The 72,089-nt window shown below is 39.0% G+C and overlaps 1 protein-coding gene and 2 long non-coding RNA genes across 3 annotated transcripts in view; 1 reads left to right on the top strand and 2 right to left on the bottom strand.

The window, feature by feature from the left end:
• Positions 1 to 5,277, bottom strand: part of LOC125384648 — a 5,592-nt gene extending 315 nt beyond the window's left edge. The window contains exons 1-4 of the long non-coding RNA XR_007224686.1: positions 5,179 to 5,277; positions 4,947 to 5,112; positions 4,291 to 4,429; positions 1 to 1,576 (exon numbers count right to left, since the gene is read on the bottom strand). The exon at positions 1 to 1,576 is cut by the window's left edge and continues 315 nt beyond it. This is a non-coding gene — a long non-coding RNA (uncharacterized LOC125384648). The remainder of the gene's footprint in view (positions 1,577 to 4,290; positions 4,430 to 4,946; positions 5,113 to 5,178) is intronic.
• Positions 5,278 to 31,358: 26,081 nt separating this feature from the next.
• LOC100649797 (homeobox protein engrailed-1a) lies at positions 31,359 to 36,972 on the bottom strand. The gene is made up of 2 exons (XM_003393429.4): positions 35,629 to 36,972; positions 31,359 to 32,663 (listed from the first exon to the last, which is right to left on the bottom strand). The coding sequence occupies exons 1-2, from the start codon at positions 36,326 to 36,328 to the stop codon at positions 32,308 to 32,310; spliced, it is 1,056 nt and encodes a 351-aa protein (XP_003393477.2). The 5' UTR covers positions 36,329 to 36,972; the 3' UTR covers positions 31,359 to 32,307.
• Positions 36,973 to 69,590: 32,618 nt separating this feature from the next.
• Positions 69,591 to 72,082, top strand: LOC125385395. Its single transcript, XR_007224597.1, has 3 exons — positions 69,591 to 70,006; positions 70,833 to 70,931; positions 71,177 to 72,082. It is a non-coding gene; the product is annotated as an uncharacterized LOC125385395 (long non-coding RNA).
• Positions 72,083 to 72,089: the final 7 nt, after the last annotated feature.

The raw sequence follows: 72,089 nt of genomic DNA, 5'->3' as shown, positions 1-72,089 counted from the left end.
TTGCCACCCGATAGAATTGTGCGGCGGGTCAGCTACGCGGGATTAAGAGAAGGATAATAATTCGTGGCGACCGTGAGAGATCGGTAGACCGAGATCTTCAAGGATGATCGTCGTTAGTGAACGGGGCATTAGTCGTACGGTAGCCGATGCCGATGGATACGCTCCACCGTCAGTGGGGAGCCAACGTGGAAAGCAGCGTCGGGAGATCTGATGGTGACGGGTATTAAAATTAATGGTCAACCGTGCACGCTGACGTGTCACCTTATACCTCCATGCGTCATTTTGATTGACCAATAAATTATCTCGTGGAAGGTCTCGCGCGTGCTTGACCATCGCTGTTCTCGCGGTTCTTTGCTCATTCAAGTAAAAGTCTGACCGTTGTGTAATTTGTTGGTCGTTTCACGCGGTGAAACGAAGGCATACTTTTACGAGCTTGAGGAGTCGATAAGAATCTTCGTAGAAATTTCAAATAAACACCAAGGTATCTCTTAGTATATGAGAGATGTACATGATCATTTTACTGAAAATTTATTGAAAATCACGAAATTAAACCGAAGGATAGATTACACAAACACATCAGTAACTGATTATTACATGCACATCAGAACATAACTTAAAAGTAGAATTTTGAATATTAAATCTAGGTATGGTAGTAAGTTAGGGTTACTTGTGCCAATATCTTCAACATCTTAAAATTTAATTTTTAACTTTGCATGGAATAATCAAATGAATCAAATGATGAGAAAATATCATACATGCTTATGCATGAGAAAATGATTCAAATAGACCTATGGTGGCCCTATTTGAATTAACAAGGATATATCACGTCAGTTAAAAAGAGCTAAATAATGTGTTTTCAAATGTAAATCTTAAAAATTGTTGGTAAACAAAATAATTTGACGAATTACTTAGCTTGACTCAAATATCTCTCCCTTATCCTATAGCAAGAGAATCAAGGTGCAGGTTCAATAATAATCTCATGGCGACACGACGGTTCATTCGTCGCATGTATCGAAATAAACGGACAGCAGTTTTGCTTGTGATAGAGTAACAATAACGAACTCTCTGTCTCGTGAATTTCCCCGAAACAGCTTGAAGCAGGCTTTAATGGCTTAATCCGCATGTTCCGGCAACTCGATGTGTGGGCCAGCGGGTCGATGGTCCCCTTTGAAATTTTCTTTTGCTGCTGGTCCCCATGGAAGGCGCGTTACCGGCCACCGATGGGACAAAACTCGAGAGCGCTGCCTTGTTTTTAGTCGCACCACAGGCCAAATGACCGGGACGCGGCACTCTCATGCATGAATGCAACGTCAGCTGCCATCCCGGGATATAGCGAACTCTTCATTAACCGTGCAAGGGGTTACGGAGAACGAAACGTCGTCTTCGCTCGTGAAATGGTTCCCTGATCCTTAATATTGTTACTACGTCTGCCGCCAGTAAATCTGAATTTTAATTGGACCGCGATAACATATGGATGATGAAAGCCATGATGTATCTGAGAGTAATAAGAAAGGTTGTCATCTTCTGTATAAATCTGTAGTTGTACGTTTCTATCATTTGAATTTCAATGTTCAACCTGAAAAAAAGAAATTCAAATGAAAATATGAACAATTTAACGATTTCTTAAGACACTGTCCGTGAACTGTGTGCAAACAGATGACTACAGTAAATGATATCACATAACATATTTCACAAACATATTTACGAACAGTATGCAAAAAATATAACAAATAGATAACGAACTATTCATATATTGCTTGCGAGTATTAAAATTCAAGTGGAAAAGTATTAAAATTACAGCACTAACAGACACACTTTCGTATTACGTCTACAGATTTCCTCTTATGAAATCTGGTCTAATTTATTCCAAACCATCGTTACTATCGATCGACACGATGCTCAGTGTGAATAGAGAAAGATACTGGTAAGACGATTCCGGACTGTCGACGATTCACTCCCCGATTCCATGACTTTAACGAAAATTAAGTGAGATAGGTCCAGACGGGCCAATGCTTTTTGACAGCGGTCAAACTCTCTGCAGGGATCATAGGATCGGTCGACCCGTATTTAGTTTCCTAGTGTCATGTCCACCTTTACGCATCCGCGCCTCTCGACAAGTCCGAACTCCAAACATGTCTGGCCGTGGATACTCTCGCGCGTCACAGCTCTATTCGACAATCGGAACCAGTTTTAAAACCTAAGCCACGCCAACTTTTATGGATTATAGAGAGATCGACCAGGGGAATTATAAGGAGCTGTCTTGTTTCCCAGATAGTTTCAATTCTGAAATAGTTTCGTTTTCATTAGCTTGTTTAATTTCATTAGTTTGCAAATAAATTGGAGTAGAGTTACTTCGCAGCTGCACTAATCAAAAAGTCACAATTTAAATTCGTCGAAATCAAATTGTAACTGGAATTTATATAAAAAAGATTCATTAATTCCCTACCCCCTCCCATTACCTATTTCATTAATTCATTTAAATAAATATCGATAAGATAAATGAAGTTCTACTGTATTTCAACTTTTAATAATAGACAATTTAAAATATCTGAGAGAAGATCGTCAAGATCCTCTTAAAGCGTATGCAAAAGTTTCCTTCGGGATCATCGTGAAAAAGGTTGCATGGAGCAAGTTCGCCGTTCTAATGAACCGCAGTTTCGGTCTGTTATTCGTGATCTCGATACAAATCTGAACGGTTGTGCAAAAATTCGCGTTAGATCGAGGAACGACGAGAAACGAGAAGGAATTCCCGAATCCGTGGTAGCCTATAGGTGGATGAGTCACCACCTTCAGGATCGAGCGTAGAAGGTAAAGAGCCGCGGCGAGCAAGAGAGGAGAAACGAGAGAAAAACGAACATGAGAGGAGCTGAAGAGAACCTTCAAGTGGTGGGGACATCGTGGTAGAGTGGTGGTACCGGTTGGAAAGAGTGGAAAGGGAGAGGTGGGATTCGAACCCCGGGACCACACACGACGCTCCACGCGTCTGCGACTCGGTTACATTGCTTAATTGTAAACGGCCCAGTGGTTCTCAAGTTCTTTTCTCAGGTTATACATTTTAACTCTTCTCAAGTTATTTTAAGATAGAAATTCTAAATTCTTTGCAATTAGTATGTTCGTTGCTACATGCACTGCTCTTCAAACATTGACTAATTGGACAACAATACGAAATAAATTCAAGGAATAGAATAGAAATTCTAATTCCTCTACTGCGTACTAAATGTTCCGTTCTTTTCAACATTAATTAGTTTTGGAGCAATGTTTATACCATTACCAATAAAATTTTAACGTCGAAGAATTATAATAAAGTACCAAAAAAGTTATATGTTTTTGTTCATTTTGAAACCAAAGAACCAACGAATAAGTCTGTAATAAAGTATCAGAAATTACAAGATAGAAGGTAAATCCCCTTAATGAATACAAATTAACGAAGAAATTTCAATTCATTCAAGAAAAGAAGAAGCCATCAGTAAATGGCGATTCGTAGCATTTGTTAGTCAGAGTTGAAGCAGGTGTTTATGAAGATTTTAATCATATTCGATCGACGAGAATTCGAGGAGGGCTCGCGTCAGAAGTATTCGGGCAATGATAACGAACAAGAGTTCAGAAGCCTGATTTCTTATCTGCAACATCGTTAATGCCATCGATTGTTCCCTTACGGCGCGGCGGTTCCAACTAATTAAAACCAGAGTCTCATCGAGTCTTCTTCGTTCTCCTCTTTTACCTCGTGGCTTCCGCCGGTCGAGTTGTGACCTCTCCCTTTTCTCTACTTTTCGGCATTCCTCAAACATTATTCCGTCCTTCTTTCTTGGATGTCTAGTGTCCGCTTAATAGGCTTACATAACGTTATTGAAAAAGGCCTCGGCAAAATTCATTTCACTTTAATGCGTGCACGGAATAACGTATCTATTTACCTAAATCCCACTTGGGTAATACATGATTCGTTTAAACGATTTTATTGCTGAATAGTCCTTAACCCATAGAGGCTATCGTCGAAAATAATTATGGTAATTTTATCGTAAGCAAAATTTCAATTCGTACATATCTTTTTATTTTACAAATCGACAAAGTCAAACTAATGCAATTGTATTAGATGAAAGGTAGAAAAATTATTGCATGCAACAATTACAAATAGCATTCCAATTATACGCTTATAGGATGATAATATTAAACTAAAATTTACATGGCGTAAAATTTAAGGATTTGTTTTGTAGATTATTCGTGATAGTTAACTATTCGTTATGATCCTTTAAAAATAATGCAAAAATATAATATACAATCTTTGATACATACGTAGAACGTTTTTGTAAATGTGGAAGAAAGGACAGGCAACAGAAGACTTCTTCAAATCCCCATGCTTTTGTAGTACCATTATCTTGAGGAACCTCTGAAATCCCGTCAGCGATTCCCAAGTGATTTTCTTAAATCTTGCCTGAAACATTTCGAATAATACCATTAGATACGATACTTTATTCCATTCTTAAAATCGAAGTCAGATCATATTCCTATGGTGTAACATAAACATCGATATAGAATCGACAACTACATCAACGTTTCATTTATAACGATATTTTACAAAATTACATGTGTTATAAATGTAATCAACTATATAGCATTCATATTTGAGACGAAATTTAAATATACTTTGCAATTTATTGTTATTTATATTGTCTTCTCATAATAAATTAATTTATAGAAATAAGTCATTTATCTCCTGAGGATTGAATATTTATATTGAATAATGAAATTGAGAAATTAATAAAACAATGAGGTTGATGAGTACGGCTTCTAAAAGACACATTTATGGCGATATTCTTATTAATGGTTATATGTATTAGTCGATGTAAGAAGAAATAGCAAGCTATTATTATTATTAAGTTGCTAGTCGTTATTGGTTATGTGTCTTATTTGATATAGAAATAAATCATGAAGTAAAATAAGTCACATACTTGTTTATATGTTTAGATCTCCAATCAATTGGTTATGTCGATTTCGCTAGCGTCGTGAATTCTGTGTTGTTGACCAACCGACATGATTCTCCACAGCGTAGTAAATTTTCATCGACTGCCGCCGCCTCGAGCATCAAAAATAACTCCAACAAATTTCTGAAATCACCTGTGACAAATAATAATTAAACTGTCAGACTCTTAAATAATTTTGAGCAATTAAGAAATTACGCACTTTCTCGATGTTTACCACCTGACTGACGTTCTGCGCATCCTTCTGCGCATCCTTCTGCGCAATTAACGTTCCAAAACGCGTTCTCAATCAAATTACCTAGACTTTTGCCTGAAATACGGTCTACTCGCGTGTCAGTGTGTTTGTTACGTGAAGTCAACAATAGTAAACTCGCGAGATGACGATACGAATCAAACGAAAAGGTATAACACGATACACCATACTAAAGTTTACTCCCATCTTGCAGTAATATCATTACAATCCGCATTGTTTATTATCCGTTGTAAAATATGGTCTACTAGTAAGTACATAATATTGTAGTAGATACTTCTTAACGATTCATATATCAATATGTTTATTTTCGTGAAGTGATATCAAACACGTGAACACTAACGAAAGATATAACGCCATAGATCACGTAAGCATCTCCGATATTCATTTTTACAACTGTCATTGTCTCGGTTTAGACAATGCTATCGATCTCGTGAAACAACCCGGTCAATAGTGAAAAATATAATACAATAGATCGCGTTAACATCTTCGATATTTATTGTTGTAACTGTCAGTGTGTTCTTTTACGTAAAGTGACAATACCGGAAAAGTAAAAAATATAATACGATGAAGTGCATTAACATCTTCGATATTCACTTTGCAACTCTCGCGATAATATCGTTGCGATTCAACCAATAGTGATTCGCATCGTCCGTCATATGTACGTCACAAGATACGGTCTGCTTGTATATTAGTGTGTTCGTTCCTTCAGTAATATCGAACTGAATAATATCAATAATAACCTGTGAAGTGATAATACGTTAAACGAAAAGTATAACACATTAGATCGGATTAGCATCTTCAATATTCTCAATACCCTTTCTTCAATATTTTTCAATATATCTACAATGTATTTACTGTATCATTCTTTTCGATCTCATGACAATATCGATGCGATTCGACTAATCGTGACTGACATCATATGTCGATAACAACGTCACATAGTGCATACAATGCGGCGTTGCGATCAATTAAAGTAGCACCAAAAAGAAAACGCGAGTAATGAGCCAATTCGATGAAAGTGCAAAGTTGTGTCATTAAATCGAGGAAAACTATGCCTTGGAGATTAACGCTAGCCATGGATTATGGATTCGTCACGCAGTCAACGGTGAGTGCTCTTTTACAACCTCCTGTTTATTGTTTACAATTTTCTTGACAGTCCGCGAGATAAATGCCCGCCAAAGGGGCTAGGAAACCAACGCAGTAAATATGGCGTGCGTGCATTTTTACGTGCTTTCGGTACAGTTATAGCAACGTTTCGCTTTCGTTCTTAATTTACGGTTTACGATCGTTTACGATATAGTGCATCGAAAAAATGTTCGCTGTTTGAACTTTTGAGTAGATGATATTTCTTTTAGACGTTTCGAAGACAGGAAAAGGGAACCACGTAATTGTATTGGGTGTAATTTTATCGAATGACGCCATCGTTTTTTCAAAGTAAGGAATGTATATAATATAACATATATAATACATGTTGAGCCGTGTAGATCCTTCTCCTTTCACTGCAACATATTCAAAGAAATTTCTGTCATCTTGTCCTTCAATTCGTTTTTCTTATGAAAAAAGTCCTTAGTCACGACTCGGGCCACTTTCTAGGTTTGTCTCTGACCCTACAAATTATAGCTGTCCATTTATCGACACCTCCACGTTCGTGTATTCAGTTTGTCCAGACGCGAACAAAATTTCGGAGTGGTCCGCCATTTTTTATAAAATGGATCATTGTAGAGCTTGTATCAAAGAATACAAAAGACTCACTAGTACTTTTTAACAACCAATTCCACTAGAAACAACTACACACATATTGTCTTTAAATTAGAAGGTATTACTAAAATAAAATAGTTAATGCTTTCACAGCTTTAACCCATAGACAAGATAATATATTCACCAGTACCTTTTAACAATGGACTTGCACTAAAAAAACAGTTAGACAATATACTTGTCTCCAATTGAGTCATATTATCAGAATAAAATTCTTAATGTTCCCAGAATTTCAGCTTTTCAAAAATATAAGAAATTTACCAGTATTGTTAACAATAAATTTCTACTATGAATGAATGAATAATATTATTTGACTCGAAATGAATTATATTACTGAATCAAGATTCTTAATGTATTCACAGTTTCTATCCTTTGAAAAAATAACCGATTTACCAGTATTTCTAAAGAATCGAATTTCGGTAAAAAAAAAACCAGTTATAAAATATACTTGACTTCAATTGAACCATTCTACTAAAATAGAATTCTCAACGTATTCACAATTTCAATCTTCACACTTAAAACAATTTATACTACCTTGACACGATTAGTCATTAACCTAATTAGTATCATTCAAAGCTCCAAGTCGTCAGAATCAAAATACTGTATGTATCTATATTTCAAAGAATCTAAACTAACCGTAACAAGAGCAGGCCAACTACGAAAGCGAGTAGTGAAACGAGAGACGTAAGCGCCGGCGCCCTGGCCGTCAGGTTTCGTCGACGCAGATTCGTCGTTAGGATCGACGGGCGTATCGAAGCCGGCGCGGCGCGGTCTGATATCAGCTACGGCGAATGTCTTCGGGGTGGCTAGTAAGTCGCGTGTGACGGGAGGGCCACCCATGTAGCTGTTGTTCGCTCGCATCTATCATGGAGCCACCTTCTTTTCTCGGCAGCTTAAGCCCCAATAAAAGCCCCCGGTTCGGCCTGTGTCTCCGGATCGAGCAAAAAATCGACCATTATCTCGCGAGTTTCTCGACCGGAGCCACCGATGGATCCGAGTTACTCGGCGACCTATCCGTTTCGATTCACCCATCGTGATTCACTTCTCCTAATATCATTCGGCCCGACGATTTTTCTTCCTAGCGTTTATCGTGCTTTCCGTTCTTCCGCGTCCCACATTCTTGTTAAATTCCAACATCGTACAGCCAGAAACGGACCTCATTTAATCCTAACCAGTGATACGTACATTTTATGGCTTGTGATTTAATGTCTGATGAAGTATCAGACGCTTATTTAGTAAGACAGTATGGGACGTAATCATTCCCGGTTTTAGCATGATGGAACAAGACGCTCGTTTAATGGACGTACTAATAGAGCAAAAGATAATTGTTTACCGAGTAGCCAAAGACGAAGAAAAAAAAACACAGGCATATTATACTGGTCCTTGGAGAGTTAATCGTCCAAGCACAGAAGATTCGTAATTATCTGCGATACGTTTGGACTCAAGGCTGAGTTACATACGGTTTCGTACGATTCTCAATTACCTTTGAAACTCACGATCCCTCTTCAGATGGCGGATTAACGATGCACGCTAATCGCAAGCAGGTGTTTCCATCGTGGATACTTAGAAGTCTTGTGCATACCGTGGATCTCTTCGAAAAAGGAATCGTCGTACTTTTTGCTCTCGGTGGTGATCGTTACACTAGCGATATCGTTTCCGTTGGTGTCGAGATCGAACAGTAGCATCGGGGTTAATTAGCGCGGTTCGCGATACACATGCACGCGATCGTGTATATACAGACACATTCGAGCGAAGGAGAACGCTCGTTAACCCAGATTTTCGCGATATACTATATATAGAGTGTCCCTGTGAAATGATTATTTCGATCGGGAATTGCGACTTCACGCTTCGATTTCGCACCGACCGCGACGCCGACTTTCATCCAGCCGCCTTCTTTTCATGGCGACCACTGGCTCGTTGTGTTTCTTGCTTTTGGAGTTGGAATAGCTCGAAGTTCATCACTTTTATGGTTACTTTAGAATGTTTTGTCGATGTTCGAGGCAATCCTGCGATAAAATTCTTCGCTCCAGTTGCTACTGTATACGCGCCGTGTTACCGCTTCACATCAACAGAGATTGAGTTATAAAACACAAGAAAAGAACAGATAATGGATACTGCATGATTCACGATTCATCTTAATTTTGTATCAATAACCGTCGACAAAATTTCTGTACAGACAAAATTATCTATTCAAAAGAGAAGCTATTCACAATATACCTACAACCTCGAATTAACTAAATGAAGAATGCTTCCCATAATCGTACAGATCTAAACCCAACAAACTGCCCACATTCATTTTCTCCGCAACCATTCTCTAATCAACAATCGCAACAACGTGTTCCGCAAGTTACATTCAAGGTTACCGAACGCATCCTTTGAACACCCAAGTCGGTTTCTCGAGGATCGTCGATCGCAATCTATCGATACCCGTAATCGATTCCATAGTATCGGGAGCCTAGTGTGCGCCGGATCGTCCTATCGTCCGTTCCTCCGTTCATCGCTTAATTATTACGGGCGTGCACATAGTATACGGCTGCGATAGCGCATAACCGGCGATTTGCGCCGCCGGAATTTATCACCTCCGTAATTGGCAATCGTTTATCCGCACAGAACCAGTACCACCGGCGTCGGTATCCGCGGATTATCATCGAACACCGCGCACGTCCGACCCGGGCCGCCCGCCCTCTCCGAGTACCTCCAATTCGGATCGTTAATTCGCCAGGCATTTACATTTTCAATTACCCTTCTTCTCCTATGTGCCGAGCCGCGGCACGAAACACACGGGTCGGCTGCTCGCTTGCGAGATCCACTCCGTTGAAAATGATTACCGCCCTCTTCGACGATCTTTTTAACCCTTAACACCTTGACTGCCAGTTGGTCATATATGACCGGCCACAGTTTCTCCTGTGGTGGTCATTGATGACCGGAGCGCTTGAACTTCTTACAATTATAAAAATTGAGTGAAAATTGACAGTTAGGGTATTTTGAATATAATCGATAAATAGAAGATACTTTGAAATAAAAAGTGCCCCATTGAACAATTAAACATTTTTATTAGAATATCAATAAAAAAGAAATGAGAATCTTGCATCTAACGGTGCACTGTGTTAAAACACTTTAACATAAATGTGGTTCATCGATACAATCTGGGCAATAGGTGGTCACATTTTTGTCCGATTCTTAGCAATTTTTGATCCTCACTGTTTAACATTTTTTTATAACACTCTCTGCAAAATTTTCGTGCCAGATACGTTTGCCCTTCTTTCTTCTGCACTTCCTGCCGCAATCTTTGTCGAATAAGTATATTTGACGGCTCTAGTGAATGGCACTGTGTAAGGTCCATTGCGAGTACCATTCTAAAATCTGATACCTTAATTTTTGTTTTTGTTGCTTGTTTATAGAGTATCATCGCGTTTGAAATTGATGTATTTAACAATAACTCTAAAGCTAATTTTATATACCACTTGAGGGTTCTTCTATGTGGCGTAGAATATGCTATCAGTTGATCTGATAAATCTACAGCACAGTTTTCTCTGTTGTGATCTACCAGTACCATTGGTTTATCACAAACATAATTTTTGTTGCGGACCTCCACCATTTCAGCCGAATGTTCCGTCGAAATCATATCTCTCCGTCTTACTATTATAGAATGAACAAATACTGTTTTCTAATATCTTCCATACGTTTCAAGAATATATTCTGGACGTTTTGCTTACGACGAAATAACGTATGTGAATGATTTGTTGAAATAAACCAAGCCTTGTTATGATATGTCGCTATTAACTGTTACCAAGGCACCACGGTAGTCACCCGTGACCACCAATAAGATAACCGGTCCATTGGGGAAGAACGTCGTCTTAAATCATCAATTTATTATTATTTTGCCTTTTGCTTTGAATAATAAAAATACTCCCGTGGCGTCCTAAGCGAAACATGTGATTTCGGCGTGGCAGTCAAAGCGTTAGTGTGCGACAAGTGTGTCTCTCAAGCACCATCGATATACGGCGCTCTACTCCAAGTGTGTGTGTCTATCTCAATGAATGTTTTAAAAAATTCCACATATTGCTCAGTTATAATTAATATAAATATTCTGAGACGAATAAAGATTGTTTGGAATAACTTTAATATTATTATTTATACGTCATTGTAGCATTTACAGTCTGACACTTAAAAATTTGCAAGTCGAAGTATGATGAGAATAAGTTGGAGTTGCCAGTCGATATTCACAATTAAATGTCGCAGCATTAAGGGTTAGCTTACCTGCCACGAAAAAGTGAAAATCTGGCGCGATATGTTTTAAATAGGATAAATATATCTTAAATGGTTGAATACGATTTTATTGGCAATAAGACATTTTACTTTTTAGAAGATCAACAGTTTTGCATTTATGAACGAGATATTTGAGTCATACAGTTAATCTAAAAAAAGGGATGAAAGCTTAACGTCATATACCTTAAACACGAATGCATGGGATTTTTTATTAGGCAAAAGGAATTTAGCTTTTTATGGCGTTAACATTTTGGTATTTGTGGATGAGATATTTGAGTCATGTAGCAATCAAATTCATCAGCTCTGTTACGATAAATTATAATAATATTGAGCAACTTTATAGATAATTAGGTTGATCGCTATAAACAGAATATGCCGCGTGTTTTTAAATTAATCTTTTCAATATGGTGTCCGAGAGTTTGAGATTAAAAGCAGAGCTATTTAAAGGAGAATATTGAAGTGATTTGATTCAATTGACTAGGATTGAACGGTAGAGTGATCAAGTGGAAATGAATCCCATCGCAAAGATGAAACTTCATCTCGATAAAGCATACAGACCTAAAACTTGCACGATATTGGATTCCTAGAAAACTGAATTAGGTTCCTCGATAGTCAGATGCAGATCCTGCGAAATTATCTCGGAATTGAATTCTCGTAGGAATATCATATTTCGCAAAATCCTCGACTGTTATTAATTCGTTTGGCAAAGGAGGTACGAAATCGATTTCTCGACTACCGAAATCCTCGTTTCAAGATCTTTGCCAATGAGAAAGAGCATCGTTCTTCCCGTGGAGCATTTCACGATGCTGGATCTGATCGGTCGATGTATATGAGAATTTATTAACGTCCATTTTCTGTTTAATTACCCGCATGTGGCATGCACTGCCAAGACGTTCTTATGAACCCGGCATGTTCTCCTTTGACTCTTCGGCATCGTTAAAGTTATTGGGCGGACAGAACTCGTGTTTGACACGGCAACGTCTTATTCGCCGCGTCTTCGTCGATTATCGATTCGCAATGGCGAAGGGAACCGCGAGAATTTGATTAGATCCATCGTCTGTGATTTGCTTCTGCCTCCAGCTTTCGATAAATTCAGTTAGGCTTTCAAGTTCTACTTCAAAAACTGGAATATTATATATCTATCATTACACTAACCGGTCGGCGATCAAACTGAGTGACTTCATTTTTGAAAAATTTGTCAATTTTAGTATCAGTTCGTAGAATCACAACGTACGATTAGCACTTGACTTCTCAGAAATCAAACGATTTATCTTGATGGAGTTGATCAATTCGACTTCTACTTGACTCGTATACTGCTTTAAGACCGGTTATTTTATCTTATAAAGCGTATATAATGCACCGACTCAACGAAAATTATCAGAGTCTCAAGGTGCTACCATTCCATTACGAACAATTACTTCCGAGCTGTTTATGTATTTAGCGAATTGTAACAGGCTGATTACATTCCTCGCGCCTAATCGTCGCGTATCGAGACCCGAATAGTCACATTTGCAAGTCAAATAAACGGAGCTGAGCACGTTTTCTATCGTATTTACGACGATCGCCGTTTATGACCGCCATTAATGTTCCACATCCAGTTCGCATCCTCGATTCTCAAACATTGACGACCCTCGATCTTAAGATACGTTCGAGATACGTCGGATAGAAAACTGGCGATTGAGTCGTTGGCGAGGAAAAGTATCATGTACCTGATCGGCGAGTTTCAATAAAAACGCAGAATCCTTCCACGCAGCTACGTAGAATCGGCTCGTTTGGGTGAATCGTTTGGTCGGATAATGCGCAGGTCGCGGAATTTTCTCGTCGCTACGGAGTCGACCACGGGCAACGACGAAAGAAGACGCAAAAGAACGACGAAGATGAACATTCCGATAAGTTTCTTTCGTGGCTCGCCGCCCGACATTCCAAAGACCCGCGGTCGGACACTTTCTTAATCGTAGCCCGTTCGTTTGCATGGAAACAATTCGGCTACCGACTTAGGTGACTCGAGTGACATTCCCTCCAGCTAGGAAGGAAGAAAGAGAAGCGGCAGTGATCCATGGGACCCCATGAGTTCCACGGGTTACAGGCGGCCCTGTGTGCACGTATACAGAGCCGCATATATGCGGGCCTTGGCACGGGGCCCAGTTGGGTGGTCCCATTCCGCTGACGCGTTCACAACACCCATCTCTCGCTATTATACCCCTTGGTGGCTCCCTTACTAAGGACCTTATTAAATATTGCTACACGCGAAATCTCATTCCATTACTGCCTCCCCTCCCCCTCCAACTGCCAAGCGGTGAGATTTGAATACCGGAATGTGCCGCTCTTTCCTACCACTCGTTAGATCCGCGTGAGAATTTTTGGCCTCCCTCGATCTCCTTCTCTTTACTTCCATTTAATCTCCGCATCTGTCTCTTTTATTCTCTTGTATTTTTTCCTTTTGTCGTCGTCGATCATTTCGTGCGATCGTATCGCGTGTCCTCCGATGTTTGCGATTTAAAGAGACTAACTAACGCGGTACTTTACACCAAGTTTTGTGTAGCGTAGCAAAAAGAATTTAACCGCTTCGAATCTCTTAAGATTCTCCGTATTTCTTGTTCCAGTAATGAGAATTTTAATCAAGATCGAAACGATCGATTATTTTTTAGTATATCAATGATTTTGCCAGTTGTTCTTCCACTTGATGCAAAATTAATTTCTTCCTTTTGAAAGTGTCGTTGTGTGATGATCGTGTACGAAAAAAGCGAACATCGCTGGTCAAGGAGGGATTGGTTGGGGATCCAACGCCATGTTCCCCGGCGGTCGGCAGGAATTAGACGGTTGGCATTTCTTTCAAGGCGCCGCACGTTATCGCGCACGTGTACGAGCCTTAAGTACTGCCGATTACGGGTAATAAAAGCGTTCGAGTGTCATCCGGGGAACGTACGGCAGTTCCCGCGCGAAACGACCACAAGAAACCAGCCGCGAAAACTCGGTGCGCCTCTCGTTTGATCGTCGTCCTCATTGTTTTCATCGTCGTCGTCGTCCGGCGTTGTGTACACGCATTACGCGATTCGAGTTCTTTTAGTTGGCCGCAGGTCAACGTGAGCTGACCGTTGGCTTCACGGTGGCCCCGATTCGCCTTCCGCGAAACCATTTTCATGATCGGACGACACGCGCGTATTTTCGTGCTCGGCGAACCAATCACGCTTGCAATTCGTATCTGCGTCGCTTTTTCGAATTTTCACTGTCCTTCTTCACGAGTCGTCGAGTTAGTCCAAGTCTCGTCTGAATTTTGATTCTAAAGTAGTTAAAGCGTTACGGCTTAGGTGGTGTTACGAATTTCCAGTTTAAAACGTCTTATAATTCCGAAGCTCATGGTATTTGGATTTACGTTTATTCACACTTTGTTTATTATTCCCACGAATGATATGCTACTGATGTTTCACACCAACTTTCTGAAACATCCGCTAGAAAATCTATAGAGTATCTCAGAAATTGTAACCTGTCAAAACCTCCAGCCAGTCTCGTGGACTGAAAATACAATATTCCAGCTGATTAATGACAAGGTTCACAGTGTATACGACTGTTCTTCCCTTGATAAGAAGAGCACCCCGGGTCTATGTATTTGAGATCGTGTCCCGGCATCGGTGACTCTGTAATGGGGTTAGATACGGTGGCCGCGTTGGCTAGGTTTCGCGCTGGGCGCTATCGTGACTCAGCAACCATCGCGATAGATCATCCCGTCGGTCCCATAAACAATAACTTACACTTCACCGATCTGTAAAGCGCGGTCAACACCCCCTCCTTCTCCCTATCCCTCCCCCTTTGTGTTTTACCTCCCCTATCGTGGCCAAGCCGCCCCCGCGATTTCTCAAGGTACACGCAACGTCTCGGCCAATTTTATTCCTCTTCTCTCTTCCAGAGAGAAGAAGAAAACTCTCTTGCTGCAGTACGGGCCCAGTGATAAGTGACTGACTTTCTGTATCTCGAAGGATCGCTATGTATTACGGGCTTCCACGAACATTTGTTCAGGAAGCACTCCGTAGGCATTCTGCCGCGACCGCGTATGATTTATCTATCAAAGAAATTGATTTTCTCTGCTCGGCGTGCTTTTTTCCTGCGATTTATCGCGCCGCCGCGAGAAGAATACACCAGCCGCGCTCTCTTGATTTCTCGATGAAAATTCGAAGTACACTCCGCCAGGTATCTATCATCGAGGGGGTTACGTCGGCCGGAGGGGTGTGATAAATGATTGTGACCCCGCGAGCCGCGATTACGATGACCGACCGTCCTTCCACAAAACGATGATTCGTATACTCTTCTAGTCTTATTATTCCATCGAAGAGATTTAGCCCGTAAACCCTGGTCTGTCTGTACGCGATACAATTATACGTCTCGTTATTTTATTCTTTGTGAAAAACGAAGAATAAAAGGAAAAATGAAAGTGAATCGTCGAATAGCTAGTTCGTCGTTTATGTACATCGAACAGGAATTTACACCGGGGGGGACAGCGCGTTTGCATACGACACCAAAGCGATTCGACATCGTACACGTGGATACTATTCACAATGAATTCCCGCGATCCGTTGCTAATTATAAGCACGACAGTGCAATCAGGAACAAAGAGCTCCTTGCCCTTGCCTCTCGCGGATCTTCTCGTTACTTTCTGCTCGCTAAGAGACGCGCGTATAACCAAGTGCTCGAGCGTGTACACACGTACATGCAGAATGACTTACGAGCCTTAGACTCGGTTCCTATACCGCCTTATAACTCAGAAACCGGCGATAAATCTGATTCACCGGGCTCCTTTTTACCTCCCCTCCATTTCCCCTTTTCTTCTCTCTGTCTCTCTTTATCTTTCAATTCGACCCTCTTCGTCGAGCCAAGTCTCCTCTGTCTCTCGGTTCTTTCTCTCTAGACCGCGCGAAAATAATAATCGCCATAAATTATCGGCGGAAATCGCGCTGGTTTTGCACGACCTCCTCGATGCACGCTCGCTTCGCTCGCAAACGCACCAGGCGATGCGCTTTCCGACGTATTAAACCCCTCTTGTGAAACGTCACCGAACGAGCTTTAATGGTTTCGCTACAACGTTCTCTTTGAGGACGCGTTGATTGTTGCACGCTCAGCGATCGCCGCCCCGACGACGAGCAAGCGCGCGCCATCGCGACGACACGCTTCGCCGAGAGCGATTTATTGTCTTGAACCGGCCGGTAAATATAAACGTTTTGCTCCGCCGATAGTACCAGGCCATTGGAAATACACTGGTCGAATTCCGAATAGAAAATTGTTTAGACGTTCGACATAGCTGTAACAGAGGGTTTTCGACTGTTGTTTAAATGAAACGATGAACGTTGTTAAAGATTGGAGTTCATTTGCCAGACAAACTATCGCGAGTTTCTTTAGAAAGCATTTATGCAATTAAGTACGGGCGAATACTTGTCTTTTGTTTGATATTTATTCCTGATATGTCATTCCTTTTATGTGGATGCGATGAATGTGTGATTCGACAGAACATAGGAAAATGATCGGATTATTCTTAAAATAGTGAATAAAACTAGCAGTTGTTACATATTTGTTATGTCACATTAATCGTTTTAATTTACATATATCGTTAAAAATAAGATACGTAGCTCATTCCTTTCCTGAAATGTACCTACTTACCTAATTCTAAATTGTTACTACTCGACAAATGCCTACACTAAAGCTGCAAATATAATATTTTTCTTTATATTTTTTGATTCAAAGTATTATATGCTAGACCATATTACATTCACTTACAATTACTCTGAATAAAAGATTCTAATTATTTGACTATTTTTATAAATTAAAAATTATCGACAATTTAATTGTCGACCCATCGTGTCTTGTTCGTTTACCGTATCATTAAAGATTATTATGTCGACTTCATGGTTGAGTAATATTTACGAGTTCCGTTTATAACAGCTAACAAACTATAAATAGTCGTTGCAACTTCCTGTGTCTTCAAGGCTCGATTGCTGCATAATAGCAAAAGAAAACTACGAACCTGAATTGTCATTGTTAAAAATTAAAACTTAAGAGCTAAGTTTTTACCTTGAACCTCGGTTAGAAAAATGTGGACACAGATGGGAATCCAGCTGTGAGTAAAAATAAAAAGAACATGAATTTCAAACAAACGTGTTACTCGCTATCGATCGTTCGTAGAAAGTACGATGTCCATAAAATTCAAATAGTCGAATACCAAATTCTATTCTGTATGGAACATATTTAACCGATTATCTGCGCAATCGACGTTTTTACGACTTCTTATGGAAATTTCTACTCCTTTCGTTCACACTTCATCCTGATTTTACCACAGCTAGGTGTCGATTATGTTGATTCTAATGTTGCGTGCGACCGATTACTAAATCAATAAAATAATTCGATAACAGAACGAAAACACATTTCTGATAAATTAAGAGCTAACGTTTAGAAGGTGAAAAGAATTAACTCTTTTAGGACCGAAATTCTTTTTGTCCGAAAAAAATGATCTTCTATTAATTATTAATAGAAACATGTCTCTTCGTGTTTAGTAAAGAAGATGTAACGCATTAAAATTTGAAACTAAATTTGCCGAGAATACATACATTTATCTAATAACTAACTCTGTTGTGTCGTTTGGATCATTTTCAATTAAATCGTATCTTACGATAAAAAATGTTTTTAAAAATTAAAATTAAAATAAAAAATTAAAGTTAGAAATATTTTTTCGGTAGACATTAAAGCGAGAAAGAGACATAAAATATTCGTAGACCACAGCAAAATTAAGTATCGAATCGGCCGGAAACCACGTTCCGATTTACATTTCAATTCTATGTACATTTATTGAATTATATAGATGTCATTTTCTTCCACAACGTTTCTCCATATTTTGCGCAACTTGAATGTTCCATTCTTTCTGAACCTCTCAGGTTTTTCGACGAAGAACTTTTCAATGTGATCTTTCACGTCGACCAAATTCCTCAAAAACCGGAACGAATTGTAGCGGCACATGAGTCAGAGGACGATGCGAATCGAGAGCGACTCATGTTGTTGTTTTGCCCCGGGACATTGACATCGTCTTGACGTACACAACGTGACGATAAACAAACTCCGGGCAAAACAATGTCGTCACTACATTCAACCGCCAATCTTAAACTTTTCGGTACTCCCCCGACCAGTATAAATAAACGAACACGATCGTTAAGAAATCAGTGGGTATCGAGCATTCTTATAGCGAATTAATATCGAGCAACACTGAGCGAACGACGACTAACTCTGTACTGCAAATAATTTTAAATACATTTGACTACGCCAAGTATCAACTCGTCTCGTTACTATATACACCAACACGTTTAATCGTACTCCACAGAACTTTCCGGACAATCCAATACAATGTCACGTAGGACACGAGTGTGAAGGGGTTAAAAATTTATTAGAAATTATTTTACCAAATTAGTATGCAAATAGAATTCCAAAACAATGTACGAAATCCACTTCGCGGTTTACGATTATTTTGACGATATATAAGTGTAAGGGTGGAAGAATTACCCTCGAGGGGTAGCATATTGTTTGGTGACCTCAAGATGAGTCCACGCGAACCCCAGCTCCAACAAATCCCGACAAATGGCCGGAAAAGTAAGTGTTATATCGTGATCCAACGTTATCGGTCTGTCTCACTGGTAACAGTCGGTTCGGGGGAAGGTGAACTGCCGTTGGAAGGTCGGATTCTGCGGATGAAATGCTTTCTATCCCTTGCGATTGTACATGGGTGCTGAGAAGGGTCGCACCCTCCACTGTTAACGCCGACCAGGGAGAAATGTTTGATTAAATAACCGCATCGATGAATAGAAACTAGCGATGAAGTGCATGACTTGTGCTTTCGAGGGGGTGCATTGCAATGAGCGACTGTAAGGGGAAGATACTTCCAAACATTTTATTCCATTCAGATCGTTCACATAAAAGACAGAAGAATGTTCTGTTTATTTCTCTTTGGTTAATTTAAACGTAGAAGTAGTAGGAAGAAAAAGTTTTACATCATGACGTTGATTGCTTTTAAAACGTAGAGCTTCCTCTGACACGAGCATCTTTGCTCCCTAAGATGATTCGACTTTGCCGCTTTTTCATTAACTGCCTTAAGAACCCCTTGACGTGAAACGAGGGTGGCTAATCTTCAGATTCCAACGACGTAAGTTTACTCGGTGTTCCGTGGAACATTCAAAACAATTTTCATTATACACAACACATCGTACAAAATTTCATGCCCTATTTTTCTTTCTCGGTTATTAAATCCTACTCAATGATATACACATGCCGTTTAAGTATACGATAAATGACAGTCGTAGCCCGACTCCCATAATCTGAAGCGGTTGAACGATGAGATCAGTTAATCAAAATTGTGGTTTGCCCAATGGAAACCGAAAACGATCAGGTGTCAAATTCGGTGAAAGCGTGCGCGTTGTCATTCCTGAATGATCGTTAATTATGCGGCAATGATTCGTCGGAGGCAGGAACGAAAACGTTGTTAATTTCCATTCATCGACAATGTGGCATAGTAGGTAGTGTTAGCAAGAAAGTACCGCAAAATAAAATTGCATCCCAGCCCCTAGCTAGCGGCGGGCCAACATTTAACTTTAGTAACTCGCGCAAGCAGTTTTTACGAGCGGTACGTGTCTATTAGTCTCATTACCAGCCCTTCGCAACAGACCCCGCTGGCGCGGACAACCCTCTTGGGGCGGAAAACGACGCCACCCGTTATATTGCAGGCTGTTACGCTCCACCCTCTACACGAAGCGCGAATAACTAAGCCGAAGAAAAGCAGCTTTTGTCCACTCCTTTCCCTGCACCTATTCATTGCGATCTAAAATCCACCCAATCTAGCGTTTAGAATGATTATCGAGGTCGCGTTATTAGTATTCTTCTAAGTCGTTTAGAAGTCACATAGAGTCTTCGAAATTACGTTATTTCTAGTCCAAATCATTTACAAGTCGCGCAGGATAAAAGTGTTTTCATTTTTTATTAAAGCTATTTAAAAGTTAGGTTGAACCTGTAGCGGCACATGAGTCATAGGACGATGCGAATCGAGATCGACTCATGTTGTTGTTTTGCCTCGGGGCATTGACACCGTCTCCATGTACGAAATGTAATAATAAACAAACTCCGAACAAAACAATATCGTCGCTACGTGCAACCGTGAACCGGAGTCGAATACAAACTCTCCGGTACTCCCCTGGCCAGTGTAAATAAACGAACATGCTCTCTAGGACAGTCAGTGTCGAGTATATGGTAGTTCGTATTCAGTAATCATTACTCTGTATTCTATACTTGGAACAATTTTAAATACATCTGACTATATCAAGTATTAACTCGTTTCGTCATTTGAAACAACGCGTTTAACATCCACCGTGAATTAAATAAAATAATTCGTATGCAAAATCATTTTAAAATGATAACGCACTGCAGTTACGATAGGTGTACTGATCATGGAGATTGTGTCACCGGAGTTCAAACACATCGAAAAGTCATGAATAGTCGTCGAGTAATGAATCGGAATGATATTTCAGCTTATTCTCCTTCTCGCAGTTCATGATTCAAGCCAAGCTTTATTCTCGCAGGCCATTAGTCTGGTGATTAATTAACGGATCCTGTAAATCAATTTTCTTGTAGAGATGTAAGTACGTCTTAGTCTTGGAGACTTGCCCGGACCTCTATTATCTTCTGTTGATTCGTCGACTTTTTAATTTCACCCGGCAACCGGCCTCGGGTAATTGCGTTTTGTTTTAGTGGCGAACTACTGCTGTTTCTTCGTTCAGAAATATGAACAGCCGTTTGAAGAAAAAGTCGGAAGAATTAAGATATTTCAAGAGAATTCTATTTCTCTCCTATTTTCTTGTTTATTATCTATGTAACAGAAAGCTAAAAAATCATTTTAAAAGATTCGTTGATTTTAAAACAATCAATCGAGTAGAAAAATATTGGAAATTGGAACAGGGGAAGGTTACTAATCTCCACTTTCGAATTTCCAGCGACGGGAGAACCAGCATTGTAAAGCTGACTCGCTGCTGCATGTTTATTTAACTGAAAGTAATTTGATCAAAAATTTAATCAAGTCGAATTTTTGAGCGGCACCTGAAAGCGTGACGAATCAGTCACGCCAGGCCAATAAAACTTGAAAGTATTCCCTCTCTCGCTTCGTAGTGTCGTCTCTTCGTCTCGCGTTTATGGCAACCCCCTCCCTACCCCCCGTAGACAATTTTCGTCTCTGAACTCGACTCTCGGCATCAGTTCCATTTTCAGGCCGGCAAAAATCGTTTAATTTTGAAATAAGTGAATTACACGACTTTAACCTAAATTAATTTAATTGTCGAGACGCGTTATGTGCAAAGCAGGTTCGTTTAAAAGAAGAGGAAGATTCGATGGAAAGCGAACGCTTTCCAAATTTTTTCGATCGAGAAAGCACCGCATGTCGAAATGACGGGTCAAAAAGTTAAGCGAGTAAAAAAGAATTCAAAGGGAAGGCAGAAGATGAATTGAAAAGAACCATAAAAGTTTTATCGTAAATCGACCATTCGTATGAAGAGAGAGCACGGTTCTTCGTACGCGTTAAACGAAAGACCATCGACTGGACTGAGATAATGATTTTTTCTCTCGCGCCATTGGTTAGGCGGATGGCGAAGGGGTCCTTCGTTTGATAAGGGTGGAAAACAGTCGTCGACGAAGTGGTACTCTTGCGTGATAATTGCTGCGAACTATTTCAATCGGTTGGTACCCTCGCTTCTCGTAAAAGCGTCACGGATAAAAGGTAAAAGAAAAAGGAAAGTGAGCACCATCAGAGAAATGGTGAGAGGGGTGAAAAAGAATATTAGCATGCTACTCGACGAGCTTTCCACGAAGCTGCGTTCCCATCCCTAGCGGACAGTTTTCGCGAAAAGTTACAGACGGTAAAAGGCAGACTCGGGCGACGATAGCAAGAAAGGAAGAAATTAAAGCGAAGGAAGAGGGAGGAAAGGAGTGCAAAAATGAGAAAGGATGGGGTGAGAAGGGGAGAGAAAGAAAAACTGGCGAAGGATTCGGCTCGATTACGGGCCGTATTCTTTTAATTACCAGAGTCCTTTGGGGCAACGAAACGAAACGTTTCCCTTTTAATTGCGCGCTCCGGCCTGTACATTCCACGATCGTTCTCTCAAAGAATTTAATTACCGGCGCGTATGGCAGGTATCCACGCTCCGCCACCCCGTCGCGTCGCTGCTCTATCTACCCGACGGTGCTGCAATTACGCATGAAATGGATACGACATAAAGCTTTATTTAGGACCAACCTAGGATCATTACCATTTTTCCCTTTTCTCCGTGCGTTTTTCTCTCCGTCTATCGTCCTCGTGTCTGACATTCTTCGACATAGTTTAAGATCACGTATTAAGATTACGTATCTCGCCGAGTACAGGGTTACAGTGTAACAATGCGCGCCGTTACAATCGCGAGCAGCACCTGTTCCGCGTAAGAGCCGCGCAAGACTTGGTTCTCTCTTTCTCTCTCTTTCACTCTTACTCTCAGCTCATGGATGCCATGTGAACGCGCTGTTTATGCGCAGCGGTTTCTTTCCCGCTTTGCAGCTCGAGAACCATTCGAACGATCGCGATCGACGACCAGAGGGGAGAACAAGCTGGGTAAAAACTTAATTGTTCCGCTAAAAGGTAAATTATCGCGGATCTCCAACCAAATCCACTTACGGATTTCAATTGAATCCACGGTGTTATACGAGTTTTTCCATTGATGCGCGAGAAACTTAAGAAAGTTGTCGGTAACTATGAAACCACGCGAACTCAGACTGGACACGAATACTCGGCAAAGAATCACGGAGGTATGTATATGCGACGTCGTATCAACGTGGCAAATGGCTATTTGGTAGCTGGAAATGAAGAATGGAAAACCACTGGCAACCTCGCGGGGGTAAACTCGCGGAACCGTTCGTTAACCGATAATTAAGAATTGACGAAAATGGAGAGAAGGAAATACGAACATCAGGAAGCCTGCAGAAGCTTTCTCGCATCAGAATATACCAGTTGCAGCGATGTAGCGCGGTCCACTTTGCGGCCACAGACCGGCAGAGGGAAGAGGGGGATGGCAATCGGTCACTGATTTGGTCAGATCCATAAGGAGCGTGCATAGCGAGGAGCATTAATGACCCGACAAGCATTCCTTGCCCAGATGCCCGATCCTCTCTCGCCTCGTCCCTTTAAGATTCTTCTCTTTCCATCCACCTCGTGGTTTCCTCTCCTTTTCTTCGCTTTATTCTCCTCTCCCACTTTCCTTCTCTTTCCTTCCCCTTTTTGTGTCGTTCTGTCTCTCCATCGGCTCTGTCTCTTCCTCTCTGACGATCCTCTTCCTCTTCTTCTCTTTCTCCTCTGGTTCTCTCCCGCTTCAGAAGTCTCGCGCGATCGCGTTGGGTGGTCTCTCTACTCTTACCGACTCTTGGTCCCATATAGCCGAGAGACGTGCGCACGTTCTACCATGTTCGGGACCTTCACGACAGACAACCGAAAGCAAACCTTTATGCCCTTATACCTTAAACGCGAGGCGCTCACGTACCGTAGCTAGCTAACTCGCGACAAAGCGCAAGGGAACGCGTGGGGGGCCGAGGTAACCAGATGCGTTCGCGTATTTCTTCGCACCACCCGTACACCCCACTTTCACGCCGTCTTTTTCCGTTTTTCATCGAACTGTCGGATGTGGACGAGAAACGCCGCTTGTATCGTCTCACTGTTTTGCAACAGGGACTATTTACCTTCCGTTTCGTCTTCAGAACCAAATTTTTAACAAGTAATGGCAGTTTGATCATTGAGTTCGGGGTTCTTTATTAGCTGATTGAATTTTAACTCATTAACGATGAATTCCGAATGAACAATTTAGAAAATAATTACATATCCCTCTATCCTCAGGATTATTGCATTTCTGGTATTAAATATTTTGTAGACAATAAGTATTTTATTTGTAGCATTATAGCTTGCGACTTGGTCAACTCATTATGCGAAAAATGCATCGTTATCGTGATAATCAACTAATTTCATCAAATTAAAAAGTATTTTAATTTCGAGTGTTGTAAGAGCCATGTGAACAAAGAATTAACTTTCTATTGGTAGAACCGAATGGGAACGACAGAGTGGGAAAAAAATCAGGCAAAACTCTTAATTAATTACAAAGTTGGACTGGTGGTTATCTTCGTTTCGTTTCCGGACAGCACGGTCGCAATGCGGATCCGCCGAAAGATGCGCTCCTCGGCCCGTAACGCGTAATTGGCCGGGCTGTGAACGCGACATTAGATCCTCGTTATCCTAACGAGCTGAAATAGCACGCGGCTCTCGAGAAGAGTGGCTCGATGAAAATTCGCGGAGCCTGCACACACAGCCATCGAGCAACCGAGCAATCTGCCTGCATCCTTTGCTCTATTTTTCCAGAAAGATTTAGAGTGTCCAAAAACGAAAGAATCGGCCGATTAATCTGGCTGATCGTAGCGACGACTGATGAACGTTCCGTTTCGTCCTCATTCGTTCTACGAAATTTACTCTGTCGCCCTTCGCAATTCAGGAGTTTAGTTTAAATGGTAGACGATGTAATTGAGAAAAAAGTGAAGAATGATTTCTTTAGCGGAAAAAATGTAGTTGAATCTTGTGCTGTATATATCACAGATTTAAATATTGCGAGTATTATTTATTTTGACTGTTAGGGGTATCAAAAGACCGATTGTGGGTAAAAATTATTGATGAATTTAATTCAATAAAAATTATTAATACGCTAATAAACTTATTAATTTCGCTAAAGAGTTAAATCGTTTGCTTGTTTTTAGCTTTATTTTAATTGTGTTTGTCCTATATCCAAAATAATAGCAGATTTTCGTAAATCGATCTTTATATCAATTTTGAAGCTGTAAGAAAAACTATTTTTTTTACGAAAACCAAATGAAAATTTTTATGGATGCTTCTAACGTAAAACTAAGAATCTCCACTCCACTTTTGTAGCTGTTATATGAATAATTTATCGTCTCTATTTTTCAAATACGTTTTATTTGCCAATATTCTCGCAGAAGCTTGAAACAACTTAACAAATTACTTTACTCTTCTAACACGATCAAAGGAAATATCTCGACGCAATAGGATGTTTAAAAGGATGCTCATGCATTGTGAGGAAAGAACTAAGACGCAAAGGTCCCGAGAGATGACCCGCAAAGTATCCTGTATCGATAAATGTCGGAGACGAGAAAAGTGCGTAATGTATCGTCGAAGATCGGCTTGACGAAGCGATTGGTTTCGGTGTCTGGATAACCGAAGGGGGCACAAACCGAGGGATGCAGTATTAAACCGATGCAAGTGACATTTTACGGACAAAGAGCTTTCTTCTGCCGCGTCGATGTACACGCATGCCAATAAAACGGTTATTACGTCGCTAACTTCCCGTCAAACGATTTTTCCTACTAAGAAAAACAGTCTAGCAACGATACAACCGGTACCAATGACCCTAACGACGCCCCGTCTCGCCATCTTCGCACCAACATCGCGTTTTCTTAACTTCCTAGTAAATCTTCCTACTAATTTTCGAATCCCGTACAAAACACGAACGATGTTCTTGCTGGTATAGCCATCCTTTTCCTATACTTTATGACGAGACAATTACAACCTTTTCTTAAAGTAAGAATTATTTTTACTAAATCGTATCAATTTAAAATTGAAGTGTGGATAATAAGTAGACCAGAAATTTTAATGCAACTTCATATTTCTATGACGATAATGGAATTTGAATAGAAGCTTTTTTCTCATACTAAATATTGTAATTAGAATGCAAGTGTTTATGGAAACTTGTATTTTTATGAGCGCAAGTAAAAAGATATGTAGAACCTATACGGAGAATCATCTCAGCCACTAAATATCGTTACTGGAATACTATTAGATGTAGCTTATATATTCTATGAATTTTGTTATCTTTAAATTTCCCAAAATTTTTAAATGGATAAACATCCGCAGTCTGATGGCGGGTGATTAAAATTCATCGCTGTAACCGCAATGAATCTCGATCTTTCCTGGTCCAGGAATCTTTTAACGTTGCCGAAGAGCACGTGCGTAAGAGAAAAACGTCGCGACTCGTTACGACATAACTCATACGCGGCTCTTTCACGTCCATTGGCGGTGCTTGCGATGAGAGACACGCGTTCACAAAGCCTCTTTCTCTGCTCGTACGGGGTGATCTATTGGCGAGACATCTGCCGCCGTGTCGTCATAGAGACGACGCATTTACGGGCAGCTAAGTGGCCTTTACCCGCGGTTCCCGAAAGCGGCGCGATAAATTTCCCTTCGCCTCTCGCGCGGCCCGCCTTTAATTTGACGGGCCAGGCCTCGTTACACTCGTTAGCAGTCAGACCGAGAGGAAACCGGGTACTAACGTCTCTAGAGTATGGAGCACGCTTTTGATCCACCGTGAATCCAGGTGATCTCGTAACGCTGCGATTCTTGTCTCAGAATTTTCATTCCACGATTAATATTGTTTTGAATACAGTAGATTCCGTTTGAACCAGTCAAATCTTCATTAAGAAGAAGGCTATCGAATAACGACAAAGCATTTTCTAGCTCGTTCGTAAATATTTATCATAAGGAAAACTATAATTTAATGGAACAGTATAATTTTTTCATTTGATTCTGAATGTATACATTTTTACACTACTATAGTCTGTTGATACAGTCGAGTCGATCGAAATAAATAAAATTACATGATCAAATCGTTCCAGAGGAAACGAAGTTGTGTTTCAAATCTCAGAATGTTATAGAGTAGAATTATGTTATTATTTATTAAGTATAATTATAGAAAGTCCTCTCTGAAAAGGAAATACGTACATATAAATATTATACGAACAAACAATAAGTACACTTTCTGTTATACTAATCACTGTTATCGATATTCGTTCGTTCGAAAATATTACCTTTTAGAGATACCATCGCATAGATTCCGATTAGACATAAATCGTATTTGATTTTGAATAGAGAACCTTGACCTATGAAACTAATTAAAATTTCGTTCTTTATCATTGTCTGCGTTCGATGTATCGATTCATTGATCCTAATCACTCAACAATGTACGATTAATCAGTTTACCATTAATACTAGCAACGAATGAATTTTAGGATCTACAGCCAGCGTAAATCCAAGTTAACGTTGTTTCCCAATTTCTGCAGTTAAACCATTGTACCACAGAAATACCGGAAGTAGCCACGAGCGCAGCCCTTACGTATTCTCTGATATTGTAATAAACATCCTGCTGAGGCGCCATTAATTGTAGATGTTCGCAAGGTGGTCACGAGCCGTGCAAGAAGGTGAAATTTAGTGAGCCACTCTTGGAACCGTAGAGACCCCTAATGGCCATTCCGATGACTATGGTTCTCGACCACAGTGGCAGTTCCCTTCCGCCATCCCTCTGGTCTCCTCCGTAGCCACCCACTCCTCACCCTATCCGCTTCCCCACAGGGTTTCTAACTCGTTTTCTCCACCCTGTACTCGGCCACTCTTGCACTCTGCTCTCTCTCTCTCCCCTCCCTCTCTCTCTCTCTCTCTCTCTCTGCCGTATATGCAACGGCGTTCCAACAATTACGCATCGTCGCAGTTAAATACAATGGCCAGGACAACGACTCTGTAATTTATCCCCGGTTTGGGCCACCATCCTGTGCGTTCGTTTCACAACGTTGGAAGAGAACACCGCCAACGCTTCGTTCTTCCCTCTTTCTCCTACCTCCACTCTTCCTGTGACCGCCTCTGCCAGGTCCTCGCGCCGTTTTGCCCCGCGAACAACTACCAACCCCCACGGTTCTCCGCGCTTAAATTAATGATAATTAATAATGGCGACTTGTATGGACGCCGTTCGTCAGACTTGAAATACGCGACCTCCGCGACCTCACTCCCGTCTCGTTAGATATATTGGGAATATTAAAATTAATCTATTTCGCGTGGCATCGTAAAATGTTGAAATGACCATTATGAAAGCTGGAATTGTGTGAAAGTGTATTTTGTATTGTTCTTTTATTTTTATTCGGGTACTTTGCTCCGTAAAGGGATTTATGATACAATTGATATTTTTCGTTATAAGGCCAAGTCCGGGTTACGGATACCTCGTTTTGTGGCATAAAAACAAACCACTCTGTAATGTAATGCGTAGTTAATATTTTGTATACTTGCGCTTGGTAAATGAGCCGAATGGTCGGTGCTGTGAACTGGAAATGTTGATTAGTTAACGAGGCACGAGTGTATTACAATTCGTTCAAAATAAATTAAAAGGATAAGATAAGATAATAATCCGAATGGAGGACTAAGTATAATAAAAGAAAGAGTCTTGTAATAAAAGTACGACGATGTTTCTCGCATTTAGTATATAGCAGATAATCGGTAAAATCGAATCTACCTTTAGTACACGAAAGTAGCGTAGCACGCAATTACGTGGGACAATGCAACGGGTTCACAATAGAATTACCAATTAGGGATCGTCACGTTCAAATACAATAGCCAACGACGACGACTCAGTAATTTATCCCCGGTTTCGGCTACCATCCGCATACATGTCCGTTTCCGTGTACCGGCAGACTGTGTGGTTGTGGATGCTGAACCTCATTGCCACCGATGCGTTCAAATTAATGACAATTAATAACATTCAACTTGTCCCTTTTATTCGACATCGGTTGTTAGATATATAAATTTCCTGCTTGTAGAACCTCAAATATATTAAACGCTGCTAGCTACTGGTGACAGAAGAGTAAGACTTACAGCAAAGAAATTAAAATGAAAGTAACGAGAAAAACAAGTCTTTATCTACGTGCGTACTAAATAGACGAATTTAGAAAGTCATTCATTTGCTGTAAATTTAGAATTGTATAAAAAATTATAAATTTTTATCACTCTGATAATTCCGATATATTAAATATAAAGAATGATTTTCTTTTGCAAAAACAATAAAAAAATATTGCAATATAGCATAATTATTCTAATTGAAAATATCGCAACGCCACACCGGATCATCTCGAATATTTTTATGTCGAAACTTATGGTAAAAAGTCTCGAATTCAAAATTCTCATTATAAAACATCAAATTATTTTCTTTTGCAAAAACAATAAGAAATATTGCAATATAGCATAATTATTCTAATTGAAAATATCGCAACGCCACACCGGATCATCTCGAATATTTTTATGTCGAAGCTTATGGTAAAAAGTCCCGAATTCAAAACCTTTGTTATAAAACAATTGATGAACAATGGCATCGTACAATTAGAGCATTGTACGGGGAGAGCAGCAAAACCGTCATTCGGTCTTTCGCGATTCTACGATTTATACGACGTCTTTATCATGATTTAGATCAAAAATTTCAAAAGGTACGTCGCTTTTATTGAGTTACATTTAAGTGACATAACAGCTTAACAGCGCATCAGGCAAGTACGTTAAGGTTGTGTGTTCCTTTGGGTCTTCCCTTATATTGGAGGTTCTTGTATTGGAATTTATTACCCCACGTAGGGGTGTATTGCCACTTCACCTAAAACTAAAAGATTGTTTACGTTTATTTCTTTTGTTAGAATGTAACACTACAAAACGAACCGATCGCGGCACGAAATCTTTGAAAGTAATGAAACAAACAGCGGACGATGTAATAAACGGTAAAATAAAATTATGTAGAGTATCCTGGAAATATGATATTTGTAAGAATTCCTTCAAGAGATTTATTGCAAGATATAAAGAATATTCAGATAAAGTTTCGCCACGACAAATATTTTCGTTGAACAGGAAAACATTTTAACCGAGTATCTATTAAATAGATTTTATTATTTGTTTTCATTATAAAATGACGTTAGTAAGATAAGTATAAAGAAATAGTGCCAGTGTTTAAAGAGATTATTTTTAGCTTTATTAATTTTTAGTTTAAATCAAAAAGTCTGACTTATACGTATTTTTATTTTTTGTTCAAGCCAAATCTCTGTTCTGTATTTTCATTTCTTTATTTAAGAAATCATGCCGTAATATTTTCTATCAATATTGTATACCAAAAAAAGTTTACTTAATAAATATTTGTTAATATGAAAGGAGTATTTTACCTATTTCCGAGGCAAAAAGCCTGTTTTATATCGACAAAGATTTAACGTTTACAAAAAGTGAGAGTATTAACCAATAAACTTTATAAAAATAAAGTATAATGGTATTAAATAATCAAATACTTTAATACAAGAAACAAATATATCTCTATATTGTTATTACAAAATTTTACATAAGTTCGTACGAAAAGCGGTAGTTTGAGCCCCATCCTATCCTACGTAAAAATAAAAAAAAGACATTTAGAAAATAATCAGAACCATAATTAAAACACAAACGTTATTAATTAAAGTAGAGATATCTGTAATGAAGAATAATAGGTTCTAAGGAAGGATAGCGATATTTTAATAGCAGCGAATGTATTAGACATTCTCTAAGGAAGAAAAAATGTACCTTCGTAAATCTGTTCGCGGGCAGCCACGTATGGCAGCTACTAACAGGTGCACATATCGCTTATCCCATGTCGATCGGCAGCGACATGTGCGCGAATGCGTTTGAGCTAGTCGCGCACTGTCATCCTCGCCACGTTCCATTTGTCGGTTGCGCTCGGAATACCGGGTGGCTCGTTAATTTAAGATCAATTATCGCGTCACGCCGCGCCGCACCGTTGCACTGAGAACGAGGCGCGTCCATGGCGACCATATACACAGACGACGTCTCTTCCACGATCCGCATACTTTTCGGCCACGTAAATTTTACTAATTGCTCTGGTCCGCTTTCATTTTGAAATCGTTCGACCATAAACGATCCTGTTTTTCCCTTTTTTTTTTTTTTAATAATTATCCATTACGTAGAGTGGCAAACTATATTTAAATTCACATTTCGTTAGTAGAGGTGAATATTTATTTAATTAATTATTCCCAATATTGGAAGAGAAATTTTTCGTCATTATTAAAAACAGATTACGATGGAAAATAATATCTCGGATTTCTCTGTCGATCGTTTGAAGTTATAAAGTAAATCTGAAATCGTGCAAGATACCCAAGGACAGGAGAATAATGTAGAAACAGCTCGCATATATATATACATATATCTATTTAATTCGATTTAATCGGTGGCAACATGTAAGCGGGTTACATAGATTATATCGACCACATATTGTGAGACACCGGTATATATCTACCATATACGCATACTTTTCAAGTCTGTCTACACGAACATGAGATATAAGTATATTTAGGGAAAGATCTATATAGATCCTATGTAGACTCGTACGATAATTAGGAATATACAGTGTGAGATCGTTTCTGTATTCACGCGACCGTGTGCAGCTCCGCACATATACAATAATATAATCTTCGCGCGGCAATTAAGGATTATCTCGTATCATACATATACACATTACGATCACTTGTATTTACAATTATGTACAAGGCAAATAAATAATTTAAGCGTCTAATCGATAAGGATCGTACCGAAGTCAGTGTACTAGAATCGTATCTATGCCGATATACGTACATATAGTCGATAAATATAAAGATTCAGTCTGCGGCCATACGATCATACGAAAAACGAACGCCGATCTTGCTCCACTTTTCTCTCTCTCTCTTTCTCCCTCTTTGTCTGTCTTTCTGGTATATAAATCGCTCAAGATTTCACCGTTTTAAGATTCATTGCTGCAGCTACGTCTAAACTAGAGTAGAAAATTATTTGGTAATCGCTTAATGTAGCTATATAGAAGTAGATCAGGATTCTATCGCTCTGACCGACGATAAATATTGTCGTGGACCGTTTAAAATATCTTGAAACACGTGTTTCCTACCTCCATTTCAGTCAAACTCTTCCGTAAGAAATTCGACGACTTTAGAACACGCAATCGTTTTCGAATCGTCCTCTCCAAACATTTTTAACTACTTCCGTCGGGTTAGAACGTTGGTGTAAAGTGGCGAGCAGATTGTTCGGTTATCGTACAAGGGAAATTTCTCACGGGTACAACAACAACCTTTTTGACGACACGTTACTCGTCATTAGTGCGAATGATTGCTTCCAGTCACGATTTCCTCGCCGTCCTCGTCAACGGGCACCGTCGAATGATTGTACAGACCTTGGGCCATCAATTGAAGAGCTAGCGGATTTTTCTGGCCGCTGGCCTTCTTGATTTTTGCCCTTTTGTTCTGGAACCAGATCTTGATCTGCGCCTCGTTTAAGCCCAGATCTCGAGAGAGCTGCTGCCGCCTTCTCTCGGTTAGGTATCGATTTTCCGTGAATTCCCTCTTCAGCCTAGCCAGTTGCTCCGCGCTGAATGCGGTCCGTGGTCTTTTCTCTTCCGGCGACCCGCTCTTTCCGTTGTTTTGCGATCGTTTCACTCTCCTTGTTCGTGGCCCTGAAACGATACGGTTAATTGCTCGTTAATTTTAATTCCATTCGATAGCATGATTGTTTTGAATTTTCATTAAGCTATACGTAAACCATACGAACGTTAATGTTTTGTTTCAAATTTTTATTCAGCTGTAAATAAACTCACTCGTATTATCATATAATGGAATTTCCGACGCCAAACTCGCTCGAGTTACACGGTAAATCGTATTTCAATAAGCGACGCAATCGCGTTGATTATCAGAAGCTCGCACGTCGAAGAAATCGGTGATTCGCTTGAGAATTTTGATTTGTCTTCCGTTGGACAGATACGTAGAGAGTAATAAAGCAGGAGAGAATAAATTCTTGTTAGACTTTTAGATCGGAGATTATAATTTCATGTCACGTGTAAATTAATCTAACGATCTAACCCGCTATCGTGTTTTTGGAACGTTTAGAAGAATTATTGGAAGCACTGCTGACAGCTATTGAATATTCATAAGGCAACTTATCAATAAATACTACATTAACAGGAGAGTGAACTAAAATTCCTAGTAAAACAAATCATTTAAGCATTTAGATTTCTTTAAAGGAACAGAAATACGTGTTTTCAAAGTTATCCAGCAAAGTCTCTAATGAATTGCCTTCAAAATTTTAGCACTAACATGTTGACTAACCTTTTTCAACTCATTCGTTAATCAAAGATTTCTACAATCGCAAAGTTGAAAGTTAATAAAGACAAATCAATTTCAGTCAAATCAGTGTCGAACCTTACGCTCTTAACGTTAGAACTACCGATAGTTAATACGAAACTATTTCTACCAAAACTAATGAAAATGACTGGTCTTTAAAAAATACGTAAAATAGAATATTTTTATATTTATTGATTTATTACTATCTTTCAGAAGGAATTCCATATTATGTAGTACATTTTTGGTATTATTAATTCATCAGGGACCATAATCCTTAAACGAGGGTTGACATAATTATAAAATTGTAGGATTAGTCATTTTGACTGTTGTGATATTTCTAGTGTTAACATCTAGCGATCTAACGATCGATCGGGAATTTTCCTGATAACTGACATCATCATATCGAATGATACGCGGTAAAAATTTAAAAAATGTGTGGAAAGTTGTAGAAAACGAGGAAACTGGTTAATTGAGATTCGATAAAGATATTGTAGGATCCTTTTACACTTTGACAAGGACCAGTCGTTTTGATTGGTATTGGTATAAGTAGCCTTGATACAAAATTATTTTCAGTTTGAATACACAAAAAACAAAATAATATTCATTATATTGTTCTTTTAATAAAATTGTAAAACCAGTCGATTTGACCTGTGTGATAATTTTAGTGTTAAATACTATTTATTTTTAACAGTAGCCAACGAAATAACGTCTAAAAAATGTATCTAAAATTCGTAAATAAAAGCAAATTGTTACCTATATTCAAGAAATTAAAAATTCAAGCTACGAGTTAACTCATTTTCCTACATTAAAGTCTACCATCTTTTCGATAGAATTTCTAAATAAAAAGATTATTGGACATATTCAAAAAACTGAGAATCCGAGTTAATTCATCTTACCATGTTAACATTTACTAGAAATTGTTCTGCTGAAAAGTTTTGTGGACCAAGTAACGAGTTAACTCGTTGCTGCGTATTAACATCAAACATCGTTCCGATAAAATTCCCAAATAAACCAACTGTTTGACCGAAAAACGTACGAATGTTAACAAGTGAACACGTGTTCTCGTGTTAATATTTTGTTTCATCCCATTGAAACCGTCAAGCAGGGAGAAATAAAAAAATTGCCGAGCCAACTAGTCTTCCAAGTTTAACATATTATGCTTCCGTCGATTTCCTCAAAGTATCTCAACTAATATCACTCGAATTCGAAGTTACATGCATGCAACGATAAACACCAGCTAAAGTAGCTCGATTAAAATCTACCATCGGCCATCGATCACTCTTTAGCGTCGAACACCATTTAATTAACCGCAGAACCAGCCGGTATCAAGAAACGGAACATCGATCACGATTTACGGTAATTAGTAACCGCGATTATCGGGTGGTAGGGTCGCGGACCACCCTGTTCACTAGATAGAAGTCGCATATCTGGGACACGATGGTCGCAGATGGTAGATCGCGGTTATAAGTTCAGAAGAACCAAGAGTTCTGTGAACTGACACAGGTGGTGTATTCAAAGCGGTACGTTCACCCTGAGCTGAAACTGCAATTATACATAAAGTATGCAGTCCGGTAGTTCGGTACCGATCGGTTCCTTCTAAGACTAGGTCTAAACTAGTATTTCTTTATAGAGTCCGATCGCGTTACACCGGAGGAGACTGTAATTAGGGAACTTTATGTAGCGTTTTCCACAACGTGCCGGGAAACGCGCGTTCATTTACATAGAAACTGGTTTGCAGATGTAACGGTCACCGAACGTAAATTGATTAAGCCGATACACAGAGAAATAGTGGTACCAGAGTGGCGAGCTATGGCTGGCTAGTTGCGTTCCTCCGCTTCCGTGATACCCACGATTAACTGAGATATATCTCTCTCGATACAGATTGGGTCGTGGGATCTTGATTAATCTTGCGTATTAATCCCAGTGGGATCACCCTGTCATCTATCAGTTTTGCGTCTCGCGTATATTAGAGTCACCTATTAATTGTTCTCATACTTGAATCGATGTGATCAATGGTAAAATCTTTTATCGTTAGCAGTATTATTAAATATTATCGTTGCTGATAAAATCGAAAAACTGAACGAACGTACAAAAGTTATTTACGTACGATCTTATAAATTCTTAGAAGTTATTCGAATTGTAAATTTCGTTTTGGAGGGCCATTCGTGTGAAATCAACGTTGTTACATTTTATATTTCAATGAAATTGTTATGAAAAATATCTTTACAATGCTTATGTATTTGTGTGAATATGAAAGTTTGTTTTCAAAAAATTCAGATTCGAAATAACTGACAAACCTACCGGATGAAGGTCTGTCCGAGTATCTGGTACAATAAACCCACGCAGGCCAAGGACTCTGTCCGTTGAGTCCAGTTTGGTTGGTGGTGGTGCTGTTCGCATTTCCGGCACTGCTGTCTCCACTTAAGGAGTCGCTGCCGATGGTAGAGGACGTGGAACCCAGGGAAGGTGCTCCAGTTACGGAACTTCCGGTGACGGAACTTCTACTACTCGCTAGGCTTTCGAGACTTCCGCTTCTGCTGAGACCGGTGTTCCTCTGAAGAGGTGACGTCAGCCCACAGTGAGAAGAAAACAGATCCCTTTCTCTGTGCACGGAAAAATTGCCAGGCTGAGGCCTCGTGGGCGACAATCGATTGGACGATAGAGTCAGATCACGTGGCAAAGAAAGAGGACTGTGACGAGGTATCGGAACTGGAATCGTCGTCGAGTGACCGGGCGCCAAAGTGGCTTGTTTTGGTGCTTTCGTGTTGAGAATCGCCTCTCGTCCAAAATCTGGTCTCAGAATGTTTACCACGCTGAATGTCAACGGTGCCTCGATGTCGTCTTTGTGATCTGGTTGCTGATCCTGGCGAGAAACCACGTGACTTTCGGGTGAACGCACTCGATGATGGTGATGATGATGATGATGATGATGATGATGATGGCTGCCAATTCCCAGTCGAAGACCGTACGCGGAATCCATTGTCACGAGAGCTACGCTCATCTTTCGATCTTCCGAATCGTCTGTCACGTATACGATTCAAATGTAAATGTCAGACGTGACGGTTGAACGGTGAAATTTCAACCGTAACGCTAACCCTCTGTCGTCATATTTGTGAAAGTGCACAGAGCCACACTTGTCGCGTATCTAGTCTGTCAGAGTTCAAAGTTCACTGGTTTAAGACACTGACTCACTGTTTCATATCTCGCTCGTTAAAGTTTCCCTTAGGATCACCGCACGCGTCACTGTACTTTCTTCACTGATCATTCATTGATCACATTCGGCCGTTCGTGCCGCTTACAACGTCTTAAAACTTTTGTTGCCGCGTATTGCGTAATATTGATCGGCGGATGTTGCGTGGTATTGCGCGCTCACGTGACAGGCTCATCTAGCCGCGAACATTGTCGCGTCGAACGTTGCTGTTGTCCGAAGCGAGATGAAAGGTTCGACTCTGGATCAGCTCCAAGAGCTGCGAGTCTCCTTAGTATTGGCTTTTCTCGAGGTTTCCGAGGACTCGAGCGAGTGCTGTGACGGGTCTGACTGGCTGTCCATCCGTCGCTCAGTGATGTCTAAACTAGGGGACCTGTGGTCCCTACTTACCGCTTTCCCCTCCGACCCCCTCGTCCCTTCACTCCTCCTACGCCCCAGTCTGGAGTGCAGTGCACTAGACACCCTCGATTGTATCTCTATTAACTCTTCAGTCACAAGCTCCGCCCACTGGCGTAAGGTCTACCCTACTCCCCTCCGTTTGCTCGCCCCCCTCCACCAGCAGTGGTACGGAGAGTAGGGAGCCGGAGTTCACTACGATCGATGCCACTGCATCGTTCCAGTCTCGTTTCAACGGCGACCAGATTTTTGTCTTACTTATAACCGTTTTTTTCCTTCTCTTCTACGTATAGCTACTTTGGGAAAAATATGTTGTCAAGTTCTTCCGAGGCACGACTTTCCTTCTACGTCGATGAAATACTCGTCCATTTTCGGAAGGAATTATACAAAGTAAAAGCATCGTTACTTAAGATAGTATGTACCAGGCTTTACCTTCTTTTCAATACGTTTTTTTAATACGAGAAACAAAGAACTGTAATTACAGGACGTGTACACGTTAGCATACACGTGTTAATTGCAATTCGCGAACGGTGTACAATATTCGTAATGTTTCCAAGTAATTTGGCAATGTTGCTCCAAAAAACAAAGATATCCGCGCCACTGCGAATGCCAGTAAGAGTGCCAGCTTCTCCCCGCCCCGTTTCGTTCCCCCACCCCTCATCCTCAGGCAAGATCTTGCCCACAATCTTGCCCCTCCCCGGCTAGCCACGCCCTCCGACCCTCCTCTCCTGTTTTTCGATGCCCACTACTCCATACTTTTGTTCCTCCCCACCCCGGTTTTCTATCCGGAGGCAGCTAATTCATTTCTTTGAGTCGACAGGCGTTTTCTCACTGACGTGAATTTTATCGTTCGACGTCGAAATCGCTTTATACAAAAATTTACAAGAGCATCCACATCGAACGAACCACTTCTCGCCATTGCTCTTCTTCTTTTTCGTTGGATCCCCGTGACGGTTAACGAACAAATGTATTACCCGTGATGCAGATGCTGATCCACAGTTTCTCTCTCGTTCTCATCTTTTTCTTGTCTCTCGTTCGTTTCGGTTTACGCGCGCCGATTGATTGTTTGTTTAAGGGCGGACACAACATGGTTCATCGGCCAATCCGCGTGCATTACGACTTACTTCTACGAATTTGTTCTCTCACGATGTTTAGAAGCTCGAATATCATTCGCCCCTTGTCGTTTCTGTCAAATGTGATAAGATGAAAAAATTCTCAAGTTGCTCAATTGCAGTCGTATCTATTCGTAAAGCCATCGCGAAAAACGTTGTTTCTTCCACTGTAATTTTTAACATAGATAAACAAACGTTTATCGTTCAGCTGAGATCTAAATCGTTACGATTCCGATATCTGTCGCGGACACTCTGCTGGTGTAATTAACTTCATTAGAAATAGCGACGACACACTCGACCATTAACCAGTAAAGAGAAAATTACAGTCATTAACCCTTTTAACGTCTAATCGCATGAGATTCTGCTGTTCTGGTGGAAACGTTATTTGCCCACGACATGAAACGAGCCAACCTATACATTAGGAGCACGCGAGACTTCTAAGGAGCCGTCGTTAAAATCGTGCCAATTAAAGCCCGTAAGGAAACGTGATTCCCCCACGTCACGTGCGAACCGGTACATTATCGAATCGTGATTAACGAAAAATTCGGAAATTTCACCGGATGTTAATAAATAATCTCGCAACTAATTTAGAAATAAACTTTTGTACCGCTGATAATCACGGAGATTGTAATTATTGCGTAAAATAGAAACGTTAATTCGACGTAATAAACGTGGCTATTGGAAAAAGCATGGAATTGAACATTTTACAAGATAGCAGGTAACATAATAGGTAATGCTAGCGAAGATAATGATGATAATCGGCGGTTCTGGATTATAACTGAACGAAGAAATACTGTAATCGCGAAAAGTCGGCTCTTTACATGTCCATAAAATTTTCTACGTTACGCAACACCTGTTCTCCGTGAACGTGTTTACGAGCATAACACGTTTTCACCCGTGGCTTGCAAAATTATATTTCTAACCACGCCACGGTCGGGTTAGCCGAGGGAACAGAAGGCAATTCCTTTGTTTCGCCAGTCCGAAGTTGGCAAAGAAACTCTATGCTGTAGCTGTATGGTTGTTAAAGAGCATGGTTTTATTAATGACCACACCTAGGGATACCAGCTGCCACGTGAACCACAAAAGGATCGTTAGTTCCTAGTTAGATTCGTGTAAGAACAATAATAGAGATAGCCGCTATAAATAACCATAACGTGTCTATCCATCAATAGCGGCTTCGTCTGAGAATGGAGCACCGCTCTACGCCACTTTCCACTTGGAACATTGCAGCGTTTGGAGGGGAGAGATCCTCTAAACTAGTTTCCAACACTGTCTTCCTTTCGTCTCTAAACCTGGTACACTGTTATTTGTCAAGGAGAGATCGATCGCGGTAAATTGATTTAACGATCGATCTAATGATTCGGCCACGAGAAAACGGTACTTTTTGTTAACAAAAAAAGTTGTATCTTCAGTCGATTCTATGTTTTACATGAACTCGATCTGTAAGAATTAGAAAGTACCGGACTAAAAACAACGATACATATTGCAATTACAATGGTTTTCTAAAGAAAACCATTTTGTTAATTCATTGCGTAGCCAAAATTCCAGCCGAGGCAGCAAGAAAAAAGAAGAGGCAAGGATTTATCTACCTGAAAGTTTGACGCTGTCATCCGTCTGCGGGCTGATTGCCGTCCAAATGTATTCCAGCAAGAAGCGGATTCATCCGAGGGGGCAAGCGTGGTTAATTCGTTCGTTAGGAATACATACGTGAACAGACGCGTCACTCGGAAGGACTGGCTGGTCGAAAAGAGAAAACGCCTAGGGCGAGACCAATCGCGACGTCTCGTACGTCAGGGATTGATTGGGTTTTTCGTTTGGCTTGCAAAAGAAAGAACGGGACGCGGGATCTTGCAGCGACGATCATTATTCCCCGAACGCGATTTGTAAACGGGTTCTATTTATGGCACTGCAAACTCTATAATCAGCCGCCGCAGGGGCGACGACTTATTTAGAATAATTAATGTTGGTACGACCTCACGAACCGGTTGCCGGCCAATCGCGATAAAGGCCTCCCCACCATGCCGTCCATAGAGGGGAAGCGAGAGGCGTGGCCCAGCGTTGGCGCCGCCCACAGCACTCGATCCACATGCAACTTGGCGTGCGAGTTCTCCGCTTTCCCCTCTTTCTCTCTCCCTTTCCCGGTATCGCCACTTTTTCAAGAGCCTCGCGATATTTTCTAGAGCAGAAGCGAACCTGCGCGTAGCCATGCGCGTCCGGACCAGATATCGCGCAACATTATTCGTCCGATCTCATGAAACTTTCGACACTAGTTTTTCTTCGGACAAATGTTTAAAAATTAGTGGACTATCAGATATCTTGCTCAGGTTATCATTTCGTTCTGTAACCAGTTACAAGGTGTTGAATTTTAAGTATCAACTATTACAATCGTGATAAGTTTTTTGTGCAAGTAGAGTACAGTTGACAATTGAAAATTTCCTGGCAACTAATATTCCATTTATTTATCTACGAGTATCGACACTCATATTTTTACAAAGAAACATCTTCTTAATATACGATCATTCTAAAGGAGACGTAACATGGATTCAGAATTCCAAATTATCGTAATTCCACTCGTTCGAAGATTCGTCCCTATACACGAAGCATATCCAACCAGTGGTCGAACCCTCCAACAGCCTGGCAAACCGCGTAACACGAACAATCGTTATACCGTGGGGTGGGGATAAGGATAATAAATGCGATCGACGAATGCGGTGCGAATCGAAATAACTAGACGATCAATCGGGCTGATTGAAAGTATCCGACGGGCAAGCCTGTCGTACATCCACGAAAGTGCACTTCCCTCCTTCCCTTAACGCCAGACACACCCCTGCGCCACACGAGACACCATCGATGATTCCCCTAATCTCGTTTATAAACACTCGACGACCACTCCCACCTCCCCTGCTGCGGAGGGATGATACCATTGCTACCCTCGTGCAGGAGATACGTCGGCCGCTCATTTTCACGGCCTGTTACGCGTCCGGCGATCGCTCCAGTGTATTTATACTGAGATAATGCACACCCGGTACATGCGAAGATAACCGCACCCCTGGCATGCGGTATGTTGCTTATAAACCGTTCTAACGCGATGGGCAACCGCAAAGTGTACTGATTTATCGACGGGGATGGTGATGAACGAGGAAATCGTGTCTCTCCCTCTTTGAGGAGAATTCAAAGCTTCTCCCTTATACGTGAATTTTGTTTCACGGAACCTGTGTGTTTCATACAATTTAGGTTACTGTCTGTAACTGTTTGTATGATAACACAGGTCTCTGGTTACGGTGGATCCACGTTCCGATCAGCTGTCGTACTAATGAACTTAACACGACGTGACAAAAGAAGATAGGCGTATACATTGATATCTAGAGATTCTATTGCGTTGGCAACTAAATGATTCCGGATTTTGTCATTAGGTAGTAATGAATGGGAATCTTGGGATGTGTTGTCAAATCCACCATATTGCCCTGACCTTTAGATTACCATTTATCTCGTTCCATGCAGAACTCCTTAAATGGTGAAATTTTTAATGACGCTGATGGTGTAAAATCACATTTAATTCAGTTTTTTGCTGGCAAAAATCAGAAGTTTTATGAACATGGAATTATGACACTGTCTGAAAGATGGCAAAAGGTCATCGACGAAAACGGACAATAGCTAATTGAATAAAGTTATATTTCTAAGCAAAAATTTTGGATTTTCTTCAATCACTTAGTTGTCAACCCAATATTTTACAAAAAAATTTGTAGATTCTAAAAAATGTACCATCTATAAAATTTCTATAAAAAATTGCCAATTGAAGTAGCGTTAGATTCACTCATTATTTTGTCATTACTACCTAATGACAGAATCCGCAATCACTTAATTGGCAACCCAATAATATGCCTATGAGAGAGGCTGAGATATGCCTAAAATTCAATGTATATATATCAGATTGTCAGAAAAATTTCTTTCGTTTTATAAGGAAATAACAGACGTACAATGTTTTTTGTTTTATATTAGTTTATTGAATTATGCACGAAGATAATAATAGAAATATAACGAAGTAGATCACATCTAAACCCTTTGAGTACTGTGGGCGCATATAGGTGTCTGGCGAAAGCTATCGGTGTGGACTAAGGACATATATATGCGTTTTCTGTAAGTGCCCGGCATGGACTAAGGACGCATGTATGGGTTTTTCAATTTTTCCGAACACCTACGCAGAAGTAATACTATTACGTTTGTGTGAAATAAATATAAATGCATTCCTTACGGCAGTAAACAAATGCCAATAGTGCCTCGTTATTGTTGAAGTGGTCACCACTTATAAGGAAACTCTACATCTGGTATTTTTAGTTTTCTCAAGCACTGAATTTTTCACACACAACTAAATTATTAACTTGTGTTATATTTACTAAATTTAGTTTTCTAGTTTATTGTTTTCTAGTTTATTATCCAAATTCTAGTTAACTGTAAATTTCAATGTTTATAATAAATAATTAAAAATAACTAAAAAATAACGCTCTTGAATCATTTAATCTCGTGCAAAAGAATTACTATAACTTATTACGATTTGCGCTTTGAATAGTCAATCAACAGAGTTCAGTCTAACGAAAAAGTATTCCGTCCACAGCGATCGTCAGCGCTAGACGCGCGCCGTCCGTACGGACGACATAGGCCGCGAGTATTCAGCACTCAAAGGGTTAAATAAAATAATATAAATCAGAAATTGTTGTTCATCTATCATCACCTTATGAAACGAAAAAAACTTTTCGGACAACCTAATATATATTTTTTTATTGAGATCGTTGCGTATATCCTCGTTTCTGACATGTCATGGAGCGTCGACTATTGTTCTCAGTATCTTCGACTGCAGCGACTCTAGTTTATTTATGTGGCTCATTGCTACTGTGCCCCATAGTGGTATTGTGTACGTCCAAATTGGTTTTATTATCGTTTTCTAGATTTTTAATTTATTTTCTATGCTGAGTTTAAAGTTTCGACTAGGTAACCAATACATCTGTCTTCTTTTTATCCGTATTTTGTCTATAATTGTTTTAGTAATTTGTGTGTCTAAGTGGAGTCCTAGGTATTTAACTTGCCTTGTTTGTGTTATGTGCGTGTCATTCAATTGGATATTTGGTGGTTTCCCTTTTTTTAGTGGAAATGTAACATAGTTGCATTTATTGGGGTAATTGAATGTATATGAGTGGATTATGTCGCGCGAGCGTTTCGCGTCTGCTTCAGCGAGTACACGTTGGATTATTTAAAGAAATATACAATTATTTATTATATCAGAAATTAACGGTTTCGCGGAAATAACAGACGCACAATGTTTTTTATTTTATATTAGTTTATTGAATTATGCACGAAGATAATAATAGAAATATAACGAAATGAATCATATCAAATTCAATAAAATAATATAAAACAGAAATTGTTGTTCATTTATCATCACCTTATGAAACGAAAGAAACTTTTCCAACAACCTAATACAATATATCTGTATATGTTTTGCATATTATTTACGCGATATTCTTTCGTCGCATCCAATTATCATAATATTTACTATAATCTTTTCTAATCCATTTTATACTAAATGAAATATAAATACATAAAAACTCAGGATATTACGACTCTCCCTCTCTCTCTCTCTCTCTCCATCGAACCGAGCAACTCGCTTGCAACTTTTTCCTGGATAAAATCAGTTACAAAGTGAACGGGTCGGTAAGAAGCAGAGCCACTTTCTTTGCGTTATTTGTAGACAAGGGTCTCGGACGAATAGCCGAGTAACGAGTCCATTCGAATGCCCTGTCGCGCTCCAATTTTTTTCTCCGACGCACACCGATTACGCCGTCATGTAGGTAGTACAATTCTATTCTTCTTATGACGTTGAAGAAGAGGGAAACACCGAGAATCGCCTCGTCACACGGATTTCTTTTTTCCTTGATCGTATCCTAAGCCGCATTCTACTATCTTGTCCGCAGCCAAAAGGGAACAATAAGACCCGGCACAGGGGGCATAAGGGGCACGAGACTCTATAGCCCCGACAAGAGAACCAATTACCGGGACGAACTTTTTCCCTCTGCCCGTTAATCACATTAATCCATTTACGAGCCAGCCAGTCAGCCCTGTATATATACATTGGTCTGCAGCCGGGCTAAAAACGCACGAATACGGTGGAACCGCGAGGCCTCGCGGAACCCGATGTAAAATTGGTACGTGTTCTGCGTAATCCAGCACCTCGGTCCGGCCGAATATGGCACTAGCCGTGCTGCTCGCATAAGCGAACCTGTGCCCGGTGCCTTCTATTCTAATGGTCGTCAGCTCTTCGTTCGTAACCAGCTTCTTTGCCATGGCTCGACCACACACTCGAGGCAACGTTCGCCACAAGTTAAGTAGACGAAACGAGATTCGTACTTCCTCCCTCGTTGTATACAGGTTGATGCATAAACGCGCGTCGATACTTCAAGTGGTGTGCATTAAAATAAATAAAAAACATCGTACGTTACATATTGAACGTAACTTGGTTCTTGAGTTATGAGTGATGATATTAGGTTGTCCGAAAAATTTCTTTCGTTTCATAAAGTGATAGATGAACAACAATTTTTGTTTTATATTATTTTATCGAATCATGATCCCTATATTATTACGTTCGTGCATAATTCAATAAAGTAATATAAAACAAAAGACATTGTGCGTTTCTTTTCGGACAACCTAATAATAATATATTCCCAGTGGCCGCCTCGTGTCCCAACGCACTAACATTGGTCATACACAGTTTAAGTAGGTCTTGAATTTTCAATTAATCTTTACGAACAATATCAATCTATGTGAATAAGACCGAATTACTAGACGACGAATATTTATGCAAATTTGATATTTTTATGAAAATAATTAAAAGAGTAAATCCAAGGCAGAGATTCCTTTCGCCTATTAACCCTTTGCACTCGGAATTTTATTTCAATTTCGTTAGCAGCAGCTTCCAACGCTTTTAAGTGTTTTATTTGAAATTTACTTTAACTAAAAAATAAGACAATTTAAATAAATAAAGGAAGAAAAAAATTCATTTAAATATCAGTTTTATTCACACTATTGTTGCTTTTTGTAATTTTTAAGCGTACGATATATCTTGAAACAATTTCCAGGATACAATCCTGCTTCACAAAAAAAACTGGGACTGAAAGACTCGACATCAGTTTTTATCTCAGGAGCTGCAAAGGAGTGCAAAGGGTTAAATATTACAACGAATATCGACGAATTGGTATCTTTAAATTTCCCATAAATAAATAAAAGTATGCAGTCTACCGATTACTGTTCTAAAAATCATAAAATGTATGAACTTACGCTGAGACGGTCGATATGGGGGAGAGAGAATACAAAATGGATATGAAACTGTTCGAAGAATACAACATATTTTAAGATTATTAAAATCAACCAGATGCACCCTATTCTAAATAATTAGATTCACCCTCTATTCACATGAATTTATGAATCAACCTGTAGGTATTCGTCCACGTGAATCGACTTGGTTGGAAGGGTTCGTAGGAGAGACGCTTGCTTCTCAAACGCGTCGTTGATCACCACCGCACGAACGCCGGGTATATTTTAGAGAAAGATGTGACAGAAAAGAAAATTAGCCGTTGTCCAACGTTGCAACGTGGAAAAACAGGTTCCACTCGTGTAATAGTGGAAGCATTAAGCGCGGAAAGAAGTTCGCAATTATGGTAAGCTGAGACACAGCTGAGAGGTAGTTTTCGTTTCTCCTTCTCCCTCTTTCATTGGTGATGGCTTATCAGATGCGTATTATATTAAAGTACGTCGAAGATCCTCGAGTGGAGCGTTTGGGATCGAAGATCTTTGCCTCGATTATTTTCTGATGAATCGTGATTGCGTTTCCAGTTTCTTAGTTGTTGTTAATCAGCCAGAATGATAACAATCTTAAGACATTGTGAATAAAATACATTGTGAATGTTTCGAGTTGAAGAATTTTCAAGGAAATTATTACTAATTAACTAATTCAAATACTACTAATTCAGATAATTTAATATTTATCGATGTAATTAATTATGCTTTTTAAATCTTGCATTTTACATTTTCGATAACTAAGAGAAAAAGTACATTTGTAAAAATATTCGTAAGATTTACGCTGACAGTAGAGTCGTTCACTTTATCACAATTATTGTAAAATTCTGTATCCTAAAGAATGAACTCTTCTATCGTGTCTATCGATTAAACAGCGTATATTTTATCCTCGTTTGAAGAAAATAGTGGAGCAAAAAGAACGAGCCCTTGGATTAGTCCCGGTTCAAAAACGAAGCGCAGGTGTCGGCGAGGCTGACTCGGCAGCTCGTAACAATCGTAGAGAGGCGTCTATGTTTCGAAAACACAATTCGTTCCATCCGGATTGTTATCACCGGAAAAGGCAGGCCAGTACCTGAAAAAGCCATCGTTTTCGTCACGCCGAACCCGTCAGCCGATCAATTTTTCCAGACACTACGATTTTCCTCGCGACCGCTGTTCGAACTTTTTTCAATTTACAATAACAATTTCAAGAACTCTTGCTTCATCCTCAATGACATATACAAGATACATCGTTCTAATTTTTTAATAATATCTCGCAATGTGACAATTTATGGGAGGAATATTTTCACGCATTTTTATCGTAAATTTTGTTTCTGTTTCCTTCGATTTGTAGATCAAAAATGAAATCGACGTCCGCAGCAGGAGAATACGTGTTGCATTGTTCGTTGCGGTAGTTGGAAGAAAAAGCTGGTAATGAAAAAGGAGTTTGTTTATACTCGAGCTTTACAGAAGGCCTCATTGTTGTTGCTGTGACTAATTGCTCACCAGGAGATTCCAGGCTCAGGAAACGATCTTCTTTTTCATTTCTGGCCTAGAATGTCCAGATGAGGTGCAGTAATTAGAAAGACTAGCTTTTAGTTCATAGAATCGGTTACCTTTTGAAATCGTATCAAGAGTAATCAGGTTATTGTCTCGTTATCTCTTAATTATCTTTGCCTAATCCAGTAAATACTACTGCGTCCAGTTTCTTGTTGCTACACAAAGATGTCTGCCTCCTTCGATTTAGTCGAAGTTAATCGTCCGTAGAAAAATTGAATCTTCACTATTAAATTCTTCTGCTCAAATTTTTATGTTTATCGAATAAGTTCCAAACATTTGACTCAGCAATAGGTCGTATAATTCGGTAACTATACACATTGATAGATATTTTTTATTTATTCTCAGATATTTTTGAAAGCCTGGAGCAGTAAGATTTTACTTGGAAATAAAATCTAATTAGAATAAAATCATAATATCGAATAAGATTGCAGCGATATTACATCGAGATTAATCTGTTGATTCCAGTCTGACTTTTGAGTGACACGTACATTGTAAGTATCTGTAGGCTAAATAATATTTTTCTACATCCATTCGATTCGTGTTATCCGGTCACAAAATCGGGCAAGGAAAACATGTTTTACCAGCAATTCGTTCCCAACATTCCGTATATCGAAAGGGCTATTGAAGGTTTCTCATGCGGCGCGAAGGACATCGCGCTTACTCCGAGCAGAAAATGTTTTCAGGTAGCAGTTACAGGTATACCAGTCGCGGCTGTCCTGGATACAGTAGGGGTCCGTTATCCTGCAGAGATAATCAGATTTCCCGTGACTGAGTTGTCAAAACTGTGTCGTCCTTGACAACTCGGTCTCGAACGACGTTTCGTAGAAACGTGATTTGCCTCGCCCCTCTGACAACTCGAAAATATTTTGAGTTCCAGCATCACCTGAAACGACTTTCCAACAAACATCCTCTGCAATAACGGGTAATTTTGGAAATATCGCGACTATTGAATCTAAGGCTACTCAAATTGGCAATTTTTATAGAAATTTTATATAGATGGTACATGTTTTAGGACCTACAAATTTTTTTGTAAAATATTGGGCTGACAACTAAGTGATTGAAGAAAATTCAAAATTTTTGCTTAAAAATATAACTTTATTCAATCAGGTATTGTCCATTTTTGTCGGTGACCTTTTGCCATCTTTCAGGCAGTGTCATAGTTTCATGTTCATGAAACTTCTGATTTTTGCCAGCAGAAAACTGAATTAAATGTGACTTTACATCATCAGTGTCATTAAAAGTTTTATCATAAGGAGTTCTGCATGGAACGAAATAAATGGTAAATCTGAAGGTACAAAGTCAGGGCTATATGGTGGATGTGACAACACGTCCCAACCTAAGTTCCAATCATTCTTGGCGAGTGACCAAAGATGTGTGGGGCTTTGCATTATCATGCTGGAAAACAACACCCTTACGATTTGCCAATTCTGGCCTCTTTTCTTCAACTGCATCGCTCAGTTTGGCGAGTTGTTCAACGTACACGTTTGAATTAATCGTTTGGTTTCTTGGTAAAGGTTCAAAGTACAGAATTTCTTTATAATCCCACCAAGCTGACAGCATAATCTTTTTTCTGTGAATCTCAGCTTTTGGTGTCGTCTGGGCTGGTTCATCTTACATCATCCACGATCTTTTACCATTAACGTTGTTATAAGCTATCCACTTTTGGTGGCCAGTAATCAGTCGCTTCAGAAATGGACCAATTTCGTTGCGTTCCAGAAGCGAATCGCAGATGCTAATGCGCTGCGTCAAATGAATTTCCTTAAGCTGATGAGGGACCCATAAATCGACTTTCTTCACATAGCCAAGCTGTTTTAATTTTTTTCAATGCATGTATGCGATACACCGAGCTTCTCTGCAATCTCACGCGTTGTGCTATGACGATCTGAATCGATAATGGCCTTGATATGGGTCTCATCAACTTCAACTGGACGGCCAGATCGTTGAGCATTTTTTAGTGAAAAATCACCGGAACGAAATTTGGCAAACCTATTTTGACTCTGCCTTTCTTTCAAGGCTTCATTCTCATATAAGTCACATAACTTCTTGTGTGCTTGCAATGCCCTTTCGGAAATAATACAATAAAATATGTCTGAAATGCGCGTCTTGTTCTTCCATTTTTAAATTGGGATAAAAACGAAACTAAATAACTAATCGATACAATTTTTTTACTAAATTAAAGGTGAAAGTCCAAACAATAAGAAAACGATATGGGTTAGGTGCTTCGAACACGTTGACAAAATAAAATAATGTGCATACCACCAATACATGGATAGCAGTTTATATTATATCTATTTTTTCATATGCCATATATCTTAATGTTTTTGGCAGAAATATTATATTTTAGCAAATGGTTTTAATGATAAAGAAAATTGTAGTCTTCAATCAGGAACGTGGTGTAACGTTATTTTAAATTTAATTTGAACCTAATAATGAAATTTTAGTTTCAAAATGGGAAATAAACCACAAACCTTAGTCACAGCTGTGAAAGTAAAAATCTACCTGCGATTTAAAATAATCTTCCTCACGTCGGTTAACCATAGAGTTATTTATTTAGCTTATTATCCAGCTTAAAAAGTCATTAAGTCATGTTTACGTTTAGCAAATCCTAGAAAAGCCGGTGTTTAGCATTTTCCTCAATCCTTCTTTACATAGAAGCAAGCTGGTATTCTGACTTTTCGACCTTAAAATAACACACAATTTTACCTCTGATTCGTAACAACAATGTCTTACCAAACCGTTACACCCTCTAACAAAATCTTCCCTTATATTCCGTACAATTTTTATGAGTTAAATTTTAGCCTGTAAAAATCTTCTTCTCAAAAATTTAGATATAGGAACTCTACAGTAAAATTCTACTGGATTTCGAATATTTATCTTGACAATTTGGAGGATCGCAAAGGGTAGCGAGACGCCTCAGAGGAAAACTAGCGACCCCGCGTTTAGAAATTGCAAAGGACGAGCGTGTCGAAAGCGGAGGCCCCGAGCAAACAGGATTTGCCGATTAACTTTCGAACTAACCATGAACCTTCGTGATCTCTTGGAGCACAGCTACAAAGCGCAGTAGGTCAGGGTCGACTTTTTAACTTCTCGACACGCAGGAAATTTCGGCTTCCGACTGGAACGAATCTCTCGCGGATAAACGTACACCTTGCATAGTTGTTTCCGAGATCCATGAAAAGGATCGTTCACGGCGGTTTCTGCCCGAGACCGGCCACGATGTTTTACAATACCCGTTTACGATGGTCGATCTTGTTTTCTCGTCTGTGACATTCGTTTACCACGCTGCGGTTTGCTTCTGCCATTCGATTAAAAAATCCAAGATTCTTTTCCCGATTTCGAATCACGAATTATTTTGTGAAAGCTTCAAGTAAAATTTCAATCGGAATTAACCGTAAAATATACTTAAATGTTGTTTAATTTTCTTTTTATTTGGAAGAATTTTACAATCAATTTTCATTGAGAATTATAAATAAATGACTATGGCGTGGTACTATGTCGTGTAAATGTTGCTTAATGTTATTTATTATTCTCTCCCACTTGTTGAAACGAACTTTTTCCAGATATTTATTCTTATGATACAGCACTCTATATTTTACATTTGGTTGATAGTTTAACGTGGTATTTGGTTATTAATTGTTGTTTAATAATTATAACCGATAATGAAGAATATTATTTGCTATATATGAAGTTTTCTCAGTTGTTAAAATTATTAACGTGTTGTACAAAATATAACTAATACTTTATAACGTGTAAAGAAAAAGGAGGAAGATATCGGTGGTTGTGCCATAACAAACGAACGACTACTTATGAAAATGCATGACTAATCAGTTATATGCAAATTCATAACTACAGATGCCGTAATTGCGCGGTGCTATATTTATGTCCCAATAATTACAAACGTTAAACACGTTAGCAAAGTAAAAATAAATGCAACTACGATACAATGAAACGCACATTTATATTAACTCCTACATTGTAGCTATCTGACTGTTAATATCGTGTATTATAATCTCGAACAATTCCAAGAAGCACGTAAATAAAAGGAACAAAGAGCCTAAAGAAAAGGTGTTTAGATTATCGTAAGAGTGAAGGAAGGCGAAAAAATAGAAAGTAGACTGGAACACGAGTAGAAAATCGCGAACGAGGAAAAGAAAAAGTCTGGATTCGCGTGTCGCCAGATATTCGTTATCGGTCGTGATACCGCGGTGCCATAATGGTGCATATGGGGGGAACACGGAGCGCTTAATTGAAATAGCGAAGCCTTACGACCGGCTCACCAAGGAAATCGTAATTCTGCTGAGTGTGGTGTGAAACGGTGAACGGGAGAACGCGAACGGCAATTCCAGTCTGGAAAATAAGACTAGAAGAAAGAAGGAAGACGTATCGTAGCGCGAGATGCTCGACAAGAAGAAATTTATTTTGTCGAGGAGATCGTTCAGATTGCAAAGAGAAGAAGAGAATAACACGAAGGAAACGTAACATCTAAGATTTCCATGAGAGAAAAACGTTGGTAAATGAAGGTTCTATTTTTATATCCTTTGCTGATGTTGATGATTCTTTGTAACAGAGAATACCTTGAACTTGCAAGTAGAAATTAGAGTGCACGGTTTCATCGTCTATAAAATCGACTCGAGTATATTTAACTGAACACCTGGTCGCTAACAAATCGGTTCTTTAACGATGTCCCTTAAATTCTAATTGATAATTATGATAGAACGATTGAGGAATCGTTACTTAAATAATCGCTTCCAGCCTTTTGCAATTACCAGTCGAACGTCCAGTAGATATATTATTTGCAAAGTTCGTTAGCGAAGAAACCAGCGAGGAAGGCAACAGTCGTTCACCTGGAGAAAAGGATGAGGCCACGGAACGTGGGAATTATCGGTCGAAGGGAGATTACACAGGTAATAATGGCTACCGGTTACCAGGCACAGGTGACGACACGTTAATTTCAACGCGCGATTTTATTCGCTTTAGCTTAAGGCGATATTTCATCGCATTAAAGTTCTTCATATTTGTAAAAAAATATATGGTTGTTGATGTATGTTAAAATTTGTAATTTACAGTAGTTAATGTAAGTTAGTTTATTTATAGCTAATTTAAACTTCAACAAGGAAAAGATCGAACATCATCGGTGAATACCTGATTAACTCTTTCACGATTTAGTACAAGAGAAACCCGGAGTAGGTGCTGTTATAAATCTCATATCGTAAATGTCATCATCAGATTGCCGATTTTTATGTATTTGTAGTGGAACATGAGCTACAAGACAATTCAAATCATGTTGTTGTTTTGCCTCGGAGTACCAATATCGTTAGGATACACAATATCGCCGCTACGTTCAACCGTCAAGCGAAGACGAATTAGAATTTTTCGGCTCTCCCTTGACCAGTATGAATAAACGATCGTAAAGAAGTTCAATTATCAAACAGTTATCAATCAGCTATAAGTTCGTCGCGCGAGTCAGTATCTGCGAGTATCTGCGAGTATCTGCGAGTATCTACCGAGTATCAATCAGTTATCAACGAGATATTAGCGATCTTATTTTGCGACTTATACACTATCTTAGCGAATCCGTTAATACGAGCGTCTTTGTGAACATTAACTGTATTTATTTATTTAACATTTTAAATATACTTGACGATTTCAACAACGAGCAATCTCGTCTAATAAATCTGACGATCAACCGTCTTCTACACAAGTCCCCTACACATTTATGGGAAATTTCAAAGGGCAAGATTGCACAGAATGCATGCTAATATGCAAAAATATATAAACTATGCAAATTATATTACTGGTACTAATTTGTAGTCAGTGAAGCAAATTTCTGCCGGAGCTCCATTTTTTAAATTCATAAAACTATAAATTTGCGTAAATATTCGCAATCTAATAACCATACGCAACGCGATTCACAATATCCATCTGTCATTAACGTTGAAAATATTTATTATATGTATACTTTTATATTTGGCATCAGGAATTGTAAAAGAGCTTGATAAGGAAATAATTATCTATTAAATATTTCGTTTCGAATTCTCCTTCATTTCATTACATCGTCAAAGGATTAAACGAAAATATTATTTGCCATGAAAATGTTATTATTTCTCAAGCACTAATAATTTTAAGCTTTCAAATGGAGAAAAAACGAGAGAATCGTTCGAGTGTAGGATCGTCGTTTAAAAAACAGTTGACAAACACGCAATCGACGGGCAGGATTAATTTCAACCGCGGTGTTGAGTAATAAATCGTGTTTTCAGGATGCGTGCAGGAACGACCGCCATTAACCGCCATTGGAAATAACATGTGGACGTGAAAGATTACACGCGCGAGAAATTGTGTTGGCGAATCGCACGCTCGAAACGGCACTAGCTTCTGGAATAATCTGAATAATCGTGAGGTCGTTGTATCGCGCATTAAAATTGGCACGTCAATGTATGCGACAAAAGCTATCGACTTGAAACCTTCGAAGAACGCGATCGACTCGTGATTCATCGATAAGCATCGCTGCTTAACACTTTGACTGCCACGTTGGTCGTATATGACCCGCCACAGTTTATCCTGTGACGCCACGATGGTCATTGGTCACCGGAGCGCTTGAACTTCTTACAATTGTAAAAATTGAATGAAAATTGACAGTTAGGGCATTTTGGATATAACCGATAAATAGAGGATACTTTGAGATAAAAGGTGCCCCATTGAACAATTAAACATTGTTATTAGAACATCAATAAAAAAATGAGAACAAATCATGCATCTAACAGTGCACTGTGTTAAAACACATTAAACATAAATGTGGCTCATCAATACCTCAATACAAATACAAATACCTCATCAACTCAACACAAATACCTCATCAATACATCAATAATCTGGGCAATAGGTGGTCACCTTTTTGGTCCGATTCTTAGCAATTTTTGATCCTTACTGTTTAATATTTTTTTTTATAGCACTCTCTGAAAAATTTTTATATCAGGTACACTTGTCCTTCGTTCTTCTGCATTTCGTGTCGCAATCTTTGTCGAATAAGTATATTTGACGGTTCTGGTGAACGTATAAGGTGCATTGCGAATGCCATTCTAAAATCTCATACCTTGATTTTTATTTTCGTTGCTTGTTTATAGAGTATCAATGCGTTTGAAATTGATGTATTTAACAATAACTCTAAAGCTAATTTTATGTACCACTTGAGGGTTCTTCTATGTGACGTAGAATATGCTATCATTTGATTTGATAAATCTACAGCACAGTTTCCTCTGTTGTAATCTACCACTACCATTGGTTTATGACAAACATAATCTTTTTTGCGGACCTCTATCATCTCAGCCGAATATTTCGTCGAAATCATAAAAATATCACGCTTGTCTCTCCACCTTACTATTATATATAAAATGAGCAAATACTATTTACTAACAACAATATATTCTGGACATTTTGTTTGTAACGAAATAACGAATGCGAATGGTTTGTTGAACGAAGCCTTGTTATAATATGTCGCTATCAACTGTTACCAAGGCACCACGGTGGTCACCCGTGACCACCAATAAGATAAACGGTCCATTGGAAAAAAATGTTGTCTTACATCATCAATTTATTATTATTTTGCCATTATATGCTTTGAATAATGAAGATACTCCCGTGGCGTCCTGAGCGAAACACGTGATTTCGACATGGCAATCAAAGTGTTAACCTGATTTTCGCGATTCGCGATAAAATGAAAAACAAGCTTCATCAGATATTACTCGAAAATTAAGGGAAGGATCGTGCAGTGTTTGACTGATTTGATATATCTATCAGGGTTCCAAAGGATAATCGAACGTAATGTTTATCATACTGAGGATCCTTTTGACGGCATAGCCATTTTTGAGAAATCAGCTAACGATAATTAAAAAATATAATTTAAAGCCGGAACAAAAAAACATTATCTTTAAAAATATCGTCAACAAATTTAAATATGTATCATGTTAGTGTTAAGGTATTTGTAAATGTTTGAAAACGTTCATAAAAATCTTGTTTATTATTTATACATCAATATACAGACAATCTGATATATAGATACTCGTTTGTACGGTTCTTTTAACAATCTTTAATTTTTTAATTTTACATTAACCCTTTACACTCGGAATTTTATTTCAATTTCGTTAGCAGCAGCTTTCAACACTTTTCAGTGTTTTATTTGACATTTACTTTAACTAAAAAATAAGACAATTGAAATAAATAAAGGAAGAAAGGAATTCACTTAAATACCAGTTTTATTCACACTATTGTTGTATTTTGTAATTTTTAAGTGTATGTTATATCTTGAAATAATTTCCAGGATACAATCCTGATTTTCTTTCACACGTTTCACAAAAAAAGGTGGACACGACAAGGGAGCTCCTGAGATAAAAACTGATGTCGAGACACACTCGACATAAAAGTGTAAAGGATTAATTTTAATTTTATATTATGCAAATATTTTAAATATTGAAGCTGCAAACTTTTCCATACACTTGAATAATCTCGTATTCTGGTTGCCCAGACGAGAATTAAACTGGCTTTGCGTACAAAATTAAAATAACTCGTGGAAGTTTTATAATTTTCTTTTAATAGAAGGGAATAAAGCTTTCTTTATTCTTAATATTTCTACTCCACAATGGAGGTTCTTTAGTGCCAGAAAATGATTTCCATCATCCAGTGAAAAAGCTGCAATTACGTCTCGTTAAGATCGCGAAAGCGTTAATATTGCCTTTTAAGCTCGCGAGTGTGCCGCGATTCCATCAGAAACATGCGACGGTTTTCTTTGCTCCTACGAACTTCTCACAGTGAAATTCTTCTCTGGAATTATGACACGGGTATGAGTTGGAACGATCACGGTATTGGAAGCAGCGATGTAAAACGAACGGTGAACGTTGCCTGTCTGACAGTGAAATTCGGCTCGTCGCGTTTCATGACATTTTAATGTCATGCTCGTTCGTTGATCGGCCAAAGAAATCTTAAACCGAAGCGAAGACGTGTCATTAACTCCACATCGATTTCCTTCTTTCACGGAAGTCACCTGGTAATTGCAAGTTTGTAATTGATTTCATTTCGACAGAGGCCTCGTTATCACGAGGTCGACAGCTGGTATTTTTGCGAATATCTGCTTATACCGATGTCCAAATATTTCGATACCTGATGTAAGAAAAGATTCAAATAAATTTCTACTAAATAGATTCCAGGAAATTAGCACTAAGTTGTAGTGGATATATCCATCTATGATATGAACTATGATATGAATTAGTCCAAACATATCGAAATTGTATAGAAATTAAATTCCAAAACTCCCGGCAGCCTTTCCATTAGAGTTTCTAATAATAATACGGAATTTGAGAAATGTTGGACCAATCTATAATTCGTAGAGACGTTTCATCGTAATGCGCTGTGTCGATCAATTAATTGCTAACGCTTTTCTACGAGTAGGGTGCAAGTAAAAAGGAAAAATGAATGAACGGGCAACGAAAAGAAAATGTAATGGTATTTATCTTTTTTCTTTCCTGATCGTTCTTTCTTTCTTCTTTCTTCTTGAATATTATTTCTTCTTCTTTGCGATTTACTTTTTGAGTAATTCTTAAAGGAGTGTCTTGAATTAGAATGTTTTAAAACAGCTTTTTGTGATTTTTTCTAGAAGGGAGAGAAAGAAATGAAGTTATTGAATTTTGAGGTATGGTTTTATATATATTTAACGAATACAAAAAAAATTTTTTTAAAGGACCAAAAAAGGATTAAATTATTATATACTTTTCTTCTTAATGAACTAAACAAAGGCAGAGAATAGTGTGAAATTAAAAATTTTAACGGGTTTAAAGAAAAAATGTGTTTTTTAAAAAGAAAAAATAAACTTTGAGATGCTATAACAATTATTTAAATAAACTTTTTGACCAACTTTTTTAGTTCATCGAGAAGAAAAATATATAATAATTTAATCCTTTTTTGGTTTTTCATTTCAGTCAAGAATTGCGAGGTGGATCTTTCACGTCCATTGAAAACTACAGCCCATGAAATAGGCTTAGAAATCTGTTATAATTTTATATTTTACTTTAAAAAAGTTTTTTTGTATTCGTTAAACATATGTAAAACAATACCACAAAATTCAATAACTTCATTTCTTTCTTTCCCTTCTAAAAAAAATCACAAAAAGATGCTGTTTTAGAGCATGCTAATTCAGGACACCCCTTTAAGTTTTCATCTTAATTTGAATTTCTTTATGGCATCCAATCCTAGGATAAGGTCGTATGTAAAGTTATCGTTGCGTACTACTAAAACATCTATTTCTTCTTCTATTTTATTTATCTTCATTTTAAGTTTCGCCCAGCTACTGGTGAAGTCGTTGCCACTGACAGTTTTGAAAATATTCTTACGTTTGGTTGGATCTGCTTTTATTTGATCAATAATCTTTAGACTAATAAAGCTTGAATATTAAGTATATTAGTATTAAGTTCCAAAAGATTCCATTCTTCATGCTGGAAAATTAACACTTTCCGACGTAAGCCTCAGAAAGTTGCTGAGAAGATAAATCTCAGAGTGAGAAATTTTCAATGATTCTAATTGGCTTCATTGGAATTCATGTAGGATCTTTAAGCTCGTAACATGAATTATGTATAATTGCCATGTTTGTAATTCTAAATAAGATATAACAATCGGGTAGAATTAATATTCAACCCTAACACCAACTCTTAAATATCTAGAATATTTACTTTCGCGTTATTACGTTGAAATTTACTTCAATTTTCATTAATTTCGCTAATTGCACTCGCGTGATACGAAGGATCGATATATTTTTGAAGAACAGCCCAGGCCATTGTGCGTGTCATCTAGTTCCGGATGCGAGGCCACCTGGTGAAACCAGTCATTACGCGTGCACTTTCAGATTTCATCTGAAAGAAATTCGCAAAATTGCCGGTGGTAGGTAGATTCGAGACGGTGAACACAGCTCGTGGTACAAAGCGAGACGGAGGATGCTCGTTGAGATTTCAACTGTCACGACATCAAAATATCGCTGTTGGGTCGCGATCGGCACCGAAATCGTGCGCCCGTTTGAACGCGTATAAATTGTAATCCGATGAGTCGAATTTGTCCGTGGTGTTTAATCTTCAGCGACTGTCCTATTCCTTTCCGAACGTTTCATGCGTTTTCGAAGCTAGTATTTTGCCAAACTTTGCATGAATTAGCAAACAAATGTTTATGTTTTGTCAAGAAATTTAATGACCGATCTAATAAAAAGATAATTGTAACGTACTCGAAAAAGTTCTATTCGATCCTTGTTGCTTCGGTGAAACGACAACAGAGAGCAAAGATAAAGACACAAACGAATCTGCGGAATCTAAAGAAACGGCACAACTAAACAAAAGCCTGTATAAAGGAACAATTAAGATCCTTCCCCTCGGCCAAACCCATAAATCCATTTAAGTCAAATCTTAAAAGACCTCTTTCCTCGATAACAAAGCTAGACGAGCCTAAAAGCACCCTTCGCAAGAAAGTGGTCGACGACAAAGATTCAGGCGTGACATTACAAGCATTTCGGCCAGTTTAAATCTGCAAGAGATCCACGAGTTGAGAGCCACTCATCGACGTGTGTGGTCCGCTCTAGCGGCGAGGTGCCGACACTCGAAGCTTCCCCCTCTGCTCGTCTTCTTCGTCTTCTTCTTCTTCTTCTTCTTCTTCTTTCTTCCTCGTCGCGTTTTTTTCTTGTTTTCTCTCCTCTGCCCTTCATTGTTAGCCTCCTCGCTCTGGCTGTTCCGTCGTTCTCGCTCGTCTCGGTCGCTCGCGAGTAAACCTCAGACGAAGAGGAACGAAGGAACGACACGCATCCTCGCTGCGTCGCTCCTCAGCCAAGCCTCGGTACTCGTCCCAGAGTTTCGTTTCCCGTCGTTCCTCTTTCGCTCTCTTGCTTCTTTCCATCGTCCTCTGACTCTTTGGTTCGCAGTTCGCTCGCTCACTCGCGCGCGCGCCACCGCATCATTATACACCGGCACGCCGCTCGGCACGAATCTACTTTAGGTGGGTTCGCCATGTCCTCTTTCAACTCGTCCCAGGGGACATGCAACCCTCTCTGACTCTCCCATTGGCTCGGCTTATTACCGGCTCGCCTAATACCGTCCTTGTCGCACTCGTTAGGATCTGGACGGGCTCGTTGGTACGCTCAGGTGCGCTCTCGCATCGCCTCGTATCTCCACTGTCTCTCCTCTCTCTGAACGACCGGCTTCTGGATTGCTAATCCAACGTTCGAGACCCCAACGATTCCGACGAAAATCAGTCGCGGACGAGGTGGAAATCATCGTTACCTGTAATGACGAGACGTCTGCGTTCGCTACATGCTATCTTATGTATATCTGTCCATGGATGGAAGACTGGTGGAAGGAATGCAGTGTCTGATTCGTTTATAGTTTCACTTGATCACTTTTTTTTACTCGTGTTTCCATCCTTGATGGTTATTATATTTATGAATCGAATTATACCAAGTATTAATAAGTCGAGATTAAGTTTATTTGCTAGCGGATGCGATGCGAATGATCGTTACGTACAATGGCAATCTTTATATGCATTATGTACATACATAGTTCATGAACGAAAAGAAATCGCTAATGGAAGAATGCAGGTCTAATTTACTTATAGTCTATTAGCATGATCCTTTCTTGACACAATTTGTAATTGATAATAAATTTTATACGAGGCTCTCACGTGGAAAGATATAATAAGCCCAATTTTGTTGATTTTCTGACTTTCGTGTGATTTCGTGACTAAGAAGAAGAGAACAAACCGAAGATGATGTTACAAGCATTGCTTTTTAAATTTACCTTAGAACTTACTTATGTTATCCTCGTGTGCAGTGAATGAATTTATGAAAGTGTCATTTATTTCTTGAATATAAAAAAAAAAAATGTATAAAAGTGAAGTTGATCAGTTTGGCTTGTGAAAAACTCGAAATTTGAAGGCTTAGAGATAAATGGAAATTTCTTGTTGGGAAAAATATTCATAGAACGTTTAGTGTGAAAAAATGGATTACGTTTGGGTCAAAAATCAACAGTGTGAATGTGAAAAAAAAAAAAGAGAAGTAGCGGAGGGCACAAACAACTTCGGGGCAGCTTAATGAGGCTTAGTAAGAGGCGGATTCCTCCTCTAAGCTCAGCTTACGTGGCGTGCGCGCGCATGCCTGGCTCGCGTACGCGCATGTGCCCTCAGCCTTCCAGCGATTTCAACCGATCCCAGTACCGCGAATCTATGCAAATGAGCGGCCAATTATGTTGCGAGCCCGTAAAAACTGCACCTTGTTAGAGGAACGTCGTGGCGGCGTGACGTAACGACGGCCGGACAACCTCTCACAAAGACCCGCGACAAAAGGGGAGAAGGCCAGAACCGAAGAAGATACGGATCCTGGCCCGTGTCCACCACTTTTTCCAATTCCTTGTCTAACCGGAGAACGAGAGAAACTAGAGACGCTCCTTCCTTGCGAGATCCGCGAAACAGATTCGAAACTAGACCATGTCGAGGAAGATGATTTTTTGGTAAGTAGTTGGTATACCTTTTAGGGGATGAGAACGCTGGCAGATGTTGGTTGCCTCGTCTGGGATATCGATGATCCTTTTCTTAAAGATGAAATAATTCATCTGCAACTACTTGTATAATAATTTGCCGATTAATAATGTTAGGGAACTCACAAGTTTACTTGTACAATTTCATTTGTGTCATTAGCGATCTTGCTAATATTAATCCTTTGCACTCCTGTCGATTATGACTCGACATTCTTTCATGTCCAAATCTATAGATGTCCTAGAAAAGCAGGATTGCATCCTGGGAATTGTATCAGGGTATATCATACACTTGAAAAATAATCTGGTGCATCTGGTTGATTTTGATGATTTTAAAATATGTTGTATTTTTCGAACAGTTTCATATCCATTTTGTATTCTCTCTCGCCCATGTCGACCATCTCAGCGTAAGTTCATACATTTTATGAATTTTAGAACAGTAATCGGTAGACTGCATGCTTTTATTCGTTTATGGGAAATTTAAAGATACGAACTCGTGGATATTCGTTGTAATATTTAACCCTTTGCACTCCTTTGCAGCTCCTGAGATAAAAACTGATGTCGAGTCTTTCAGTCCCAGTTTTTTTTGTGAAGCAGGATTGCATCCTGGAAATTTCAAGATATATCATACGCTTAAAAATTACAAAAAGCAACAATAGTGTGAATAAAACTGATATTTAAGTGAATTTCTGTCTTCCTTTATTTATTTAAATTGTCTTATTTTTTAGTTAAAGTAAATTTCAAATAAAACACTTAAAAGCGTTGGAAGCTGCTGCTAACGAAATTGAAATAAAATTCCGAGTGCAAAGGGTTAAGGGCATTTAGTCGTAATATTAGTTAGCAATAAATATGTTCCAACCCTTACATACATTTTCGGATTGGTTCCGTGTCATACCAATACAATCACGATAGTCGTGTCTCGTTACAGTACAAATAAAATTTTAGTAAGCTTCGTACAACGCATGTAATATATCTGTAAAAATTTTCTATAACAAGTAAACAAAATATTTTTATTTATCAATATGGTCCTCTTCAACTTTAATGTACTTCGTGTACTCGTGCTTCCATGGGAAAATATATTTCTTAGAATTCTTCGAAATAGCTATTTACTGCGGCTATTGCTTCATCATCCGACGGAAATCGCTGAACATCAAGAAATTTCTTAATTTTAAATGGAAGGATCTAAGGGTGGTAAATCTGAAGAATATGCAGGGTAGGAAATCGTACTTGGAATCAGCGATTTCTCTCGTAGATGTGATACTTGTGATCATTTCACTACGCACACCAACGTATCTTCGTTCAAAGTAACTTTTCTAACAAATTATTTAACAGATCGCATTATAAGACAGATGTTGCTTTACCATGCGTCAATAATATTTCAAATATCATCATCTGTAGATGAGACCGTGAACGTTTCAAATTACCCAATACGTTTTCTTAGCTTCATTATACAGCTTTAAATAATGCTAAAATATATCTATTCAGCTATTATTTAACAACTCGGCATTCCCCTTGTCAATTACCCAAATCTCATCAAATCAAAGTTCTTATACACAATAATACTTGCCAATTTTTTGTAGAAATGCTACAGATTTACAACAAATTTCCAATGAATTTTTGTAAACTGTATGGATTAAATTTTAATTTCTTTGATACAAATCGTATACTTTAGCACGATACTTATCAATACTTCACATTTTCTTTTTCTCTTTTGCTTTCTTCACGATTATTGTCCAATACACATATGCTATTTTTTTATAAAAATTGCAGTTTTTTTATATAAAACCGATTCTATATTTTATATCGTATCATGTTATATCTGTTGAGATTGACTGGTAGAAGAACGAGTGGATGAATTTATAATAGAAAAATATATTGAAATAAATAAAGGTATAAGTATAAGTTTATGCTGATCTAGATCCTTGCTCTCTTGGTGTTACGATACAATAGAACCCACATGGAGCACGTTCATATATTTGTAGCAAAAGGACATTACCAAAAAAGTTAGCTTATAGCTCTAGTTAAAGGTTACAAGCAACATAAACAAAAATCTATTTGTAGCGGCATGACGAGTCTAAGGACGATGCGAATCGAGAGCGACTCATGTTGTTGTTTTGCCTCGGGACATCGACACCGTCTTGACGTACAAAACGTGACGATAAACAAACTCGGGGCAAAACAATATCGCCGCTACGTGCAACAGCCAACCAAAGTTGAATTTAAACTTTCCGGTACTCCCCGACCAGTATAAATAAACGAACACGGTCGTTAAATCAATCAGTATCGAGCATTCTTATAGCGAGTTAGTATCGAGCAATCTTATAGCGATTAATATCGAGCGAACGTACTCATTACCGTGTATACTCATATCCAACAAAACTGAGCGGACGACGACTAACTCTGTACCGCAGATAATTTCAAATACATTTGACTACACTAAGTATCAACTTGTCTCATCACTATATACACGTTTAATCCTCCATACTTCTATTTATATTAGAAATTATATTAAAGAAGATAGCACGAACAGTACTGATTGAAAAATAATTTTGAAAAAAATATGTATGGTTCGACATAGTATTCGTATAATTCGTATAATACACGGACTTCCACTGTACTTCAATCCAAGAGACGAATAATATAAATTAGCATGGGAGAATAAGAAAAGGCTAGAGGACTACACTAAGTATCAACTCGTCTCATCACTATGTACACGTTTAATCCTCCATACTTCTATTTATATTAGAAGTTATATTAGAAGAAGCTAGCACGAACAGTACTGTTTGAAAAATAATTTTGAAAAAACTGTGTATGGTTCGACATAATATTCGTATAATTCGTATAATACACGGATACTTCAATTTAAGAGACGAATAATAAATTAATAATATAAATTAGCATGGGAGAATAAGAAAAGGCTAGAGGACTACACTAAGTATCAACTCGTCTCATCACTATATACACCAACACGTTCAATCGTCCTCCACATATTTATTAGTTCCTTTGTTCCTAGACCTTGTAACCCAAAACATAATGTATATTCAAGGGCACAATAATATGCACCTCTTCATATCTAGAATATTTTTGTTTCACTAAATTCTATTTTCTGCGTAATAGCGGTCTCCAGGTCACGGATATGCATAAATAGAGATGTAGAGTTTTTCATGAAGTAGTTACTTAAATATGATTAATTATAAAATCGTGCATCGTTGATTGCAGTGTTTTTTTAACTTATTAACAATTAAATGAAACTCTTAAGTGTTTCGTGTTTACGACGAATTAGTTTTTAATTATTTTTTTAATCATAAACGCTTAACCTGAAGCTTCTAAATATCTCACTAATTTCCCAACAAACATGTTTCCACTTGTTTTCAAAATCCTACTTTTTACAAATTCAAACATTCCTTTCTTTTTACGCTATGAAACTTAACTGCTTCGAACAATACAAATTCTACGCAAATTCTATAAATTTTTCTTGAAGTAATTACTTCGACAATATCATAGATCAGAGCTATGTTTCCGAAAAACTTGTCACTCACAAGAAGCTATCAACGAACTGCACTATAAATCAAATTTTCGTTATTGGAATTTTACATCCTCATTGTTTTATAGGAAGGGAAACTGGGTTTTTAAATAAAAGAACAACAAAGTTCGAGAGCAAGGGAAACGAGTAAACGAGTGAAGGGGCGTCGATGTCGATAGGCGAGGGTGTCGAAAGGCAATGTCGAACGCTCCGCAGTTTTCTCAACGAGCTGCGAATCGAGTTAATATTTTCCAGGGATGCTGGGATAGGGGATGGGTCGGTGCGGCGGGAAGAGGGAAAACAAATCACGGCGCGTGTCTAGCATACCGGACCCTTCCAACGTCGCACCCTTATGTAAAATGCCTAAGTGGCTTTCCCGTCGACACCCAGTCGTCGAAAATATTTGTCGTCGCATCATCCTCAGGTCAAATTGAATTCATGCCGCCCCTAATACTTTTGGGATCATAATTACTCGACCAGATGAAAGATCTCCGTTCATTTCGACAAATATTGTCTTCGATATCCTCGAATGTTTGAATATTCATGAAAATAAAAAGTGAAAATTCGCGTTTGCATTTGCATTTTCAATTGTTTAATTAAATGGTGGTGATTAACGGGTTCAGAGAAAAAATGGCACATATTATAACGACAAAATCTGTAATTTAAGAAGATTGTAGATAAAGATAAACTTTATAAAAAAATCTCTTTACTGCAATAAAATAAATAGCGTCGCAATAAGATAAGTAGATTTATCGTTCTTTTCTTAATAGAAGATTCTCTGTTCTCGTAAAGTTCTAAAATATTAACTCAAATATTATTACAATTATAGAAAAGTATTTGCACAATTTTTCGATGTATCGCTCGAACTTATCTCGTTTAGAAGAAAAAAAAATACACTTCTTCTATATATTGAAAAAAGAAAATTATTTTTCTAGAATAAAACTTTGCTTGTTTCTAAAAGGACGGCTTTTCAAACATTTTACTCCGAAGCATTGGAAGTGTGTGTTAGCTAAATCGTTCGAAATGCGGCGGTATCCGTTTCGAAATGAAAAATTCGAGTCTGCGTATTGATCGATGGGTACGGATAGTCGGGAAAAATGTAGCCTGTCCGAAGGGGACTTTTGAAAACCTCGAACGACCCCGACTTATACGAAGAAGGAAGACCAGCCGATGGTGTTCAGGTGCTGCGCAGCTCATTATATTCATAATAAACGCGCGGCAGGCGTCGTGCCTCGGCAATTATCCGTATTGTCGTAATGTTAGTGATTAAAAGAACCTAATAAGCTACCGTCAGAATAGGCAGCCTGCGTTTGCGATTCCTTGCACGCCTCGAAACATCGGTGGTCATGGCGTACTTGTTCGCATAATTATCGTAAAGATCCAAATGGAGACGCGTTGCCTCTGCAAAATAAAAATGATCATCCATAATACGTTTTCCTTGAGAACATTAGCCAGTAGACTATTGAGAATACAATTTGCGACGAATTTGAAACGAAGTTGAAATTGCTGGCTATGTGCTTTGTTAGTGGCGTACATCTTTTTGTCTAATCTCTTAAAACCTCATGTGACGTATAATTTATTTTACTTTATTATATTAAATATTATTATTATATTAAAATATATTTATTTAATTTAATCTATTTTACATATTATAAAAATATTCAGTCGTCTGAATTTGACATACTTGACCCTTACCACATAACTTTTTTATAACATTCTATTTTATTTACAAATTATTAGTTGAATCAATTTGTTGGAAAATATTTTTCGAATTATTTTCTTATTTATCGCAAGTATCTTTATGCAAGAGGAATTTTTTCGTGATGCAATTACGTCGCAGGATGAAATCGTCTTGCCCCCTTGTACCGCGTTCAAGGGGGTTGAAGATTCGTTATGGGTCGCGTGACGGGCCGAGACACGGCTTACCGAGATAAGCCGTGTCGTCGAGCAGATTATGGTTTTCAACCCTCTCTTCTCGTTGCCAGGATCGCCCTCTGGTTCCAAGGCAGCTCTACCAAACACTTGCTTGAAACGATCACCCTCGCCCTAAAATATTTAGTGATAGCTTGCTATCGCATTATACGATACGTATGTACCTAAATATACACGAATATCGAAGCTGTAAACTATATAAGTAGTTCCTTCCTTCTTAACCCGAAAATACTATTACGTTAGGAGAACTTTGTTCATTTGAGCAAAAATTATGTTCCCATAAAAGTTATAGATAATTTATTCAAATTATTAAAATTAGGTGCAACGTTTTTAAATAATGTCCGATAGAAAATTCGAGAAGATTGATGAAAATTAAGTGTGATGTGGTTAATTCGGGTGAAAATAATAGCCGGATGAAAATTTCAGAAAATTGATTAAAATTAGGTGCGACATCGTATAAGAAAGTTAATAATGAAGCTGTGCATCTTAAGAATGATTATATAGTTTCTCTTCTCTGGTGTAGCTGTTAGGTTGATTAGGGGTTGAAGATGCACCGATACGGACTTCAATAATCCTAACAGCGAGAACGTGAGGCCGTAAAAGCCTTGGAGGTCTGAAAGTGGATAATCATGGCCATATGAAAAGCGAACGTTACGGACATCATCGGCAATTCCCATTTCGTCAAGCCCAATAAAGACATAATTAAGAATTATAATGAGAATATTGTTATTATAAAAAAAAAAGATTGGAAGATCGATCGAAGAGGAAACGGATGATAAAAATCAGTCTAACATCTGTGTAATCCGATCGATATTGGCCGCGTCCGAAGCGTTTTCCCTGTAGGTATATTAGCCTCGCTTTCGGTTTAAACGATCGTGAGGACGTAAGTATTTAGTAATAAACGTTTTACGAGACGGGCATAATCCGGGCAAACGGATGACCGATACTCATTGCGTTCGATGGACGTCGGACACGTGTAGCCGTTTCAGCTCGTATGGCAGAGGGAATTATCTTTACAAAGGTTTAAAACGAGCTTTGACGACCGTTTAAGGGATTGTTATTGCGATTATAGGAAAATCAAGCAGGCGATTCTTCGAGGAAATGGTTAATTTCGTGTAAAATCTCGTGTCAACGTAAACCATCTCGTATCATGACAAATTATCATTCACGCGAACACTTTGATTCCTCGATTCACGAATTCTTAGGTTCAAAGAAATTCTCGCAAATCAAAATTTATTGCCATGGTTTCTATTTTTTTCAATCGCTAAAAACACGTATTCAGCCACATATTTTCACTAAACTCATTTGTAGCACAAAAAGAAATATATTTTATATGTCAAAAGTAAACAGAGTACTAAGAGTAAACACATCTACAAAAGGTTAATAACCGAGAGGACCTCGCCTTGCAAGATCAAAACAAACTCAAGAAACTGATCTTTCACGTTTCTTTGGATAGACACAATATCAGGTCGTTAGGTCTTCGTATCGAACGGTCGATGAAAATCTAGCGATTTTTCTCACTAGAACTAACCTTGGTTCTCTTTGACTGCTAGTCGTAAAAAGCGAGACGAAAGAATCTACTTGGCGAGAGGTACGGTGCAGATCGAACTGCGCGAAATGGGCTCCACGAGTTTCTGCTGGCAGTGACGGCCTGACAAATCAAGCTGAAAATTGAATTCTGGGGCGCCTGTGGCCTTGTACTCGCCCTCATCCTCCGTGTGGGTGTCTCTCGGTGTATGTGTACCGCACGTTCACAGGTTGGACGAGATTCGTGTGAGTGGGTGCCCCTTTACGATTGTTTCTCACCACCGCGGCATTCTTACTCTCCTTTCGTTTCGCCACTCCCTTCTTTTCGGCCATTAAATAATAAAATTCCCGTAGCTCGTCCCTCCTTCCTCTTCTTATTGCTAATCTTTCCGAGACGCTGGGGGAAGCGGATACGTCTCCGCCGCTGGATTTTGAAATTAGGTTCTGAAGTTCCTTGCGAAAGTTGTTTACAGAATGAAGGACGTAAGGAAATTTCATTGAATATAATAAAAGTTTATTGCAGTGGATTAATTTGGTTTTTATGAACTCGTGGAAGAACCACGATAGAGGACCACTGATTCTGTTACCTATGATCATTTGTTCACAAAACAGAGATTCGAATAAGTGGATTGAATCAGTGAAAATTCGTTTAATCAGCTACTAAATAAAATGTCGTTAAGATAAATGGTTTTCGTATAAATAGAGTTCCATTTTACGTATGGGAAGGAGAGGAAACAGGGAATGGAAGACGAAGGAAATAAGAAAGGGAAGAAATGAGGGGAGAAATAGAAGGGGAAAGAACTACTAAAGATAGTTCGCGTAATTAAATCCTCTTCATTGACATTGCAAGTTAAATGGATTCTCGTCGTTCGAATAAAACAAATGAATTTCAATAAAATAAGCTATATAACTTAATCCGACAAAAAAGTACTAGAAAAGTAAAACTTCGTTCGAATAAATGACGTTCAGGCAAACGGTGAAGTCTTGCTATACGTAGAAACCCCGAAAACTACTTCTGCCATCTACCACTCACCCCATTTCCATAGAATCGCACGAGGTCTCGTGCTGCAACCCCGAAAGCCAGTTTACCACGCTAACGTCCGGGGTGGCGGAGAGTTCGTTCGGCCGCAAAGAGGCGCATTTTCGCGGTGCTGTTTTCATACAGGAAGGTAGACGAGCGGACACGTTACTGCACTCTTGACCACGAGGTTACGACCGAGCCGGTCGTTTGCTCGTTATTTCGCTCCGTGCGCGGGCGAATAAGGAACACGGTTTCGTAGCGAGCGGGGCAAAGGGACAGAGAAAGCAGAGTGGCGTGAACCAACGTGATAAACGAAGACGGGACGATGCACCGGCACGTTGTTTGGAAAAGGAGGGAAAAATAAAGTCGGGGGAGTCACGCGAACGATCACACGTGAGGCGTGCAGAAAAGCGTTGCAGAAAACGTAGCACACTCGAATCCGTGGGAGGAAATCGTAAAAGGGCCTCACAGACGCGACGGCACGAGTTCGCCCGACAGTAGCGGATTAATGGCTAGGGAGACCCTGCACTCGCATTAGACGGTGAACAATGCGGCCAGCATTTTTGGACAGACCTCGCAAGCGCGCCGCGTTCGCTTATGGAAATTCGATACGAGCAAGCGAATGGCAACTATTCAGACTATTTCAGAGATTTCGATTAGTCGAAGAATTAGGAATGTTCGATAAGGGGAGGAAAGTGTGGTTAAAGATGGCCACTTGATGGGTGGAAATGGAAAATTGAAAAGCTACTACGAAGTACTTACGGTGAACCTTGAAGGAACTAATTAATTTTGTTTTTTTCTAAATTTCTTAATTTCATTTCCCGGGTACACGAGCAACTTCTCGAAAAATCAATGTCTTGCTTTTGTAGCGGTACATGACGAGTCTGAGGACGATGCGAATCGAGAGCGACTCATGTTGTTGTTTTGCCTCGGGACATTGACACCGTCTTGACATACAAAACGATAAACAAACGATTGTAACGATAAACAAACTCAGGGCAAAACAATGTCGCCGCTACGTGCAACAACCAATCGAAGTTGAATTTAAACTTTCCGGTGCTCCCCGACCAGTATAAATAAACGAACACGATCGTTAAATCAATCAGTATTGCGCAATCTTATAGCGAATTAGTATCGAGCGAACGTACTCGCTACCGTGTATACTTATATCCAGCAAAACTGAGCAAACGACGACTAACTCTGCATCGCAGATAATTTCAAATACATTTGACTACACTAAATATCAACTCGTCTCACCACTATATACACCAATATGTTTAATCATCCTCCATACTTCCATTTATATTAGAAGTTATATTAGAAGAAGCTAGTACGAACAGTACTGTTTGAAAAATAATTTTGAAAAAATTGTGCATGGTTCAACATAGTATTCGTATAATTCGTATAATACACGGACTCCCACTGTACTTCAATCCAAGAGACGAATAATAAATTAATAATATAAATTAGTATGGGAGAATAAGAAAAGACAAAATGCTATAAATTACACGAAACTGAGGACGATAATATAAAGTAATTATCGGTTTTGTAAAGTAAAAGAGTATATGAATATGAAAAGAAAGTTGTTAGGAATATAATGCCACTTTCACTGCAACAATTGCAAAATCACTCCGAGGCAATTTTTCCGCGTTTTCTATCTCAGACGAGCAACTAGCAAGCGTTTAATTAACTTATTCATTCCGGCACGTTGCCCCTAATTAAACGTGAACTGTAACACCTCGGTGTGGCCGAGCGAAAGCCTTCATTGCGGTAAGAGAGATCCGATAAGGCTGTGGAAGCGGGCTTTAATGAATGGAGAACGCGCCTCACCTTTTCGTCCGACGTTCTCTTATGTACCGAACCGAAAGCATATATTCGTATCGTGCCACTCCATCGGGGGCCATCGTTGCTCCTCATTTTTTTCTTTCCCTTTTCTTTTTTGTACGGATTTCAGAGTGCCCCGATGCCTTCAAGCAGATTGAACGGTTTTCGCGTTGCTTCTGTTTTCTGCCTCATTACCGTGACTCGCTCTTGTCACGAGCATTCGAATAGCTGATTTCCTGGAAATTGTAAATCTTCAACGATTTCGAACCTTTGATTAATTTTAGAAAAAGCAACTTTCTTTTCGCACTGAAATACGTTTCTTATGGTATTGAGTATTACATTGTTAATTAAAGAATAGAAGTTAATTCGTCATTTAGATTATTATTCTCCTGGATATATTTAGTTATGTATAGTAATTATTTCCATTTCATTTTTCGTCTGTTAAAACTGAATAGATTATTCCGGTAAACTAGCACGCTTGCAAGGAAAAAAGCGAATCACTTGAAACTAATTCCTTTACTAATTTCTATTTCAGCGATTATAGAAGTTTCTGCCTAATGTTTGGGAAACAGACATATCTTTTACTAAGCAATGTAACATCATAGTGTGAATAGGAATTTGGAAAAAGGAATAGGTTAAGTATAATCTTTAGGATAGAGCATGTAATTCGATTCATAATAGGATCTTAATATTTGAAATTCAATAGATTATTGAAAAGGAAAAGTTTTCTTATCTTGAAACATATTTAATTTCTCGTTAAATTCGAAAGAATTAAGAGATGATTCTGAAAGAATTAGAAAACTTTTCAACTGCCTTCTTACAAAAATTACTCTTCTCCCGAGGTTAGCCTAAACATGTCTCAAATTCAAAAAATCGTAGAAAAGTGAAGAGGAGAGACGGCCATGGACGTGTCGAACTACTCCACCTTGTTTGCGAGAAAGGGGGAAAGCGAGAGCCATTCGTTGGAGACTCGGGCGACGAAGAAAGCATTGAAGAGGAAGAGGGAACATATGGGGTGAGAAGACGGTTTGAAAAGGCGTGGAGAGGTGTTGTAAGATAGAGAAGGCGGCAGGAAACAGAGCGAGAAAGTAAAGAAGGGCTAAGAGAGGGTCAAACGAAAAAGAGACAGAAAGAAAGCGGTGCAACGAAGAAACTCGACAGGGGTATAGGCTTATTGATTCCAGAGGGTTCGTGTTTCTCTCTTTCTCGTCATTCCTTAATGCTGTCTACGTTTGTCTTTGTTTCATTTCTCTTTCCGCTTCACTTTCCATTCGTACCTCCAGCCTCCGAATGTAAACGTGTGCGTATGTTTATGCGCGTTCAAGAAACACGTGTCAGAGGTTACGCAAACAGAATGATTGATACATTAGCCGGCCGGCTGCCCTCTCGCCTTATCTTTTATTCCGTTCGGTGAATTGATTTCCTATGGCACGGAGGGGAGGCTAAGAACGGCCGCACGGGGATGGCTGGCGCGTGTAATGAATCGAGGATTCTTTCATTCTCCTTTATGATGATCGAACCCGTGCGGAACGCTCTAACGTGCGATTCGATGCGAATCTATCCCATCGATAATTAACTGCTGTTGCTCCTGTCACGAGTGGGAGTACAAGCGATTTAATCAAAGCTTAACACATGAAACCCTCGATCGAGAGTATAAAATATACACGAAGAATTAGGTAAATAATGAATAGGGTATTACCTTTCGAAATCTTAGATTATACAGAACACATACGTTTAATATTACAATGATAATCTGATTAATTATGTAGATTAAATTTAATTAAATATACAG

The sequence above is a fragment of the Bombus terrestris genome, chromosome 1 (assembly GCF_910591885.1).
Source record: "Bombus terrestris chromosome 1, iyBomTerr1.2, whole genome shotgun sequence".
Classification (NCBI taxonomy): Eukaryota; Metazoa; Arthropoda; class Insecta; order Hymenoptera; family Apidae; genus Bombus; species Bombus terrestris.
This window is presented reverse-complemented; position numbering and strand designations above follow the sequence as displayed.

Excerpts from the sequence above, each read along its gene's own strand:
- LOC100649797 (XM_003393429.4), bottom strand. The coding sequence starts at position 36,328 with ATGAGCGTAGCTCTCGTGACAATGGATTCCGCGTACGGTCTTCGACTG. Across the intron at positions 32,664-35,628 it reads CTCGGACAGACCTTCATCCG|GGCCACGAACAAGGAGAGTG; the intron begins GTAGGTTTGTCA and ends GTATCGTTTCAG.